The 72,089-nt window shown below is 43.8% G+C and overlaps 2 protein-coding genes, 1 long non-coding RNA gene and 1 pseudogene across 3 annotated transcripts; 1 reads left to right on the top strand and 3 right to left on the bottom strand.

Moving 5' to 3' along the window:
• Positions 1-36,960: 36,960 nt before the first annotated feature.
• LOC123443987 (phospholipase A1-II 1) lies at positions 36,961-39,414 on the bottom strand. Its single transcript, XM_045120573.1, has 2 exons — positions 38,464-39,414; positions 36,961-37,845 (listed from the first exon to the last, which is right to left on the bottom strand). The coding sequence occupies exons 1-2, from the start codon at positions 39,061-39,063 to the stop codon at positions 37,261-37,263; spliced, it is 1,185 nt and encodes a 394-aa protein (XP_044976508.1). The 5' UTR covers positions 39,064-39,414; the 3' UTR covers positions 36,961-37,260.
• Positions 39,415-40,545: 1,131 nt separating this feature from the next.
• Positions 40,546-42,936, bottom strand: LOC123443986 (putative pentatricopeptide repeat-containing protein At5g52630). The gene has a single exon (XM_045120572.1). It carries the CDS (start codon positions 42,924-42,926, stop codon positions 41,130-41,132), a length of 1,797 nt encoding a protein of 598 aa, XP_044976507.1. The 5' UTR covers positions 42,927-42,936; the 3' UTR covers positions 40,546-41,129.
• Positions 42,937-59,311: 16,375 nt separating this feature from the next.
• LOC123442408 lies at positions 59,312-60,149 on the bottom strand (annotated as a pseudogene).
• A 1,613-nt stretch (positions 60,150-61,762) lies between these two features.
• LOC123443985 lies at positions 61,763-62,731 on the top strand. The gene is made up of 2 exons (XR_006630923.1): positions 61,763-61,794; positions 62,328-62,731. It is a non-coding gene; the product is annotated as an uncharacterized LOC123443985 (long non-coding RNA).
• The last annotated feature ends 9,358 nt before the right edge of the window (positions 62,732-72,089 follow it).

Below are 72,089 nucleotides of genomic sequence, written 5' to 3'. Positions count from 1 at the left end.
AGAGATTCATGGAATTGGAGAGGGAAGAAGGTTGATGATGACGATGGCGACGATTTCCCCTCTCCGGAGCCCAAAACAGACTCCAAATCAGCCCTCCAGATGAAGAACAGGTTGTGGCGGCACCTCCTATCGCAAACGCGACAAAATCTTCTCTTTTTATTTTTTCTGGGACGAAACTGAATTTATAGAGCTGAGATTGGGGGCGGCAGAGCCACGTGGGCCCCACAAGCTTGCCATCCGCCACCAGGGGGTGGCGGCTAGAGGGCTTGTGGCCCACTGGCCCACCCCCTCGGGTGGATCTTTGCGCAGGTATTTTTCTTATTTTCCAAAAATAATCTTCGTAAATTTTCAGGACGTTTGGAGAACTTTGATTTCCGCACAAAAACAACACCAAGGCAATTCTGCTGAAAACAGCGTCAGTCCAGGTTAGTTCCATTCAAATCATGCAAATTAGAGTCCAAAACAAGGGCAAAAGAGTTTGGAAAAGTAGATACGATGGAGACGTATCAACTCCCCCAAGCTTAAAACCTGGCTTGTCCTCAAGCAACTCGGTTGACAAACTGATAGATAAAGAAAAACTTTGACAAACTCTGTTTGATCTTGTTGTTGCAACTATGTCTAACTCATAACCAGAATTTCAGCAAGATCACAAGTTAACCACATAAGAAAGTGACACAAAGGTCTCACGGTAAACTAATATCAATGGCATAATAAGCTAAACTAATATCAATGGCATAATAAGCTAACGAGCAAATAATAATGAGTTTCTAATACCAACACTCCAATCAAAAGAAGCATGAAGCAATATGAATAGGTGGTATCTCGCTAGCTCTTTCTGAGACCGCAAAACATAAATGCAGAACACTTTCAAAGATCAAGGGCTGACTAAACATTGTAATTCATAGCAACAAAGATCCAGTCATAGTCATACTCAATATCAATCAAAAGCAAAGCATAAAAATGACAGAGGTGCTCTCTAATTGGTGCTAATATAAGAAGAGGATGACTCGACAGGAAAATAAATGGACAGGCCCTTCGCAGAGGGAAGCATTGATTTGCAGAGGTGCCAGAGCTCAAGCTTTGAAAGCAGAGATAATAATTTTGTGTGGCATGCTTTCATTGTCAACGCAATGACCAACAGTTCTCAATATCTTCCATGCTACTCATGCTATAGGCGGTTCCCAAACAGAAAAGTGAAGTTTTAACTCCCCCACCACCAATCAATCACACTCCACGGCTAGCCAAATCCTCGGGTACCGTCCATACTAACATCAATCCGGGGGGAGTCTTGTTTTACAATTATGTTTTCGATTTAAGCGTGGAACTGGGCATTCCAATTACCGGCCCCTTTCTTGTGAATGACAGTGAATAAATACATGTTGAGGATAACACTCCTAGCATGGAAGATACCAATAGCCCCCTGTCACCACATGAGCGGTTCGGGCATGCAAAACGGATTATTCCTTGAAGGTTTAGAGAGTGGCACATGCAAATTTACTTGGAACGGCAGGTAGATACCGCAAATAGGTAGGTATGGTGGACTCTCATGGAAAAACTTTTGGGTTTATGGAAGTGGATGCACAAGCAGTATTCCGCTTAGTACAAGTGAAGGCTAGCAAAAGACTGGGAAGCAACCAACTAGAGAGCGACAACAGTCATCAAGATGCAATGAGTTTGACTAACAGTGAATGCAAGCATGAACAGGATATAAATCACCATGAACACGAACATCATAGAGGCTATGTTGATTTTGTTTCAACTACATGCATGAACATGCGCCAAGTCAAGCCACTTGAATCATTCAAAGGAGAATACCATCCTATCATACTACATCATAGTCATCTCAAAATCTATTTTGGCATTCAAGACAAACCATTATAAGCTCTAAGCTAAATAAGCATGGCATCAGAAACTATGATCTCTAAGTTGTCATTGCAAACATGGTTCTCTCACAACAAAGCTGAATCTTGTTTGACAAACTAGTCATATTTACAAAAACAAAATAGATAGAGTTCATACCAGCTTTTCAGTCTGAGTCACTTCATCATATATCATCATTATTGCCTTTCATTTGCACGATCGAACGATGTGAACAATAATAAGAGCATTGGACTAAGCTGAATCTGTAGGCAAACACAAAGGAGAAGACAAAGTAATATGGCTCTTTGAAAGCTAAACAAGTATCAATGCAAAAGCCACTAAACATTGTAACCAATATCTTCTACCTTGACCCAAAGAAAAAGAAAACTATTTACACGGGAAAGCTCCCAACAAGCAAAAGAAGAATGAAAAAAATTGGGTTTTCTCAAAGGGACACAAAACAAGAAAACAAAAAAACGAAAATAAACTAGCATGGATAATACAGTGGCAAGGTGTGAACACCGGCTAACAAAGTGAAAGCATAAGCATGAATGTAAAGTCGGTGAGAACACGTACTCCCCCAAGCTTAAGCTTTTGGCCTAGCTTGGTATACTCCCAAGGTGGGAAATAACTAGCTCCAGGATACTCCGGAGCAGACTGTGGATGCCACTGCTGTGTGAGCTCCTCTGGCTCCCATTGATAAACTGGCGTCTGGTACTCGACTGGCGGCTCGGGCACGGGCGCCTGTGGTTGGGCCAAGCCCCAATATGCGTAGATGTCCGAGGGCATAATAGTGTACCTGCCTGCATGAAGATCGAACAAAGAAGGAGCAGGCAAAGTAATAGTCTCTCGAGTACCCTGACTAAATACCAGGTTATAAATCATCCGTCTACTAGCATCTCTATCTAGAAAATCATGGCGAACCATGCTGTCATAATCCAGATATTTCTCACGAAGAAGCATCTCTCCTTCCTCTCCCAATCTAATGGGTATTTCAAAGTGTTTGGCAAGACGGGTAGCATAGATACCTCCATAGACGACACCCTTGGAACGGTTGGTGTTCAACCGCTAGGCCACTATAGCACCTAGGCTATAAGTCTTATCGTTATACAGGCCTTCGCGCAAAACCGCAAGATCTGGAGAACTAAGTGATCCAGCCTCCCCACAGTCAATCAAACATTTTCCCACAAATAGTGAGAAGTACCGAAGCACAGGAAAATGTATGCTAGCAATTCTAGCGCGAGACACTCCTCTCTCCTCTCCAACAGCAATAGTACCAATGAAATCCTCCAAGTCCCGTGGACGAGGGTCACGGATATCCCCAACATAAGGTAATTTGCATAAATTGCAAAAATCCTGTAGTGTCATGCACTGGGGAACATCGTATATCATGAACTCAACCATGGGAGGATTCTTCCTTGGATAAAATTTGAAGCTTTGAACGAAAATATTGGTGAGGAGGAGGTATTGCGAGCACTTATTTGCAACGAATGCAGTAAGACCTGCGTTCTCCACTAAGTAATAGAAGTCTTCATAAAGCCCAGCGTCGCGCAAAAATTCATCACTTGGCCACTCGCATGCTCGAACTTCTGTGACTCGACGGACTACGTACTTGGGGTGGTTCTTCTCATCCTGCTTGGGGTTATGGCTTGAAGAGCCTCTCAAGAACCTCCTCATCTTTTCCTTTTTCTAGCTCTGAAAAAATTCTGAATTTTTAGAGACTTCCAAAGAAAAGTGAATAAAGATTAACCCAACTTGTAGCAACTACTCCTACTAGTGCCTAGAGACCGTATCACGTGCTAAAACTACTTGGGACCAACTAAAATCAACATTTCTAGCTCAAGAACAGGGTCACCAAGGTAGCAAGAATACGCGAAGGATAAAGCACTAGAGCAAAAACTAATTGGACCAATGGAGGAGTCACTTACCAAGGAGTAATTTCCCCAAAACGGTTTGGAGAACGGTGCTTTGAGCAAGGAGATCGAAAATCACAGCCAAATGAGCAAGAACACGGGTTTGAGTTGCGAAACAATTTTTTCTGGAGGTGGAAGAAGAGGTTGGGAGCTGGAATGAGTGGAGGGGGGCCCTGTGGGCCCCACAAGCTTGCTAGCCACCACCATGGGGTGGCCGTGGCAGGGCTTGTGGCCCACTGGTCAGGCCCCCAAGCCAGCTCTCAGGCCCAGTATTTTTCAAATATTCCAGAAAAAGTCATACTAAATTTTTAGGACCATCGGAGAACTTTTATTTTCAAGGTATTTTTCTCTGGGACGCTAAAACAGAAAACAGGAAAAATAAACTAAATCTATCATTTTTCTTCTAAGCAACAGAAAATGAAAGCTCAAAATAGAGGTATGTGGCTCTTTGATTCATCCATTTCATGGTCATCGAAAGAAATCCGTCAATGGGGTTGATCAAGTCCTCATGACAAAACCTTCTCGAATCGCAAGAGAGAACGGAGAATTTTTGAATAGCCACCAAGTCACCTCAATGGGGATATGTATCTCCCCAACAAGCAAATCATACTTCATCTTGACACGAGGAATAGGGCATTCAAAGCTCCCAATAAGAATCGATGAAGTTTTTTCGATAGCATTGATGCAATGTACTTGATATCGTTTCTTCGGAAAGTGCACCGTGTGCTCATTACCGTTGACATGGAAAGTGACATTGCCTTTGTTGCAATCTATAACAGCCCCTACAGTGTTTAAAAAGGGTCTTCCGAGGATGACAGCCATGGCATCGTCCTCGGGAATATCCAAGATAACACAGTCTGTTAAGATAGTGGTGTTAGCAACCACAACAGGCACATCCTCGCAAATGCCGATAGGGAAAGCAGTTGATTTGTCGGCCATTTGCAGAGAAATTTCAGTGGGTGTCAACTTATCCAATTCAAGTCTACGATAGAGAGAGCGGCATAACACTAACACCGGCTCCAAGGTCACATAAGGCAGTTCTTACATAGTTTCCTTTAATGGAGCAAGGTATAGTGGGCACTCCGGGATCACCAAGTTTCTTAGGAGTTCCACCTTTGAAAGTGTAGTTGGCAAGCATGGTGGAGATCTCAAGATCTGGTATCTTCCATTTATTAGTCACGATATCTTTCATGTACTTGGCATACAGAGACATCTTGAGCATTTCAGTTAACCGCATCTGCAGAAAGACGGGTCTTATCATCTCAACGAAGCGCTCAAAATCCTCATCATCCTTTTTCTTGGATGGCTTAGGAGGAAAGGGCATAGATCTCTGAACCCATGGCTCCCTTTCTTTACCATGCTTCCTAGCAGTGAAGTCATTCTTATCGTATCTCTTAGGTTGTGGGTTATCAGGATTAACCGTAGGTTCAATCTCCACATCCTCAACATTGCTAGGTTGAGCATTATTATGAACATCACTGCCCATATTGTCACCAGGTTCATGTTCATCACCAGATTGTGTTTCTGCATCAGACGCAGAAATATCATTACGTTCTTCGGGTGTGACAGTATTTGGTGAACTAGCATGTAGGTTTCTATCATCCTTCTTCTTCTCCTTAGGATGACTAGGTGTATCAGCATTGATTCATTGAGAATATTGATCAATTCTCTTAGGATGACCTTCAGGATACAAAGGTTCCTGAGTCATTTTGCCTCCTCTAGTAATGACTCTGACAGAGTTGTCATTTAATTCATTGAGCAAGTAATTCTGAGCTTTAAGTACTTGTTCTACCTGAGTAGTAATCATAGAGGCATGTTTACTCAGATGCTTCAGATCATTGACATTTCTGTCTACACAAGGACTTAGATGGCTAAGCATACGAGTACTTTGTTCCAAATGTCTGCTAACATAATCATTGAAACTCTGTTTTTTGGCAACAAAGTTGTCAAATTCATCAAAGCATAGGCTAGCAGGTGTGTCAAAAGGAATATCACTCTCATCAAACCTATGCAGAGAATTCACTTCTACTACCTGTATCGGGTTATCGAGACCATGGATCTCTTCGATAGGTGGTAGATTTTTGACATCTTCAGATCTAATGCCTTTCTCTTGCATAGATTTCTTGGCATCTTGCATATCTTCGGGACTGAGGAATAGAATACCTCTTTTTTCGGAGTTGGCTTAGGAGGTGGTTCAGGAATAGTCCAAGCATTATCGTTGATCAAGATGTTATTCAGTAGGGTCTCAGCTTGTTCTACAGTTTGTTCCCTAAAAACACAACCGGCACAACTATCTAGGTGGTCTCTAGAGGCATCGGTAAGTCCGTTATAGAAGATATCAAGTATCTCGTTCTTCTTAAGAGGGTGATCAGGCAAAGCATTTTGTAGCTGGACGAGCCTCCCCCAAGCTTGTGGAGACTCTCTTTTCGGAGTTGACCAAAGTTGTATATTTCCTGCAAGGCAGCTTTCTTCTTATGGGCAGGGAAATATTTCTCACGGAAGTAATAGACCATATCCTGGGGACTACTCACACATCCAGGAGCAAGAGAGGTGAACCAGGCTTTAGCGTCATCCTTTAGAGAGAAAGGGAACAGCTTAAGGATGTAGTAGTGGCGGATCTTCTCCTCACTAGTGAAAAGGGTGGCTATATCGTGTAGTTTGGCAAGATGGGCTACGACCGTCTCAGGCTCATAACCGTGAAAAGGATCAGATTTGACTAGAGAGATTATCTCACGATCGACAGAGAATTCATAATCCTTATCGGTGATAAAGATAGGTGAAGTGGCAAACTTCGGGTCGTATTTCATCCTAGCTTTCAGACATTTTTCCTTCCACTTGAGAAGTAATTTCTCAGCGTCATAGGCATCCTTACAAGCAAGACAATCCTCAGCTATCTCCCCCTCCATAACGTAACCCTCAGGTATATCAGGCAATTCATATCTAGGAGAGCTAGATCTAGCAGGAGCAAAAGCAGGTTCTATCTCAATAGTATCGGCAGTTTCAGAAGCATCACGAGCATTGGCAGTAACTCTAGCAATATGAGCATCAAGGAACACCCCTAGTGGAACATCAGGCAAAGTAGTATCTCTAGCAGTATCAAGCATAGCATCATCAGGCAAAATAGCATCTCTAGCATCATCAGGCAAAGCAGTATCAGGCATAGCATCTCTAGCAGTATCAAGCATAGCATCATCAGGCATAGTGTCAAGCATAGTATCATCAGGCATAGTATGAAGCATAGCATCTCTAGCAGTAGCATCATAAGCATCATCAAGCACAGGCGACATATCAAGATTTCTAGCAGGAGGTGATGTCGCAAACTTACTCATAACTGAAGGTGAATCAAGTGCGGAGCTAGATGGCAATTCCTTACCTCCTCTCGTAGTTGAGGGCAAGACTTTGGTTTTTGGATCCTACAGATTCTTCATAGTGATCAGCAGATATAAATCCCAAGTAACTCAGATAATATAGCAATACCTCCCCGGCAACGGCGCCAGAAAAATGTTGACTCCGTGACAGCAGACCTTCCCCTGCAACGGCACCAGAAGAATGTTGCTAGCACTCCCCGGCAATCGAAACTAGAATAATGTTGTTGACGGCCCACCAACGCGTGGGATCGTAGCAGTTTTCGAGGGTAGAGTATCCGACCCAAATTTGTTGATTCGCCAGACAGGAGGTGAGAGGATACTCTCGAGTATTAGCAGCTGAATTTATCAGATTCAACCACACCTGAAAGATTGGTATCTGCAAGCAAAGAGTCAGCAGCAAAGTACTATGATAACAACGGTGTCAGAAATGATTTGTTGACGGCATACTATTCCTAACGATTGTATCAATGGCGCCAGAAGTTGCCCGTTGACGAAAATTGTCTGTTCCCGTCAACGACCAGCGAAAAAGTATTGTAGCAGGTAGCAGCAGTGTAACGAGTAACAGAAGTGGCAAGGAACAGCAGTAGTGACAGCAGTAGCAAGTACCAACAGTAGCAAGCGACAGTAGCAGCAGAGCAAGACAAGTAACAGGAGTAGCAGCAGTAGTAACAGCAGCTGTGCAAGACAAGTAACAGCAGTAGTAGGACGAACTCGTAGGCAATGGGTCCGTGATTTGTTTGGATGATATTCATCATGCAACAGTTATAACACGGAGAGATATGTGGCTAGCTCCCGTTCGTCAATGTGATGTAGGCATGCATTCTGTGTGTCATCATACGTGTCTAGGGAAAAGAACTTGCATGACATCTATTGTCCATCCCTCCCGTGGCAGCGGGGTCCAAAAGGAAACTACGGGGTATTAAGGTTCTCCTTTTAATAAAGAACCGGACCAACGCACTTAGTGAACACATGAACTCCTCAAACTATGGTCATCACCGGGAGTGGTTCCGATTATTGTCACTCCGGGGTTGCCGGATCATAACACATAGTAGGTAACTACAACTTGCAAGATCGGATCTAAAACACACATATATTGGTGACAACATAGTAATTTCAGATCTGAAATCATGGCACTCGGGCCCTAGTGACAAGCATTAAGCATGGCAAAGTAGTAGCAACATCAATCTCAGAACATAGTGGATACTAGGGATCAATCCCCATCAAAACTAACTCGATTACATGATAGATCTCATCCTACTCATCACCGCCCAGCGAGCCTACGAATAGATTACTCACGAACGACGAAGAGCTTCATGGAATTGGAGAGGGAAGAAGGTTGATGATGACGATGGCGACGATTTCCCCTCTCCGGAACCCAAAATGGACTCCAGATCTGCCCTCCAGATGAAGAACGGGTTGTGGCGGCGCCTCCATATCACAAACGTGACGAAATCTTCTCTTTTTATTTTTTCTGGGACGAAAGTGAATTTATAGAGCTGAGATTGGGGGCGGCAGAGCCACGTGGGCCCCACAAGCTTGCCATCCGCCACCAGGGGGTGGCGGCTAGAGGGCTTGTGGCCCACTGGCCCACCCCCTCATGTGGATCTTTGCGCAGGTATTTTTCATATTTTCCAAAAATAATCTCCGTAAATTTTCAGGACGTTTGGAGAACTTTGATTTCTGCACAAAAACAACACCAAGGCAATTCTGCTGAAAAAAGCGTCAGTCCAGGTTAGTTCCATTCAAATGATGCAAATTAGAGTCCAAAACAAGGGGAAAAGAGTTTGGAAAAGTAGATACGATGGAGACGTATCATGAAGATGTGCCAAAGAGTGTCTCACCCATAGCAGAGTATGGGGAGCAATCAACTAGTCTTCATCGAGCAAACACAAGCAAGGAAGGTGGTCCATCTTGAGGAAGTCAAGATCGTCATAATCTAGCTCAAGTGGACTTTGTGAAAGGTATAGGTTTCCCCTTGATAGGTTTTCCATTTTACCGGTCTCATGGTGGTAGTTGGGAGACTGGGTTATCAGATAGATTGTTGTACTATCAAGCGGGGCTCTCTAGTGAGTAGCTTGATCATATCGTTCATTGAGAGCTCAAACCATTTGCAACCTTGCATCATCTTTATTGGTTCTTGTTTGGTGCTTCTCTTTGTGAGTTTTAGAGCTTATGGTCATCTTTATGACAAGATCGAGTTCATCAAAATGGGGTCCATGTGCATCTTCCATGATGTTTTCGATGTTGGAGTTGTTGTCGGTTCTTCATTCATAGAGGTTTCACATCTCTATATCATTGGTATTTTTATACGGCCTCTTCTTAAGATAACAAGTCGTTGTTGGATATCTCTTGTCGTCCTAAATCCAACAAGCTTGAGTTTGCTCAATTTGGAGCTCCTTTGCAGAAGTTATATCAGTTCTGGTCTTACCTATTTTCTTGATACGGTTGTACCGCTTGGCCGGTACGTCCGGTGCAACTACCACCACATGGGTGATAACCTGGGGTTGCTTCTCTCAGGTTCGTGCCAACAGTTGTGCCGCTACCTCCGGGCAGTTGTACTAATTATGATCTGGCCAACTCTATAGAGTAGCTTCACGCGGTTGTACCGGCCCAGTACCGCCCTACCACCGGACTGGGCTCTATCTGGTGCAATTCTTGGGCAGTGGTGGCCTTGTTGTTCTCGTCAACTCATTTTGAGAGGTACTCCGGTGTCCGGGCGGTTGTACTGCTTGGGACTTGGCCACCACTCATGCTCGGTCCTGGCAGTTGCATCGGTGCAGTCACTACCTCAAGTATTGCTCGGGATGACTGCTCTGTGTTTTAACTAGGTTGCTGAGCGGTGGTGGAGCGGTTGTTCCAGTTACTTTTCAGCCGGTACTACCGCCTGCGTCATCGGTTGTACCGCTCAATAGGGTTTCTGTAAGTTACATGTGTTTTCTGGCTGTACCTATACGTATAGCATTTGTACCGCTCCTTTGTTATTCTACATATAACGGGCACATTCGTGGGGACCTATTTAAGGGGGTCTTATTCCCCAATTGTCCTTATCCTTTGAGCTCGTGTTCTTCCCCCATTATTGACCTTCTTCGAGCTTTCTAACTCTCAATCCATCCAATGATTCTTGCTAGTTCTTAAGGGAAAAGAGAGAGGAGATCTAGATCTATGTTTCCACCAATCACTTTCTCCTCTATGTGAGGAGAACCCCTTGGATCTAGATCTTGGAGTTCTTTGTGAGATCCTTGTTCTTCCTCTCATATTCCTCCATAGATTTTGTTGTTGCTGAGGGATTTGAGTGTGAGGGACTTGACCACTTCGTGTGTTCTTGTCATTGCATTAGTTGCATCGGTATGAGTGTGAGGGACTTTACTTTGTGATAGCCATATTGTCTCTTGATATATATCTTGCTATCACTTATTTGTGTATCTTTCTTAGCATAAGTTGTTGGTGCACATAGGTGAGCCTAGTTGTTTTAGGTTTTGTGCTTGACTAATTAAACGCTAGTTTTATTCCAAATTTATTCAAGCCTAAACCGTAACTATTTTAAAGCGCCTATTCACCCCCTCCCTCTAGGCGATATCCACGTCCTTTCATCAAGGAAGGCATCCCCTCTCTCGTCTCCAATTTATAGGTAATACCACTTGTAGCTATATTTTGATTCATCACATGATATGTGTTTTGCTTGGAGAGTCGTGTGTTTTTGTTTTATTTGTTTGCTTGTTTCCACAATCATTGTTTCCTGACTGCACCAATTATGAGAGACACACATTCATCACAATTTATTAGAATGTTCATTATGCTTCACTTATATCTTCTGAATTAAGGGAATTTGCTCATGTGCTTCACTTATATCTTTAGAGCCCGACGATACATATATTTCATAGAAATCATCTGCACTCTCATGGCTCACTTGCATATATTCGATAGTTGAATAGGTGGTGGTAATTTGCATGAGTTATATGTTTGGTCCAAAACCAATAGGTATACAAGAGTGGTATAATAAAAACTTGCATGGAGATCAGTCACTAACTTCATTCTTACATAAATTGATCAAGCTAAAAAGAAGGGATTTCCATAAGAAAGAATAGGTTGTGATTGATCAAAAGGTTATGATATGAAGGCTACTAGTTAATAATCTTGGTCTGGTAAAAATATTGATGTTAAGGTTTTTGATGTCCCACTCATTAAAATGTCGGTCATGGCATGGCGAGGAATTCACAGTGTAACTTGTCATTGATTGATATCCCTTGTGTTTCAAATCGGTGGGGAGGGAGCAGTGGTTAACTCCTCCCAACCTCCCTCCTAGGGGCATGCATGATTAATTCGCTTCGAGGGCTAATAAAACTTTCACAATAAATATTTGAGTTATATATGACTAATGTGAGTTTGTGGACTATAAGAACTTCTCCCTTTCCATATTTTGGTAGCCTCTTTGATATCGTGTGTTAAACTTTCTCACCTCGAGACTTGGTGAGAACTTCACATGTGCATCCAAACCCCCTGATATGATACACTCTACTACACATAAGCCTAATTATATATTTCCTCAAAAAACCCACCATATCTATCTATTATGGCATTTACATAACCATTATGAGATATCTTTTCATGCAATGTCCATTGTTACTATTCATTACATGACTTGAGAATTCATTGTCATTTTTCTTTGCATGATCACACATAGCTCACGTGATATTTGTGGCAAAACCGACATTCATCATTTTTATACATATTACGTTGTATCGTTGCACATCATGGTATAATGCCAAATGCATTCATATGTCGTCATCATATTGTTCATATATCGAGTTGTAAGTAAACAAGTGTGATGCATTATTAGGGTATGCCCCACTACAGGAATCAGACTCTTTGCCGTCCACCAACGAACGGCAAAGAGGTGATCCACTGATGGCAAAGGTCTTTGTCGTCAGCCTCCTGTCGGCAATGTTCCTACAACTACTTTCGATGGCATATCACCTTCTTTGTTGTCAGTCTCCCTTAAGCGGATGACAAAGGTCTTTGTCGTCAGCCTCTGGCACCGAGCAGACGACAAACATGCTCAGACGGCAGCCGACAGGCAACGCCTCCGTAGGGCTAACGGGGGATTTGCCGTCTGCCCTCCTCCCTACCTTTGTCATATGCCTCCCTCCCTCTCTTTGCCGTCAGCCTCCTTCCCTCTCTTTGTCGTCTGCCTCCCTCCCTCTCTTTGTCGTCTGCCTCCCTCCCTACCTTTGTCGTCTGCCTCCCGAGGTAGCGGACCGCAAAGAGCCCATATGGCTAGCTGCTGCTATCCCAGGTTGCACAGTTGGGTGCCACGTGGCACCTTTGCCGTCAGCTGCCTGATGGCAAAGGCCTTTGCCATCAGCTGGCAAACGGCAAAGATCCCATATTGTCACATTTTTGTTTATTTTTTCTATTTCACAGCATATATATATAATTCATAGCACATATATGATATATAGGTCACAACACAGATATGATATACATATAAAGTTCATCAATGCCATTTGTTCATCAATGCCATTTGTTCATCAATGTACATCCCATATATCGAAAGAACGAACATATACAAAGTTTCATCCATATATACATATACATATAGTTCCACATATATTGTTCATCCATATATACATATACATATAGTTACACATTGTTCATCAATTCAAATGAAAACTAGAACTAAAGCACTCCAATGTCAGCTTCCATGCATGTAGTACATCCAATCTGCAAAATGGGAATAAGAAAGTCAGAAGAAGAACAACAACAACATATATATGACAAATAAGCTGAATTGAAGAAGAAAGAGAAGAAGCAAGAAGAGAAGAAGGAGAAGAAAAACAAGAAGAAGGAGGAGGAGGAGTAGAAGGAGAAGGAGAAGGAGGAGGAGAAGAAGAAGAAAAGAAGAAGAGAAGGAGAAGGAGAAGAAGGAGGAGAAGAAGGAGGAGAGAAGAAGAAGGAGAAGAAGGAGGGCTCCTTCTCCTCCTTCTCCTTCTTCTCTTCTTCTTCTCCTCCTCCTCCTTATCCTTCTCCTTCTCTTATTTTTCTCTTCTTCTCCTTCTTCCTTTTCAATTCTCCTCTTCTCCTCTTCTTGGAGCTAAATTAGCTAACTATGTCTTTTTGGAGCTAAATGGGCTAATTATGTCATTATAGAGGAAAACAAGCTAAGTATATAATATTAATGAGCTAACCAAGGTTATTATGCCATTTTGAGCTTATAATGTCTTTTAGGACCTTAATTAGTCATTTTAATGAGCTAACCAAGTTTATTATGATGTTTTTACCTAACTAAGCTAATTATGTCATTTTGGAGGATAATTAGCTAAGTATGTCTCTGTTGGGGAAATAAGCTAAATTTAAGAAGAAAGAGAAGAAGCAAGAAGAGAAGAAGGAGAAGAAAAAGAAGAAGCAGAAGGAGGAGGAGAAGAAGAAGAAAAGAAGAGGAGAACAAGAAGGAGAAGAAGAAGGAGAATAAGGAGGAGAGAAGAAGAAGGAGAAGAAGGAGGGCTCCTTCTCCTTCTTCACTTCTTCTTCTCCTCCTCCTTCTTATCATTCTCCTTCTCTTCTTTTTCTCTTCTTCTTCTTCTTCTTCCTTCTTTTCATTTCTCCTCTTCTCCTGTTCTTGGAGCTAAATTAGCTAAGTATGTATTTTTGGAGCTAAATGGGCTAATTATGTCATTTTATAGGAAAACAAGCTAAGTACATAATATTAATGAGCTAACCAAGGTTCTTATGCCATTTTGAGCTTATAATGTCTTTTAGGAGCTTAATTAGTCATTATAATGAGCTAACCAAGGTTCTTATGATGTTTTTATCTAACTAAGCTAATTATGTCATTTTGGAGGATAAATAGCTAAGTATCTCTTTGTTGGGGAAAATAATCTAAATTGAAGAAGAAAGAGAAGAAGCAAGAAGAGAAGAAGGAGAAGGAGGGGAGAATAAGAAGAAAATAAGAAGAAAATAAGAGGAGAACAAGAAGGAGAAGAAGAAGGAGAATAAGGAGGAGAGAAGAAGAAGGAGAAGAAGAAGGAGCAGAAGGAGGGAGGGCTCCTTCTCCTTCTTCTCCTCCTTCTCCTTCTTCTCTTCTTATTCTCCTCCGCCTTCTTCTCCTTCTCCTTCTCTTATTTTTCTCTTCTTCTTCTTCTTCTTCCGTATTTTCATTTCTCCCCTTCTCCTCTTCTTGGAGCTAAATTAGCCAAGTATGTATTTTTGGAGCGAAATGGGCTAATTATATCATTTTAGAGGAAAACAAGCTAAGTATATAATATTAATGAGCTAACCAAGGTTCTTATGCCATTTTTAGCTTATAATGTCTTTTAGGAGCTTAATTAGTCATTTTAATGAGCTAACCAAGGTTCTTATGATGTTATTACCTGACTAAGGTAATTATGTCATTTTGGAGGATAATTAGCTAAGTATGTATTTGTTGGGGAAAATAAGCTAAATTGAAGAAGAAAGAGAAGAAGCAAGAAGAGAAGAAAAAGAAGATGGAGGAGAAGAAGAAGAAAAGAAGAGGAGAAGAAGAAGGAGAATAAGGAGCAAAGAAGAATAAGGAGAAGAAGAAGGAGAAGAAGGAGGGCTCCTTCTCCTCCTTCTCCTTCTTCTCTTCTTCTTCTCCTCCTCCTTCTTCTCCTTCTGCTTCTCTTATTTTTCTCTTCTTCTTCTCCCTTCTTTTCATTTCCCCTCTTCTCCTCTTCTTGGAGCTAAATTAGCTAAGTATGTATTTTTGGAGCTAAATGGGCTAATTATGTCATTTTAGAGGAAAACAAGCTAAGTATATAATATTAATGAGCTAACCAAGGTTCTTATGCCATTTTGAGCTTATTATGTCTTTTAGGAGCTTAATTAGTCATTTTAATGAGCTAACCAAGGTTCTTATGATGTTTTTACCTAACTAGGCTAATTATGTCATTTTGGAGGATAATTAGCTAATTATGTCATTTTGGGGAAAATAAGCTAAATTGAAGAAGAAAGATAAGAAGAAAGAAGAGAAGAAGGAGAAGAAGAAGGAGAGAAGAAGAAAAAGAAGAAGATAAGAAGAAGGAGAAGAAGAAGGAGAAGAAGGAGGAGAGAAGAAGGAGAAGAAGGAGGGCTCCTCCTTCTTCTCCTCCTTCTCCTTCTCCTTCTCCTTCTTCTTCTCTTATTCTTCTTCTCTTCTTATTCTTATTCCTTCTTTTCATTTTTATTATTTCAATTGAGCTTATTATGTCATTTTGTAGCTAAATTAGCTAAGTTATGAAACTAGTGGTTTCACTAACCATTTTGGAGCTAAATTAGCTAAGTTATGAAACTAATGGTTTCACTAACCATTTTCCTAGTAGAAATCAAGTAGGAGCTTATTATGTCATTTTGGAGAAAACTTACCTTAGTGTTCATCAAGGAGGAGAAACGCCAGGGTTGCTCGCGTCGGCTTCGTTTGGAGATGGTTGCCCTGGAGAAGGGTCGTGCCATGTCGCTCGGGAGTTATTCTGCAGAAAATATATTTTGCAATGTCTGAGTTAGCATGATGACACACAATTGTTAATACTAGTTTACAATGACCATTGAAATGAAACTCACCGTGCCAATCGCAGAGAAGATGGGCATCGGCGGAGGGGCTTGATCGGTCTTCTCGTACATAGACTGCACATTCGGTTTTGAAGAGTGAGTCGTATTAGTTAGTAATGAAACAGACATTACACACATGATTTGGCTAATGTGAAAAAGAAACTTACCACAATAAGCTCGTACATGGCCAGGTGAGCCGCCTCATTCCAGACCCTCTCCTCCTCAATCAACCGAGCCGTGGTCCAGTCCCTCTCCTCAAGAGCAGCCTGAAGAGTAGCCTGGCTTGCCGCTCTCTCTTTCTCAAGAGCAGCCTCGGTTGCCGCTCTATCTTTCTCAAGAGCATCCTCGTTTGCCGCTCTCTCTTTATTAAGAGCAAGTTGCAACACCATTCCTTGTTATCACATTAATGATCGATGGCCACACACACAATAAAATGGATGAAAGTTTTCTCAGTCTGTACAACTAACCTCGATGGCAAGATCGACTGGCCGTGGACGAGGCATTATCTGAGGACAGGAGCTCGAGTGGCGCGCCTTGATCTCTCGGAGAGTGAGTGGACAACGTATTATCCCATCTCCAATGGCTATCAAGCCATGGGGCCTCCCGCCACAAGATATCATCACCAGCTCTAGATCCAAAGGTTCCTGGCTCGGGTTAAATCCCTCCCCTTTCCAAGCCTTCCCCGTGTCCCTGTATTTCACGAGCTTGTGGTGGGATGAGATGTTGGTGAAGTTATTTGGATCATCCAGGTCGGACTCAAAGAATGCCTTCGCCTTCTTGTATGAGGCGGTATGGGCCATGCCATAAAGGTCGTACAACTCTGGCATCTCCGTCTTATTGTGATGCGCCTAAAAGAGAGGAACAAAGTATTAGTAAGGGGCTCAAGCTAGCATGAAGAATGGATTGCATGAATCATGAAGCAAACCACATAAGCAGTATCGTCTGAACTGAAGTAAGTCGGTGCTGCCTTAATGGTGTGGCACACCAACCATTTGGCTATGTCGATCCTTCGCATTGTCGTGGATGGCTCGCCAGCTGCCTGTGCACCACTCATCCACCAATGTCTCCCAACAATCCATCTTATCCGCACACCATCTTGGGGGCACCTATAAGTTATTAGAAAGAATTTTGAGCGCTACGCCTATGAATCAAATCAAGAAAACTACGTACAAGGCCTTAAGAATAGGTAATTACCTTCATGTACTGCTCCTTCTTCTACTTTCCGCGGCACTCCTTCTTCTTCTTCTTAATACCACGTGTGGCGTAGTAGTCTCGAATGGCCTACGGCCGAGCCTCGTGGCGTAAGTTCTGTAATAACCGCCTACACTCGGCCTCGATAACCTTGGCCGCCTCCTCCTCATATCCCTCCTCACACCTATAGAAGGTCTGCAATCAAACGAGACAACACCGATTAGTACAATAATTAGCTATATTGTTAATTTTAGATTGTGTAAAAGGATAATTTACCCAAAAGTTGTTGATCACCATCTCGGCCCTCGTGTGGCACAAGACACCAACTATAATCTCCTCCACCGGAGCCTGCGCGGCCTGGTAGTTCTCCCAGGTAAATCCTAGTGTAGGAACCTGACCCTCACCAGGCAACATGACAAACCCCGAGAAATTTGTCCGGCAAAGCACACCAAGGATGATGTTCGGCTTGCGGACTCCACTAGGGTGTTTCCATCCCCTGCAGTATGATAAGGTCAACGCATTAGATATTTGAAGAAACTTGAAGGCATAAGCTAAAAAAAGAGTAAATGTACATACCTATCCCCTTCAGGCTTAATCACCGGCCTCTGCTCGCGGGTAGCCGACGCGACCGGGAGACATGTACTACTATGCTTGTACACGGTGGCCCCGTCCACCTGCACGTCGCCCTCACTATCCGTAGACTCATCCCCGCCATCAACAGAACAGCCACCCGGACCCTCGGTCCAATCCGGCACCTCGGTCCGATCCGGCCACGCACCCCATACGGACCTCTCCACGCCGGTGGAAGCATGTGTGGCAGGAGTCTCCTGGGACATAGCCTCAGGAACCGGAGTCTCGTGGGCCGAAGGCATCTCGACCCGAGGCTGATCCTAGACCGGAGTCTCATGGGCCGAATGCCCGTCCACCCGAGGCTCCTGGACCGGAGTCCCCGTAGCCTCCTCGGCAAATGGGTCCACCATAGTAGTCCTGTGCTCGGGTGAATGAGTTGGTGGTGGTGGCGAGGACGGCGCAACAGTCCGCCTACCTCTTCCGCCTCCACCACCTCTCCCTGTACCCCTTCCCCTTCTTCCCTACCCGACCAGCACCTCTCCCAGTGGGCAATGCCGCCGACAAAGAAGCACTCGTGGGTGGTGTCGTCAGACTGTCTGCCAAGGCTCTACGGAGAGATAGGGGTGGAATGTAAGTACCACCCCTCGTGCGGGCCACCGAAGAAGAACCCGTCGAGCGATCTGGACCTGCGCCCAGCATCTTTCAACACCTGCTCACCTGCCATGATAAAAATTGAAAGAAATTAGTACAACATAAAGAATTGAATAACTGACATAAATAATAATATGTACATATATAATTTAAGTTGGGAATCTCACAAACTAATAATCATCATCAACAAATGCATCATCATCATCAGTATCACGCATGTCTTCATGAATGACATGCTCATCGAGTTCAACGGCATGAAGTTGTGGAAGGCCTTTCTGTAATTGGTCAAGCATTGACAGATCATCCGCATCAGTAACCTCTTCTAGTTCCAGCTCTGCTGGTTCCGGCTCAGGGGTGAAGTCGGATTCATTTTCGCTGTCTACTTCCATATTCTGGGGTGAAGCACAGCGGTTCTTGAAACGTTTCTTGGAAAGACGTGTTTCTTGGAAGAATTCTCCATCATATGTGTCTGGGTTAATGTGAGGTTCATAATCCTGTTCATTTGGGGGAGGTGGTCTAACACGTGGCGGGACTTCATAAACAACATACCAACCTTCCAGATTCTTATCAGTTTGGCATGCCCACGGTAGATAGAAAACTTGGGTCGCCTGCTGAGCCGTAATATAGACATCGGGAACATCTAAATGAGTGTTTGGATTGATTTCGATTAGTCCTATATGTTCATGCGTCCTTCTAGTCTCCTTCGGCTGGAACCAATAACATTTGAAGACTACGACGTTCGGTGGGTTTTCACCATAGAATTGAAGTTCATAAATTGCTTCAACTCTTCCATAATACTCGTACCACCTTCGCCAATAGCAGAGACACCACAATTTGTAGATTTCCGGTTGGGCATAGATAGCTCTTTGCCAAAGGTACGAAAGAGATACCCGTTGATGTTGTATTTCTCAAATGAACGGACCTTATAGTCAAAACCATTAGCGGCTTGTCTCAATTCGGCGTCCATAGACTCTGAATTAGCCTACAAGTTTAATACGAAATGATTTTTGCATTAGCCGAAAGTTAGACCAAGAAATGAAATGGTCCATTATTGATAATTACCGTTTGTTTGAACCAAGAGATGAAACCGGGATAGCCGCCTCCATGCTTTGCCAGAAGCTCATACTCTTCGACATAATCATTTGGATCAACGCTCCATCCGAGAATTTGGCGACATATCGGCTATATGAAATATCTGGGAATAAGTGCAGTTAAAATGAATTAGAAGTTACGGAAAAATGTGCCGAGAACTTACTCGATGTACGGCCGCACTTCTGTTAGGTTGTTGAAGAAATACAACGAAATGTTTGGCCATTCTTCGACATCCAACGTTATTGGTTTCGAAGCACCAGCTGGTGCGAGCTTCTCTTTGAATAGGTTGAGGTTGGATCCACCTTTTTTAGGGTCTGCATCATTGTACCGAGGCTTCGGATTATGCAAATGATGATTTTTGGCTTCGTAGTGTGCTGTCACAAAATTTTCCACCTCCTCAGTAATGAATGCCTCAACCATCGATGCTTCAATTCTACGCTTATTTTACATTTAGCTTGAAGCGTCTTCTGCATCCTCTCAGTTGCATAGCACCAACGATTTTGCACGGGCCCACCCAATCTTGCCTCAGTCGGTAGATGTAAAATCAAATGTTGCATTGTATTAAAGAAGCCCGGCGGAAAGATCTTCTCTAACTTGCACAGCAACTCCGATGAAAACTCCTCCATGTCATCTACCACGCCAGGAGACAATTCTTCCGCACAAAGAACACGGAAGAAATAGCTCAGCTCCGCCAGTACTAGCCATTCATCCTCGGGAATAAATCCACGTAACATCACCCGCATTACCCGCTCAAGCCATATGTGCCAATCATGATTCTTGAGACCAAAGATTTTTGTTTTTCAAGACTCACTCCCCTCTTTAGATTCGCTGCATACCCATCAGGGTACATCAAGTGCACTATTACCCACAAGATAAATTCCCTCATAGTTGGCCTTCCAAGATTGAACCAGGCCTTTGGCTTCGACCACTTCTGCTTTCCTTTGCCTTCTCGCATGTTTTGTAAAGGTCTGTAACATGGTGTCTCTTGATTGACTCTAGCCTTAGTATTATCCTTTGTATTCCCATCTATGTCGAACAATGTACCAAAAATAGCCTCTCCGATATTCTTTTCAGTGTGCATCATGTCGATATTGTGTGGAAGAAGGAGGTCTTTGAAGTAAGGAAGATCCCATAAGCATGGCTTGTGAGTCCAGGCGTGTTTTGAAATATACCCCTTGAAATACCCTAGACGCTCTGGATCAGGCTCGAGGGTGTTTAACTGATCGAGGATTTGTTGGCCTGTCAACGCAGGTGGTGCCAAGTTTTTGACAACTTTACCTTTGGTAAAGTTCTTCTTGTCTTTTCTGAACTGATGGTCAGGATCCAGGAACTGTCTATGCAAGTCAAAGCAAGAATACTTTCGACCCTCCTGCAACCAATGAAACTGAAGAGTTTCCTTCCATGTGGGGCATGGGAACCTTCCATGCACACACCATCCAGAGAATAGCGCATACGCCGGCAAGTCATGCATAGAGTACATGTACCACACATGCATTTTGAAGTTTTCTTTTCTAGCGGCATCGTATGTCTTGACCCCATTATCCCAAGCTTCTTGCAATTTATCCTTAAGCGGCTGCATGTACACATTCATATTCTTCCCCAGATAATTGGGACCTGAAATTATCAACGTCCAAAATATGTTCTTTCTTTGCATAATCTGCCCGGGGGGACAGATTGAGTGGAATGACAAATATAGGCCAACTACTGTATTGGGTTGCCGTCATGCCGAAGGGATTAAAACCATCCGTGGCGATGCAGACTCGAGGATTCCTTGGATCTGCCGCTTTATCTTGATGCAATTCATCGAAATGTTTCCACGCTTCCCCATCCGATGTGTGTACCGCCATCTTATTCCCATCCGCATCTAGTTTGGTTCTTTTGCCCATTTTGTGCCATGTCATCTGTCTGGCTGTCTCTTCGACCATGAAAAGACTTCGAAGCCTTGGTATGATTAGCATATACCAAAGAAAACTAACTGCGATTTTGGTATGCCTCTTTTGCCCATACCGTTGTCTACCATAAAATACCTACAAGACTCGTAATTGGGACAATAGTCCAAGTGTGCATACTCCTTCCTAAATAAGACACATCCTCTCTCACATGCATCTATCTTCTCATAGGGCATCTTAAGTACACGAAGTATTTTGTCCGACTGGTACAGGTTTGCAGGCATGACATGGCCTTTGGTTAGAAAGCGTCCAAATAGTGTCATCATCGCGTCGTAGCATTCTCTTCCCAAGTTGAACTGAGCCTTCACAGCCATTACTTGTGCAATGGCATCCAGCTGACAAAGCTCAGTGTGCTCGTGGAGAGGACGTTTTGAAGACTCCAACATTTCATAGAAGGCCTTTGCAGATTCCTCCATCTCATCTTCTGAATCCCGAGCATCATCAAAGTCTTGCACCAAGTCTTCGATCCCGGTACCATGCTCGTCGGTGCAACGACGAACCACCTCAGCTCTGGTGCATTCTATAGACTCACCATGAAATGTCCAAACCGTATAATTAGGCTTAAAACCCCTCCTCTGCAGGTGTTTAATCATTACAGCCTCTGTCCTCTTTTTATAGTTGTCGCATTCAGGACAAGGGCACCAGTTTGTTTCCTAGCCATTTGCAGATGCGGCTTTCACAAACTCCTTGGTTTTTAGAAACCATTCTTTCGTCATCTCTTTCTAACTAGGGTGACTGGTGTACATCCACGCACGACCACTCATCTTCCCTAGTTATTAAACACACAAGGAATATATTTATATATAATTCAGCATATATATTCATCAGTTAATCAAGTTCGCCAGTTTTATTACGTCCATGCAACCTACACGCTAATAGGTAAAGATAGGTCCTAATCCCACCCGAGTATGTGTAGATTGGGTTTGTTTTCCCATGCTCTACTCTGGATCCAACGCAAAGTTTCGATAGTACCTCCCCGTTGTTCTCCTGATACGCGTCTCCGCAATAAACAGAGAGGATGTGTATCTGGAGAACAACAGGGAGGCACTGACGAAATTATGCATCGGATCCGGAACAAAGCATATGGGAAAACGAACCCAATCTACACATACTCGGGCTGTCCATGGATAACGTTGGAAAATTTGGAAGAATCATGGTTATAAATATATGCAAATGCATGCATATTTATAACTGTAACCCTTTTGAACAGGGGACGCATACTGGTCACGCATACTGATAAATTAATTTACCTATATCTAGCAAGTTTCATCCGAACACCGACACAGAGCAAATGAAGGGGCGAGGAGGAGATGACATTTGTACTCACCCACGAATGCAGGGGCGGAGCTCGTAGAATGCACGGGGAGGTCTTCGCACTGCATACCTCACTGCGACGAGACAACTGTCACATGTAAATCCACCCGATCAACACAAATATTTGTGTTCACCAATAAAATCGAAAAATATATGACCTAAAAAATAAGCCAGAAAGGTTTCAGGCTTTTTGCAAAGGTGAAACCATAAAAGGTGACCCTTGCAAATGGTCCTTAAGTTCTAGTTGGAAGAGGGACGAAAATTGTGTGATGGTAATAACTTTTTTGACCAAGATGCAATCAGGAGCTATCCATCAAATAATTGTCCTAGTGAACATCGATCGTTGATAGGGATCCATATGATGATGAAGAGAATATAATTTGCAGGGGCGTGCAAGTGAGAATGTCAATATGCTCTTGGGATCCAGGAAGGGCACTAGCACTGTCCTCTTGCTCATTCAACAAGCAAAGAAGCACGCGGCCAACCAGGGATCTGAGTAAAGCTGCGACACCGGCAACGCTCTCCATCGACGACCAATGAGAGCTAGCAGCGGCACCAGCGGCGATCTGCATCAACGCCCAGCGAGCTGGCAGCAGCAATGAAGAAGCTCTCCCCTAGCGGCATGCGAGGGTGACAACATAAGAGCGGTGAGCAGGGAGACAAACTCGGAGGCGAAGGGGGGAGGCAGAGGCGTATCAACCGGTGGCGCTTTGGCCGGCCGCATCATCTCGTGTTGAGCTGGGAGAAGATGTGGGCATACATGGATTAAACGGGAAGATCCGCAAGTCCCATATATAATTTGACGCGATAGGTGGGTGTCCAGGAACACTATTTTTTGTGGGCTTGTTCGTGGGCACCGTGGACAGCCCGTGCCCACCTACAGTCTGATAACTAACCTAATAAACTAAATAACTAACCTAACTAATTTAACATAAATAAATAAAGGAAAAACAAAATAAAAATAGGGGCGGCCGGCTGGCGGGGGGGACTCACCGGCGGGGGTGGCTGGGGCGTTGTGGGTGGTAGGGCATCGGGGCGGCTGGTGGCGGGGATGATGGGGCGTTGGGGGCGGTGGGGAGGACGGGCGCGATGGGGGTTGTGGTGCAGCAGTGCGACGGGGGCGGTGGGCACGTTGGGGGTGGCGGGGCGCCGGGGCGGTGGGGTGCTACTGCAACAAAAGACCTTCCAACGGCGCCATAAATAGGAGTGTTGCTTGATACTCCTCAGCAACGACACTAGGAATCCTTCTGCTACGGCTACGCCTTAAGGGACTTCCTAGGCAAATATGCAAAGGATTTCCCCCGTGGCCTTGGAGCCTTGCGTTGTTGTTCCCTCGAAGCGGAAAGGGTGATGTAGCACAGCGGTGGTAAGTATTTCCCTCAGTTTGAGAACCAAGGTATCGATCCACTGAAGGAGTATCACAAGTGCCTGCACAAATACAAAAAGCTTGCTCCCAACGCTATGAAGGGGTTGTCAATCCCTTATAGATTGTTCGCCAAGTGAGAACTGAAAGCAACAAAGTAACAAAGCAAAGTAAAAGCAAAAGTGGAAACGATAAAAGTGAATAGACCCGGGGGCCATAGTGTTTACTAGTGGCTTCTCTCATGAAAGCAAGTAGACGGTGGGTGAACAAATTACTGTCGAGCAATTGATAGAACTGCGCAAAGTCGTGACGTCATCTATGGCAATGATTATATCTATAGGCATCACGTCCAAAACAAGTAGACCGATACTTTCTGCATCTACTACTATTACTCCACACGTCGACCGCTATACAGCATGCATCTAGTGTATTAAGTCTGAAAAACAAAGTAACGCCTTAAGCAAGATGACATGATGTAGATGGACAATCTCATATCAATGACAAGGCCCATCTTGTTACCCTTGATGGTAACTACACAATGTGTGCCTTGCTGCCCCTACTATCACTGGGAAAGGTCACCACACGGTAAGAACCCAAAACCAAGCACTTCTCCCATTGCAAGAATCATAGATCTAGTTGGCCAAAAAAACCAAGACTCGCAGAGACTTACAAGGATATCAAATCATGCATATAAGAAATCAGCAAAGACTCAAATATATATCATAGATAATCTGATCACAAATCCACAATTCATCGGATCTCGACAAACACACCGCCAAAGAAGATTACATTGGATAGATCTCCATGAAGATCATGGAGAACTTTGTATTGAAGATCCAAGAGAGAGAAGAAGTCATCTAGCTACTAACTACGGACCCGTAGGTCTGAAGTGAACTACTCACGAGTCATTGGAGGGGCGATGATGATGATGAAGAAGCCCTCCAACTCCAAAGTCCCCTCCGGCAGGGCACCGGGAAGGGTCTCCAGATGAGATCTCATGGAAACGGAAGCTTGCGGCGGCGGAAAAGTATTTCCGTGGATCCCTTGATTTTTTTTTGTATTTTAGGGAATATATAGGCGCAGGATCTAGGTCAGGGGGGCGCTAGGGAGGCCACAAGCCTGCCCACCGCCACCCCCTGGTGGCGGAGTGGGGGCTTGTGGGCTCCCTGTAGCTCTCCTGGCTTGGCCCACAAGCCCCCTGATCTTCTTTCGTTCGGGAAAAAATCATTTCGGGGATTTTATTCCGTTTGGACTCCGTTCCAAAATCAGATCTGAAAAGAGCCAAAAACACAGAAAAAACAGGAACTAGCACTTGGCACTGAATTAATAAGTTAGTCCCAAAAAAGATATAAAAGGTACATAAAACATCCAAAGATGACAAGATAACAGCATGAAACCATCAAAAATTGTAGATACATTTGAGACGTATCAAGCATCCCCAAGCTTAACTCCTGCTCGTCCTCGAGTAGGGAAGTGATAAGGAATGAATTTTTGATGCTTTCATGCTACCTAGCATAGATGTCCTTTGTAACTCCTCTTATGTGACGTGAATGTTCAGATCCATTAGATTCAAAACAATAGTTTGCTATTGACGTGGAAACAATAATAATTCAAGCAAACTAGCAAGGTAATCATGAACTTTAAAAATAACAAGGCCAAAAGAAAGTTATCCCTACAAAAGCATATAGTCTGGATATGCTCTATCATCATTGCACAACGAATTTAAATCATGCACAACCCCGGTATTGGCCATGTAATTGTTTCACACCTTTACTTTCTCAAACCTTTTCAAATCTCACGCAATACATGAGCGTGAGCCATGGTTTTAGCACTATAAGTGGTGTGGAGTGTGGTGGAGGTTGCAAGACAAAATAGGAGAAGATGGTCACATTAACTTGGTATATCAATGAGCCGTGGATATGCTCATCAATAGATATCAATGTGAATGAGTAGGGATTGCCATACAAATGATGCACTAGAGCTAAGAGTATGTGAAAGCTCTTAAAGAAAACTAGTGGGTGTGCATCCAACTTGCTTGCTCACAAAGACCTAAGGCAATTTTGAGGAAGCCTATCATTGGAATATACAAGCCAAGTTATATGATGAAAACTTCCCACTAGCTATATGGTGGTGACAAAACGAGAGACTCTCAATCATGAAGATCATGGTGCATAATATGCACAAGTGTGGAAAGGTGGTAGCATTGTCCCTTCTCTCTTTTTCTCTCAATTTTTTTTGGTGGGCTCTTTGGCCTCTTTTTTAATTATTATTTTTGGTGGGCATCTTTGGCCTCTTTTATTTACTCACATGGGACAATGCTCCATTAATGATGATCATCACACTTTCAACTCAAAACTTAGAGCAACGATGACTCTATATGGAATGCCTTCAGTAGTGTACTGTGACAATGATCTAGCATGGCATAGACATTAATGGAAACATCATGCTAGCTATCTTACGATCATGCAATGGCAATGTAGAAGTGGTGGCACATGTCATGATGGTAGTTGCATGGCAATATATCTTGGAATGACTTTGAAAAAGTCATAGTAGGTAGGTATGGTGGCTGTTTTGAGGGAGGCTAATGATGGGTTTTGTGCACCGGCGAAAGTTGCATGGCACTAAGAAGATAGTGATGGTGGAAGCTGAAAGTGCATCTAAACCATGGACTCAACATTAGTCATGAAGAACTCATATACTTGTTGCAAAAGTTTTATTAGTAATCAAAACAAAGCATTCAACGCATACTCCTAGGGGAAGGGCTGGTAGGTATAAACCATCGCGCGATCCCGACCGCCACGCAAAGGATGACAATCAATAGACTAATCATGCTCAGATTTCATCACATAGCGGTTCACCATACGTGCATGCTATGGGAATCACTAAATTCAACACAAGTATTTCTAGATCCACAACACCTTACTAGCATAACTTCAATATTACCACAACCACTACTCAAAACTAATTGAGATGAATCAAACTTCTCTAACTATTCAATGCACATGAAGGTGGAAGTTTTCATATCCCTTTGGATAACTACCCCTTTTGAAACTACTTTCAAAGCATAGATCAACTACCAAACCACGCACCGCTGTGCTCTAAAAGATATAAGTGAAGCACACAGAGCAAAAGTATCTAGCTCAAAAGATATAAGTGAAGCACATGTGAGTTGAATTTTCTACCAAAAGATATAAGTGAAGCTCGACAAAATCATGGTGAGTGCATGTATCTCTCTCTAGGTGTGCAGCAAGGATGATTGTGGCACAACAAAAATAAAAGACTCCTACGATACAAGACGCTCCAAGCAAAAACACATAACATGTGGTGAATAAAAATATAGCCCCAAGTAACGTTACCGATGGATTGAAGACGAGAGAGGGGATGCCTTCCCGGGGCATCCCCAAGCTTAGGCTTTTACGCATCCTTGAATATCTTGGGGTGCCTTGGGCATCCCCAAGCTTGAGCTCTTGCCACTCTTTATCTCTTTGTCCATAAGAACTTCACCCAAAACTTGAAAACTTCACAACACGAAACTTAAACAGAAACTCATGATAACATTAGTATGAGAAAGCAAACCACCACTTCCTTAGGTACTATAGCAAACTTAAATTCTACTTATTCTGATGTTGGGTTACTGTATTTTCAATCTTCCATGGCTAATACCCCCCCGATACTATCCATAGTTTCATCAAAATAAGCAACCAACACAACAAAAACAGAATTTGTTAACAGCAGACCAGTCTGTAGCAATCTGTATATTTCGTATACTTCTGGTACTTCAAAAATTCTGAAAAATTACGACAGTCTAAAGAATTTGCGTAGCAATCAGCAGCAAAAGGAACCAACTCAAAAACTCTTACAGGAAAAAATTAAAATTCGTTTCGTGACAAGAAAGTTTATGTCTTTTCCACCATGACCAAACGATCATCCCCAAGACTAATCATAACGGTTTTGCTTGGCACAAACGCAAAAAGAAACACAAAAAACACAATCATAACAGAATTACGAAAGTGTGGAAAACACAAAACAGAAAGAAAAAGGATAGATTCGTTGGGTTGCCTCCCAACAAGCGCTTTTGTTTAACGCCCTTAGCTAGGCGAAAGGTGATGGAATCACGTATAGTCATCTTTGGTGCTCGAACCATAAGTAGCCCTCATAATAGATTCATAAGGCAATCTTCTTTTCTTTCTAGGAAAGTGCTCCATGCCCTTCTTCAAAGGAAATTGAAATCTAATATTCCCTTCCTTCATATCGATGATAGCACCAATAGTCCTTAGGAAAGGTCTACCAAGAATAATGGGACATGAAGGATTGCAATCTATGTCAAGTACAATGAAATCCACGGGTACATAGTTCTTATTTGCAACAATAAGAACATCATTGATCCTTCCCATGGGTTTCTTGACAGTAGAATCAGCAAGATGCAAATTAAGAGAACACTCTTCAATCTCATGAAAACCAAGAATATCACATAAAGACTTTGGAATCGCGGAAACACTAGCACCCAAATCACACAAAGCATTGCACTCATAGTTTTTGATATTGATTTTGATAGTAGGTTCCCACTCATCATGAAGTTTTCTAGGTATAGAGACTTCTAGTTCGAGCTTCTCTTCAAGAGATTTCATCATAGCATCTACGATATGCGCGGTAAAGGCTTTGCTTTGGCTATAAGCATGTGGAGAGTTTGCAATGGATTGCATCAAAGAAATGCATTCAAACAAGGAGCAATTATCATAACTGAATTCCTTGAAATCCAAAGTGGGAGTTTCATTACTACCCAAAAATTTGATTTCTTCTACTCCACTCTCCACACCTTTGTCATCAAGATAGGTGGACTCCGAATCATCGGGGCGTTTTTCAACCAAAGTGGATTCATATCCAGCCCCTTCATCAAAAGGTTTGACACGCGAAAACAAAGATTCAAGAGGAGACACACCAAGCACTTTAAGATCTTCGTGATTTGCATCACTAGAACGCTCCCTTTTAAACCATTCATGCCTAGCGCGAATTTGGGCGGTTCTTTCTTTGCTCTCATTCATGGAGATACGCATAGCTTTCAAAGTTTCATCCAAGTTTACCTTGGGAGGAGAGCATCTAACTTTCAAAGCATCAATATCACAAGACATCCTATCAACGCTCTTAGCCAAATCGTCTATTTTGAGTAGTTTTTCCTCTATGGACGCATTGAAAATCTTTTGAGAGTTGATGAACTCTTTGATATTACTCTCTAAATCAGAGGGTAATTTGTTGTGATTTCCATAAGTGTTGTTGTAGGAATTGCCATAGTTGTTAGAGGAGTTACTAGGAAAAGGCCTAGGAACATAGTTTCCTCTAAAAGCATTGTTGTTGCCAAAATTGTTCCTACCAACAAAATTCATGTCCAAACTAGCGTTGCTACTCTCAATCAAGGAAGATAGTGGCATGTCATTAGGATCTACAATAGCGTTTCTACTAGCAACCAAATTCATCAACTCGTCCATCTTAGCACTAAGCGAATTAATTTCTTCTATAACGTGCACCTTTTTGCTAGCAGGCGACCTTTCAGTGTGCCACTGAGAGTAGTTGGTCATGATATTGTCTAGGAGTTCTGTAGCGTCTCCTAACGTGATTTCCATGAACGTTCCACCTGAGGCGGAGTCCAAGATATTGCGAGAAGCAAAATTCAAGCTAGCGTAAAAGATTTGTATAATCATCCACAAACTCAAGCCATGAGCGGGACAATTTCTAATCATAAGCTTCATCCACTCCCAAGATTGTGCAACGTGTTCATGATCAAGTTGCTTGAAATTCATGATATCGTTACGTAAGGAGATGATCTTAGCCGGCGAAAAATACTTGGATATGTAAGCATCTTTGCACTTATCCCAAGAATCGATACTATTTTAGGCAAAGAAGAAAACCAAGTTTTTGTGCGATCTCGCAACGAGAAAGGAAAAAGTTTCAACTTAATCACGTCATTATCCACATCTCTTTTCTTTTGCATATCGCAAAGCTCAATGAAGGTATTGAGATGGGATGCGGCATCTTCACTAGGAAGGCCAAAGAATTGCTCTTTCATAACAAGATTCAGCAAAGCTGCGTTGATTTCATACGATTCCACACTAGTGGCGACAGCAATCGGAGTACTAATAAAATCATTATTATTGGTACTCGAGAAGTCGCAAAGTTTGGTGTTTTCAGCCATGATGACTTCAACAAACAAACAAGCACACAAGAAAGCAAGAAAACCGGCAAAGGAAAACGGCAAAAGGCAAAAAGGCAAAAGAAAACGGCAAAGGAGAAAGGCAAATGAAAACGGCAAATGTGAAGTGGGGGAGAGGAAAACGAGAGGCAACTGGCAAAAAAGTAAATGCAAGAGATGAGTTTGTGAGACCTACTTGGATAGATCTCTCCTCCCCGACAACGGCGCCAGAAATACTTCTGCTACTGCAACAAAAGACCTTCCAACGGCGCCAGAAATAGGAGTGTTGCTTGATACTCCTCAGCAACGGCACCAGGAATCCTTCTGCTACGGCTACGCCTTAAGGGACTTCCTAGGAAAATATGCAAAGGATTTCCCCCGTGGCCTTGGAGCCTTGCGTTGGTGTTCCCTCTAAGCGGAAAGGGTGATGTAGCACAGCGGTGGTAAGTATTTCCTTCAGTTTGAGAACCAAGGTATCGATCCAGTGAAGGAGTATCACAAGTGCCTAGACAAACACAAAAAGCTTGCTCCCAACGCTATGAAGGGGTTGTCAATCCCTTATAGATTGTTCGCCAAGTGAGAACTGAAAGCAACAAGGTAACAAAGCAAAGTAAAAGGGAAAGTGGAAACGATAGAAGTGAATAGAACCGGGGGCCGTAGTGTTTACTAGTGGCTTCTCTCATGAAAGCAAGTAGACGGTGGGTGACCAAATTACTGTCGAGCAATTGATAGAGCTGCGCAAAGTCGTGACGTCATCTATGGCAATGATTATGTGTATAGGCATCATGTCCAAAACAAGTAGACCGATACTTTCTGCATCTACTACTATTACTCCACACGTCGACCGCTATCCAGCATGCATCTAGTGTATTAAGTTCGAAAGAACAGAGTAACGCCTTAAGCAAGATGACATGATGTAGATGGACAATCTCATATCAACGACAAGGCCCATATTGTTATCCTTGATGGCACCTACACAATGTGTGCCTTGTTTCCCCTACTGTCACTCGGAAAGGTCACCACACGGTAAGAACCCAAAACCAAGCACTTCTCCCATTGCAAGAATCATAGATCTAGTTGGCCAGAAAAAACCCAAGACTCGGAGAGACTTACAAGGATATCAAATCATGCATATAAGAAATCAGCAAAGACTCAAATATATATCATAGATAATCTAATCACAAATCCACAATTCATCGGATCTCGACAAACACACCGCCAAAGAAGATTACATCAGATAGATCTCCATGAAGATCATGGAGAACTTTGTATTGAAGATCCAAGAGAGAGAAGAAGCCATCTAGCTACTAACGACGGACCCGTAGGTCTGAAGTGAACTACTCACGAGTCATTGGAGGGGCGATGATAATTATGAAGAAGCCCTCCAACTCCAAAGTCCCCTCCGGCAGGGCACCGGGAAGGGTCTCCAGATGAGATCTCGCGGAAACGGAAGCTTGCGGCGGCGGAAAAGTATTTTCGTGGATCCCTTGATTTTTTTCCTGTATTTTAGGGAATATATAGGCGCAGGATCTAGGTCAGAGGGCGCCAGGGAGGCCACAAGCCTACCCACCCCCCCCCCCCTGGTGGCGGAGTGGGGGCTTGTGGGCTCCCTATAGCCCTCCTGGCTTGGCCCACAAGCCCCCTGATCTTCTTTCGTTCGGGAAAAAATCATTTCATGGATTTTATTCCGTTTGGACTCCATTCCAAAATCAGATCTGAAAAGAGCCAAAAACACAGAAAAAACAAGAACTGGCACTTGGCACTGAATTAATAAGTTAGTCCCAAAAAAGATATAAAAGGTACATAAAACATCCAAAGATGACAAGATAACAGCATGAAACCATCAAAAAATATAGATACGTTTGAGACGTATCATGGGGCGGCGGTGGGATAGGGGCGGTGGGGCGATGACGACGGTGGCGGCAGGGTAGCGACGGTGGGCGTCGGGGAGAGAGGGGAGTGAGAGTGGGGGTTGGGGCGACGACCGGGGAGAGAGGGGTGTAGGGTGGGGGCGACGGCCGTTAGGGCATGTACCTCTTTTCCGTCTGCCCCCCGACGGCAAAGAGGTACAAGGCAGATGGCAAAGAAAGAGGCCGTTAGGGGGAGAGAGGGGTGCGGGGTGGTCCGCCCCATGCTCTTTGTCGTCTGCATGTATGCTCTTTGTCGTCGGCTGGCACACGGCAAAGAGCAGACTGATGGCAAAGACTTTGCCATCAGTCTGCTCTTTGCCGTCTGGTTTCTGGTAGTTGATGGCAAAGAGGGTCTTTGCCATCAGCCAGCGGACGGCAAAGAAGTAGCACATAGCAAATTCTCTGATTCCAGTAGTGCCCCTACCTATGGGGATAAAAAAAGAGGCCAAAAAATCCCAACAAAAAGAATAAAAATGAAAAAAATGAGAGCAAAAGAGAGAGGGGCACACTACTATCCTTTTCCACACTTGCGCTTCAAAGTAGCACCATATTATTCATATAGAGAGAGTTTTCATATACTTCGTAATTATGCAAGTGGCATTTCTTACATTATATAACTTCCCTTGCATATTTTGATGACGAGCTTCCTCAAATGCTCGAGGTCTTCATGAGCAAGTAAGTTGGATGTATACCCACTTAGTTGCATTAGGAGAGCTTTCATACACTTATAGCTCTAGTGCATTTGTTGCATGACAATCCCTACTCCTCGCATTAACATCGATCGTAAGACCCCTTCATTGCCTAACTATCAATTGTGTTGATGCAAGATTTTCTTTCCTGCTTTATATACCCCAATCTTCATTCTCTTTGCCATCCAAAGTGCTACGTCCATGTCTCACGTTCATTTATTAAGTGAATTATAAAAAGATGAAGCAAGAAAAAATATAATAAAATTTCTTGGTTTGGCACTGGGGTATTCATGATTTATACTTTATGCTAGGAAGGTTGAGCTACGCCATCCTTATATGTTAAACAAATTGGAATAACGTTCTTTAGCATTCTTTATTTTGAAAGGCAATGATTACTTTCTAGTATTCTTGCATATTATTGTTTTGATATTTATTAAGTCCTCCATTCCCAACATTCTTACCCAAATGATTACATGATTAAGACATGTTAGGTAGCATTTCATATCAAAAATTCTGTTTTTACCATTTACCTACTCAAGGACAAGCATGAATTAAGCTTGAGGATGTCTATACGTCTCCAACGTATCTATATTTTATTATTATTTCATGCTATTATATTATCAATCTTGTCTACTTTATATGTTATTTTATATTATTTTTTGTGGACTAAGCTATTAACTCGGTGTCGAGTGTTAGTTTCTTTTTTCTACATGTTTTTGCATTTCCTGGAAATCCATACCAACTACAAAATGAGACTTTGGAATCTTAGGGGGGATTAGACGATGCACAAGGGAGGGCACGCCCTGCTACCTTGTGAGCCCCCTCTGTCTCCGATTGACCTACTTTTCGTGCTATACATCCCCATATATCCAGAAACCCTCACGGGGGCACCCGAAACAATTTACGGTCACCGCAAGCCTATAATCTTTCGCGATCCCATCTGGAGGCCTTTTTCGGTACTCTATCGGAGGGACGATCCATCACGGAGGCCATCTTCACCAACCTTGTTGCCTCAATGATGACGTGTGAGTAGTTCCAATTGAACCTACAGGTCCATAGCAGTAGCTAGATGGCTCTCTCTCTCTCTCTCTCTCTCTCTCTCTCTCTCTTGATATTTAGTACAATGATCTCGTCTAAGACCAATCTGATGTAAACTTTTGTTGTGTGTTTGTTGGGATCCGGTAATTATGGGTTTATGATGAGATTATTCACTGAAAATATTTGATTCTTTTCTGAGATTTATATATGTGTGATTTTATAGCATTGTATTTCTCTATCTATCTCTTTTTGCCAATTAGATTGATTTATCTTCATCGGGAGAGGTGCTTCGTAGTAGGTTTAATCTTGTGGTATCCTTACTCTATGACAGGAGGAGTTGTAAAGGACATATTTGTATTGTTGCTACTAAGGATAAAACGACGGGCTTCACACATATTAATTGATCTTACTTTGTGTAGATTATGTCATCATGCTTCAACCATTACTCTGTTTGTTATGAACTTAATACCTTGTGATGCATGTTGGATAGCGTTCAAGGGTTGGAGTAACGATAGTATATGCAAATGGATGTCGTTCTACTTGTAACACATGGAATGCCTATATATTGATCATATCATGAAGAATCATCACGAGTATGCGCTATTCTATCAATTGTCCAACTGCAACCATCATTACTATGTTTATGAGAGAGATGCCTCTAGTGAACCTATGGCCCCCAGATCCATTCACTTTATATTTACTAAAACCCTAAAAATACTTGCTACAATATATTTACTTTTCTTTTTCTTTTTATATTATCTATCTATCACTGTCAGATTTAATCCTTGAAATTAACGAGTACAAGGGCATTGACAACCCTCTTGCTTTCGTTGGATGCAAGCATTTTCTTTGTGCGTGTCAGCGCAGGTACAGCTTACCATTCTTTGTATGGCATCTCCTACTGATTCGATAAACCTTGGTTTTTGACTAAGGAAAATACTATCTGCTACTATACTACATCATCCTTCATCTTTAAGGAAAACCCAACACCTATCACAAGTAGCACCAAATTTGTCGTGAGTTTCAAGTAGCACCAAATTTGTCATGAGTCTCGTCTTGATGCAATGCCGTTATGGTTTCCATTGTCCCCACATTTTTGTGAAAGGAAACAATACCAAGAGAAGAAATAAATGAGTGACGAGACAAGGATGAGAGGTGAGAGAAGGAATAAGGGAGAGACAAAGAGTGGAAGTGAGAGAGAGGGAGAGGGGAGAGAGAGTGGACCCCACACATGGTTTGCTTGACCGCATGAGGCAGTTGGCCACCAAAGAGTCAAATCGGAAAAATATTACGAGACTGGCTATGAGACATGTGACTATTTTTTCAAGAAAAGAAACGCGGTTGAATGTAATTTGGATATACATTTTCTTTATTTTTATCCATTTGTTTTTGCATACACTCACTAACCCCTTATTAATACTTAGAAGAAATAATTATTTTAACCAAAATACCACATAAACAACAAGTGCAATCGTAAAAAGAAAGTGTGCGGTTAATCAAGGAAATGTCAATTCTGCATGAAAATATAGTGTAATTGCAAAATCAATATGCCTAACAAATAAAAACAAAATTTAAAATCATTTCGGTAACAATATAAAAACCTTGTAAACAACAATTGTACAAAAAAGAGTGAATTGCAAAAAGAAAGTGTAATTGCACAAAGTACAATAAGTTGAAAAGGTGATGTTATATAGACATGTAAATTTCCAAGTTCAAAGTAAAATAAATTTCTATCACAAAGAAAAAAAGAGATTCATTTGGGAGATACAAAAGAATTCATGAAGGGATAGTGGTAAAAATTACAACATCATTATTCACGCATAATTTATTTTTGTTTATTCTTGCCTGAGAGATGAATATTTCTTTGAATGCTTTTTTGTGAATTGTTTGGGATACTAAACTTAACTATGAAAATTTTAGTAAATTCGTAAATGTGGTTTCTACGATATCTTCACTGTAATCAGGTTTCCACCAAATATTTTTCTCTAGATATAATGATTGTAAATGTGGTTTCTACAAGGTTCGTAAATCCACTTGCGTTACTAATCAGCACGTAAATTCGTAAATGTGGTTTCTACAAGGTTCAACCGCTCGCTCATGATTTTCTTTTTTTTTCATAAAAAAATGAGTTCAACATAGGAGGAGCTGTGCTCGAATTAGATAGGAGGGTGAGGCTCGAACCTGGCCTATTAAGTCCATCACTTGCGTTACTAATCAGCACAGCTCCAGGTCATTTTTTCATAATCAGATAGCTGTAACCTGCACGAATCTCATGACAAGATCATGCAATCTATAATTTTTGCGAAAAAAGTCACCTAAGCATGACCAGGAATATTATCTGTTGCAATTCAAATATATGATAGACTTTCGTTTCCTACCATCTATAGGACCACCCCTTCGGTTTTTCTCCTGCCTTTTCAAGTTAAGAACCTTTCATGATCTTATCTCAAACAAAAGAACAACCTTTCATTGTCTAACAACAAAACATTAACTACTTTTCCAAAAGCCATCTTTTGGCATAAAAATAAAAATGCCTTTTTCCAAAAACCAGGATGAAAAGGTGGTTCTAGATCCATGACGCCGACGCAAGCAACGAAAAAGATGGAATGAAATGGAAGCAATAGCCTATCTCTTGAGACGAAGCACATCATCATCTTCGATTTATTTTTTAACCTTCCTTGGCTCCCGCGATTGAAGGACAGGCTACGATGGCCTATCAAACTGACCCGCGCCGTGCATGAATCTCTCTCCTAAAACTTTCATTCTTTCGTCCTCCCTCCTCACCCCACCTCCGTTTTCAGTTTTGCCGGTTTTTCCCAACGGTTTTACTTGAAAATCAATTCACTTATTGGCTTACCAATTTTTCTTTGGTAAATCAATAAGTGCTGATTTAATTGTTAGCTAAGTCCACTTTTTTTAACAGAATATAATCGAATTCGCTCATATACACGAGCGTACACTCAACCCTATGAACGCACGTACGCACACCCTACCCTTATGAGCACCTTCAAGAGACTAAGCCGACACATCATCTTGAAATTGATTGCAAGCACCAATGTCAAGTCTAGGACTTAAACTCTGGTGGGCAGGGGATACCACAGTCCTCCTAACCATCCAATCACGGGTTGGTTTTGCAGCTAAGTCCACTTTTGGACGTAATTATATTTATACTAAAATGACATGTACTAAATCAGTGATTATGTACATAATATTTGTGGCCCCATGGCTACGCACCGGCAATTATCCAGTGTATTATTATAAAATGAGTAAAGCACGACTAGGAAAATTGATACACCTAACATGCACATGATACCTGTTATTAGGAAATTATCAAAGAATGCACAAAGCTGATAAGTTCTTAACATTGTTCATGCAGGAAAACGTCACACACAGCTAAACAAATTTAAGGCTTTATTACAGCAAGATAGATGAGAGTTATTTAAAGTCACTGGTCCTGAAAGCAAATAACAATTCACTGAAAAATATTAGTTCAAACATAACAGGATGCATTTCTTCCTTCTCAAACAGTTTAACACATGAAGAATATTTCCCATGTTTTAAAGGAAAGCTCGTTAGTTGCAACTTGTTGCCCAGCTGCCGCACTGATAACTGCATCACGTAAAAGGATCAGTCATCATCATCCTCATGGTCGGCCAGATGCCACCGGCCATCCTTGCCTTTCACCATACCTTTGTTCTGAACCACCCACCAAGACGACGGAATTGAATACTCCTTCTTCAGTGCATCTTCGTGTTTATTCACTAACGCGATGTCCCGATCAACTTCCAACTCAAACCCTCCATTGCTCCCCTGTGTCCCGGCAACCCCATGCATGTAACACTCCATATCATGCCATGTTAAGGGGTTCCCGGGGCTCTTGATGTAGGGTGATTCCCCTGTGTCGATCATGAGCTCTGTGCCGGCATCGCTGTAACCCAGCTTTGGCCAGTTTGGGACCACATCAGGGGAGTTCCGGACACGGAGCAACCTCAAATCTTCTGCACTGTCAAATGCTTTCTGGAAGTCAGAGTTGCCCACTCTGGGGCTACCAAACACGAAGGCCGAGACCGGGCAGGTCTTGTTGTAGCCGTTGGACACAATGTCGGTGGCACTAATGGTTGCAAGAGCGGCCCCAAGGCTATGGCCTGTTATGGTGATGCTGGTCTCCTCTTGCTTGTACAAATCCTGTAGCCTTTCAACTTCATCCAACACCTGATGGAAGCTTGTTAATTAGTTTGATCGAAGGATCATTTCCCCGTGATGAACAAAACTAAAAGACCGCGTCGAATGTGCATGACTGGTAAGAGGCAAGGATGCAAGCAAGGACAACACAATTAAACATCTACTTTGTTAAACAAATACCATGGCCCCAGCAATCCAAACTATCTTAAAATGCATGGTGTGCCATGATTGTCTTTATGCATGCTAAACTTTAGATGGATCATAAGTGGAATCACTCCCCGCCTGAAAAAAATCATGATGTTTCCATAGTGCAGTAAGGTGAAACACAGAAACACCAACGACTCACTGGTGGAAAACAGGAAGCAAGACTTGCTTTCCTGACAGACTAATATTCATGGACAAGCATAAGCAAACAATTGATCTCTTTTCTTTCCTCTTTTTCTTTTTGCTTCACTTCAAATGGAAGGAAACCGAGACTTCAAGTGCATGCATCATTACAAACTATATACTAACTAGATCATGGGGTTTAACACGCACAAAGATCAACTATATACTAATTTAGAGGTTTGTGCTTCAGAAACATGAGGCAATCTATAATATTGATTCTGATGATAATACTAATGCTGAATCAAGGATAACAAGAATTACCTGATATCGTGCACTCTGTTTATTGTACCGAGACCCTGGGTCAGTACTTGTGTAGACGGACAACCATCCTCCATGAACACGGGGGTCATCGGCACTGCCTGGCCGTACTATTTCTGAAGCAGGCGCCAAGGAAATATCAAGGTCATCCATCCACTCTAGCACCCGTATTGTCCCACGCCATGCCACCATCACATCCCGCCTCCCAAGCACTTCCTTACCCTCGTCGGTGGCCACAGCAACAAACCCCATCCAATTTGACTGTTTGCTCCATGCGGCCTTTGACAGCGGCTTTATCATGAAATCATCCGGCAAGCTCACCGTACACATTGCATATATAAACTTTGTAATCTCATACAGATTAGGGTTTGATACATCTACCCTGCTGAGGAAGTCCTTGCGTCTGAAGAGGCAAGACCCAGCGTACCTTGATCTTCTCTCTCTGTTGAGCCCAGTGTATGCTGCCTGTGAGAGCTCACCGTAGTTGATGATATTCTTGCGGAGGTCGACGTCAAGAGGATCAAGTAGCCCCTTCCAGTAATTCGCTCCGTTGAGTTCTCTCCATCTTCTGGCGATATTTCCAAACCCTCTTACAGAACTCATATTTGACAGGAAATGCTTCTGTTTGTCTTGCTTCGTTTCTGGAAACTACAAGAGCCCAGAACTTAACCCTTTTGCATATATATATATAGGACATGCTAGGCTGCTGGCTTCTCCATGAAACCTGCAGTTTGATATGCGTGTTGAAGATGAGCTCCCCTGTCATTCTCTAACCCTACCAAATCTCTCACCCAACTTGGCAACCATTCATCCTGTATTTCAAAGCATAGAGAAGCTTGCAAGGATCAACTAAGGACCCAAAGATAATTCTATCATTCTATTCATACCAACTGGCACTAGCCTGAATAAGGAAGACAAAATAACGTGCAACACACCATATCTTTGTGTGCTTCAAAAGACAGGGGGTTCCCCTATCACCATATGGGACCAGCAATGAACAGTGTCTTTTGGCGAAGATTTTATTCTGACCAACGACACCAATGATTGTATACACAATCAGAGTCGGCAAGACATTTTCCAAACGAGATGCATCCATCAAATCATGCTGACTAATCAAATGATTCGAAATTAAAACCTGTACTACCCATGATTAATAAATTTATGAAGGATACCTAGCTCCTTTACAGAAGAATTACAGATAGTGACACTGACCATACAATAATTGAAACTTATGTTTATAAAGACACAACCACAAAGTGTAGGACCCAACCATCATTTCCTTGTTATTGCGAGCATGCTTCCAGGAAAGTTGATGTATGAAAAAGATGGCAAACCACATTAATCAGGTAAGAAAATTGGAATAATAAGGTGAGCTTAGCAGTAGCTCCATTCCACTAAGGATTCCCTCCATTTTAGGTTAAGAAAGGTCTGGATGGCTCAAGGTTTTTCAATTATAGAAGTTTTCTTATCTTACAAGCTAAACATACAACTTGGAAAAGATATGGTAAAGCCACAAATACAGCCCAGCATCTGCCTATCACTTTAAAACTTAGTACCAAGTCTTGGCCTACTAATTCCCAGCAGGCATAACAACATTTAATTTTTATATAGCACCCCCCCCCCCCCCCCCCAAATCCCTCCCCTACTGCTTTCAGTTTTAAAGTATATCGTTCCACAGTGTTAGATACGACTATATCATGACAACGTAAAAAACTTCTACTCTACCATGCTGCATCACTTTCGTTGGATCACTCAAAATAGTCCAAAGAAAACTTTTAGGTAGCTTGTTAAATACGTCAGTAATTCTTCTGTGCAGAAGTAGCGTCAAATCATTGAACTGAGGTTGACCATAAGGATATCCTGTTGAAGGACTTGTCTCACAAGAGCATGTCTAAGCCCAGCAGTTTCAGTATAGAGATACAGGTGACAACATCCAATCCAAAGGAATCAATCTTTTGCAGTTTCACTGAAACTGGAAAAGCAGTTCTTTTAGGACTTGCAGGGCATTGGAATGAAAGTGTACAATGCAGATTATCAGACAAGCTCAAGACAATCTGACAAGCTCAAGAAAAAGGCATAGACATATGGATCTGCCAAAGCATGAAGCGATCAATTTCACAACAGTGGAGAGATATGCATAATAATGTGTTTACTGGCCCATTTTGATCTTCTCCCGGATAAAATGGAATAAACAAGCGCAACTAAATGTTACATCGCTCTCTGAGGGCTATGGTTATGCTCATGTGAAAGAAATATGCACTACAGTATGATGCCATAGCTCATAAGATGATATCATGAGTTCTTCTCTAACTATTCTACAAAAAATGCTATGTTCCAGTGGATCCATGGTACATTGTATGAATACTGCAAATAAGAAGGCCACGGAGTCATGTTGACCCTGAATATATTGCACCATTATGTGGCCATCTTCCATATCCAAGAACTGTTTCATCCTAAGTGACCAGACTTCTTGCAAAATTTCCAAGCAGCCCTAAAATCGAATCCATCACCTCACTATTATGCCATAATAAACTTTATGATTCGTATCAGCTTCTGAGTTCACATGGATCCATTTATCTAAGAACTGTACTTTAAGTGAAAGACACAATCGATGAATCCATGTGAGCCAAACTGCCGAATAAGGGCAATAGGAAAGAGAATGGTGTAGATCACCAGAAATCCCCACAAGAGCACAACCCATCTTCAAAACGGTGGAATCGACGGTTATCCCTGAGAACCACAACTCTTCCTGTACACTTACTGAGATACTTAACTGCATTGTGACAATCATCACACACTCTTAAGTTCTTCATAACTCGGATTGGCACACCTTCCGGAACAATCAAGAGCCCTAACGCTATTGCTAGCCTTTCGCTATGATACCCCAGTGATGCGCACTTCTCATCTCTGTCCACATCCTTAACCACTGCACTAGTGTCTGCCACATAACCAGCCACCGCCATTTTCTCACCAACTTTTTCCAGCACATTATAAATTTCGTTGCTTCTTGGATGTCTCCTGCAATTTGACACAAAGGTATGCACCTCCCCTGCAGCTTCAAGCCAGCTAAGGCCAGTCTCTTTCCGTATACCTGCATCACGCATTGCCTTCCTTGCAAGTGCTGCATCAACATGCCTTCCTGCAGCTGCATATGTGCTTGACAAGAGCATGTGTGCACCAGAGCTGCGAGACCCTGTCTCAAATAGCCTCTTTGCAGCAATTGCCGCAGTGTCTGCATCCTTGAACATGCGACATGCCATTAGGAGTGCACCCCAAACAGAGTCAGGTGGTTCCATGGGCATCGACTCAATAAGGTCCAGTGCTTCAGTTATACGTCCTACACGACCAAGTAGGTCAACCATTGCAGCATAATGTTCAACCTCCGGTTCAATTCTATATTCTTTCATGAGGGAAAAATATCGCTTCCCCTCATTGACAAGACCAGCGTGGCTACATGCTGTGAGCAAACACAGGAAGGTAATGAAGTTAGGACGGAACCCAGCATGCTGCATCTTTGTGAAACGTTCAAATGCTGTGGAAGTATGGCCATGCTGCGCAGATGCAATGAGCACTGCGTTCCAAATCCCAAGGTTTCTCTCAGGTGCTGCACTAAAAACCCGGTAAGCACAATCCACAAGGCCACACTTGGAGTACAGAGAAACAAGCGAGCTGCCCACAAACGGTGATGCATCAAGCGCTGTCTTTATAGACCGGGCATGCACCTGAGCCCCGAGCTCAAAGAGTGTGGCTGCAGCACACACACGAACAATGCACGAAACCGTGAAGTCATTGACCTGCACAGCCTCCTCCAGTGCCGAGCGGAAGATGCAGAGTGCTGCAGGATGCATCCCGGCATCAGCATAGCCACCAATGAGTGCAGACCACGAGACAACATTCCGCTCCGGCATTTCGTCGAACACCCGGCGGGCGTCCGAAAGGTTCCCGCACTTGGCATACATGTCAAGAACCGCCGACCCCACAAACACGTCGCCAGCGAACGGCGTCTTGGAGGCAAGGCCATGGAGGGCGTGCGGGGCAAGCGGAGGGCGCGAGGAGTCTGCGGCAGCTGCGACGGCCTTGGCGGCGGGGGGGATGGAGCGGTCGGTGGCGGGGACCCCGGCCGCGAGCATGCGGCGGAAGGCGTCAAAGGCTGCGGCGGGGAGGCCGTTCTGGGCGAAGGAGGATATGAGAGAGGACCATGCGGCGGGGGAGGGGGAAGCGGGGAGGTCGAGGAAGGCGCGGAGAGAAAGCTCGGGGAGCGAGCAGCGGGCGTAGAAGGTGAGGAGGTGGTGGGCGAGCAGCGCGTGTGAGGAGGCGACGGCAGGGAGATGGCCGCCCTTGAGAAGGTGGCCATGAAGCTGCTGGCCCTTGGGGAGCGCGCGGGCGGCTGAGAGTGCGACTAGGAGCTCGGCCAGAGTGCGCGCGCAGGCAGGAGCCGCGGCGAGCGGCGGCAACGGCGGGGGCATATGTCTCGAGTTCGATTTGACTGCCGCCGCTCCAACATTTTGTGTACTAGGCAAAATTGACAAAAATGACCTTCGTGCAAAGAACTCACAGAGTGACCTTCGGGGAAAATATTTTACCCGTCTTATCATTTTGTGTGGCGTCCAACACCTAGGCGCCACACTACACTGTGTGACGCCTAGCCGTTCGGCGCCACCCCCCGACCACCTGGCAGAGAGGGCCCACCCCCAGGCCGTGTGACACCTAAGCCTCAGGCGTCACACATTGTAATGTGTGGCGCCAAACGCTTAGGCGTCACACATTGACTTATACAGCCACGGGCCAGCCCCCCTCTCCACCCCCTCCTCATTCCCCCCCCCCCCATCCCCCTCTCCTAGCCACGGGCCCCTCTTCAAATCATTCTCCAAATCACCAAATCTAAAGGTTTGGACCGGGCATTTGTTGTCCAATCACTCCCCTAAGGCAATCCCCACCTCTCCCCACATTCTCATTCAAAGAAAAATCTCTTGTGGTCTTTTTTTTTGCAAATTTGAGGAAACCCTAGTTTTTCATGAAATGTGGAATGTATATGGTATTGTTGTATTTTTTGTATGTTATGATAAGGGGTATGATGGTGTTAGGATTAAGGTTGTTTGGATGTTTGCATTATGGTTGTTTTAGGTTAGGCTAGGGTTAGGCTAGGGTTAGGGATGTTTGGTTATGTTAGAGTTATGATGGGGTTAGGATTATGGATGTTTGGAAGTTAGTAAGTAGATATTGTAGTTGTATGATTGCTTATAAAAAAGTTCTATGTTTTGTTGTTTAGGGATGGGAAGAACATGTGTTTATGTTCATCACGTGGACAAGGATGCCTTTTTAAAAGGCAATATTGATCCGGACCCGGATGAGCTTGACATGGTGTTCGATTTGTGTCCTAGCTATGGTGAATTGTTGGAACAAGTCCGAAAGGATTTGAATTGGATGGACCCTAGTGATGTAGTTGAGTTTGATGGTAGGCATAATGTGGGATTCGGAATGCACATTCGTTGGAAGACCATGTGTGTCAACTCCGAGCAACGTTGGCTTGCATACAAGGATACGGTGTCTGAATCGCTAGACAAGGCTCTAGAGTTATTTGCCATCAAAACAAATGTTCCTAACTTGTTGGATTTGAACCGGGTTGCCTCTCCGATTGTTGAAGCTATTCCTGCACCCATCAACGAAGAGGCCAACATTGAACCTCTTTCTTGTGTCGATGAGGCCAACGAAGAGGCCAACATTGAACATGAACCATTGCTAGAGGCTAATGATGAGCACGATCATGATGAGAATGATGGTAATGTTCTTCATGACAACAATCTTGGTGATTTGGACAAATATAATTTGCAAGAGACAATGGACCATTTTATTCCGTACTCACGTGGCTATGCATCTGAGTCTGACGATGAGGGTCCCGATGAAGAAGTTGATGAGGAAGGGTTCACGGCAAAGGAGGATGAAGCTTTCAGGAAGGTATTAAAGCGTGATCACCGGACACCATTGTTCGAGGATCTTAGCCTTGCGGATGAAGCCGTAGTTGACGGAGGCGAAGGCATATTGTTTGGAGTTAGGCCACCTTCTCATCGGGACAGACATGGGAAGAATATTATTTTGCCGGGGTCAAAGTTCGAAACATTCTTTGAACTGAAGATGTGGTTGGATGAATATTCTGTTACGCATTATAGGCCACACAGAGTTGTTAATTCAAACATAAATCTGCGTTACACGGTTGCATGTGAGGATATAGGGTGTCCTTGGATTGTCCGTGCAAGACCATGGAAAGGAGGGCCAGGATGGAACAACATTGTCAGTTGTATGCCTCACATGTGTCGAGGCAAGAGGGTTGATGGTGCCCTTTCGTCGCAAAGCCATAGACAACTCACCTCCGAGTTCACCGCTTATAGGCTTTCCAACTCCATCTCCTCTCTTCCTACAATGAGCATAAAAAGCGTACAAGACCTTGTGAAAGCCCTCTTTCACTACGAGGTGGAATATGGTAAGGCATGAAAAGCAAAGCAAGCCGCATTCAAGACGTTGTATGGTGATTGGGAGCAAGCATACAACCGCATACCTAGGTTGTTAGGAGCTATTGCCCACACTAACCCGGGCATGGTTCATGTGGTCGAGCCATATGGGAAGAAAACAAGGATTCTCAATGGAAATAGGGTCCGCGTATTTGGTCGAGCATTTTGGGCATTTGAGCAATGTGTGAGGGCTTTTCAGCAATGTCGTCCTGTCATCTCCATCGATGGCACGTTTTGACCGGACAATTCAAGGGCACTTTGTTGGTTGCAATAGCAAGTGATGCCAATAACCGGTTGATGCCTTTGGCTTTTGCTTTGGTTGAGGCAGAGAACAATGTTAACTGGGAATGGTTCTTGCATATTTTGAGAACCAAAATATTACCGTTTGAGAGGGAAATATGTGTCATATCGGATCGCCATCAAGGCATACTTAACACGGTTGACGTTGTCATTCCCGACCATGCTCCTTTGCATCATCGATGGTGCATGAGGCATTTTTGTGCAAACTTCTACCGGGCATGTGGTAGCAAGGAGTTGGCGGATGATCTTCAAGATTGTTGTCAAGCATTTTCGGACAAACGATTTGCAAGATTGTACAACGCTTTGCTTGTAAACAAAAAACTTGATGCAGGTGGGCTTGAGTTTCTCAACAGGCACATTGAACTTCGGGCCAAGTGGGCACGAGCTTATGACGAAGATGGCCGAAGATATGGTCAAATGACAAGTAACATGGCAGAATGCTTCAACCGGGTGCTGAAGGGTGTCCATGCGTTGCCGGTGCCGGCAATAGTTCAATACACATTCGACAAGTTGAGAGCATACTTTCTAAAGTACCCGCAAGAAACAGATGATCAGATTGCGGGAGAGAACAAGAAAAAGTACAAGTACCAGTTTCCACCAAAGGTTGAGAAATTGATGGTATTTCAATCACGGAAGGCTGACTCCCAAACGGCTACCTTGTACAACAACGAGGATTGGACATACCAAGTGAATGAGCCCGGAGGAACGACAAACGATGGCCAGCAACACGGAAACAGGGCGTTCAAGGTATCTTTATCGTTGTGTTATTGCTCTTGTGGGAGGCCAAGGTTGCTTCATTTCGCATGCTCGCATTTGTACACGACAGCTCGCAGTAGGAATGTGGACGTCAACCATCCACTAACCGTGAGGGAGTCCGAGTTCTCGATCATGACCACGAAGCATACATGGGCTCCTAGATTTGAACCACTTTGACCAATCACAATGGTCGGAGTATCATGGAGTACAAATATGGCCCGACCCGGAGTGGAAGGTTGTGAAACGGGGAAGACGAAAGACAAAGCGGTTTAGAGGAGACATGGATGGATGGGGCCATGGTGGTGGCAGAGAAATGGGGAACAACCAATTCCAAGAGCCTACTGAGAGATCACATTGTGGAGAGTGCGGTGTAATAGGGCACTGTTGGGGAACGTCGCATGGGAAACAAAAAATTTCCTACGCGCACGAAGACCTATCATGGTGATGTCCATCTACGAGAGGGGATGAGTGATCTACGTACCCTTGTAGATCGTACAGCAGAAGCGTTAGAGAACGCGGTTGATGTAGTGGAACGTCCTCACGTCCCTCGATCCGCCCCGCGAACAATCCCGCGATCAGTCCCACGATCTAGTACCGAACGGACGACACCTCCGCGTTCAGCACACGTACAGCTCGACGATGATCTCGGCCTTCTTGATCCAGCAAGAGAGACGGAGAGGTAGAAGAGTTCTCCGGCAGCGTGACGGCGCTTCGGAGGTTGGTGATGACCTTGTCTCAGCAGGGCTCCGCCCGAGCTCCGCAGAAACGCGATCTAGAGGAAAAACCGTGGAGGTATGTGGTCGGGCAGCCGTGAGAAAGTCGTCTCAAATCAGCCCTAAAACCTCCGTATATATAGGTGGGAGGGAGGGGGACCTTGCCTTGGGGTCCAAGGACCCTCAAGGAGTCGGCCGAGCCAAGTTGGGAGGACTCTCCCCCCCCCAAACCGAGTTGGACTAGGTTTGGTGGGAGGGAGTCCCCCTCCCTTCCCACCTCCTCCCTCTTTTTTTTCTTTTCCTTTGATTTCTTATCCTTGGCGCATAGGCCCCTCTTGTGCTATCCCACCAGCCCACTAAGGGCTGGTGCGCCACCCTCATAGCCTATGGGCTTCCCCGGGGTGGGTTGCCCCCCCCCGGTGAACTCCCGGAACCCATTCGTCATTCCCGGTACATTCCCGGTAACTCCGAAAACCTTCCGGTAATCAAATGAGGTCATCCTATATATCAATCTTCGTTTCCGGACCATTCCGGAAACCCTCGTGACGTCCGTGATCTCATCCGGGACTCCGAACAACATTCGGTAACCAACCATATAACTCAAATACGCATAAAACAACGTCGAACCTTAAGTGTGCAGACCCTGCGGGTTCGAGAACTATGTAGACATGACCCGAGAGACTCCTCGGTCAATATCCAATAGCGGGACCTGGATGCCCATATTGGATCCTACATATCCTACGAAGATCTTATCGTTTGAACCTCAGTGCCAAGGATTCGTATAATCCCGTATGTCATTCTCTTTGTCCTTCGGTATGTTACTTGCCCGAGATTCGATCGTCAGTATCCGCATACCGATTTCAATCTCGTTTACCGGCAAGTCTCTTTACTCGTTCCGTAATACAAGATCCCGCAACTTACACTAAGTTACATTGCTTGCAAGGCTTGTGTGTGATGTTGCATTACCGAGTGGGCCCCGAGATACCTCTCCGTCACACGGAGTGACAAATCCCAGTCTTGATCCATACTAACTCAACTAACACCTTCGGAGATACCTGTAGAGCATCTTTATAGTCACCCAGTTACGTTGCAACGTTTGATACACACAAAGCATTCCTCCGGTGTCAGTGAGTTATATGATCTCATGGTCATAGGAATAAATACTTGACATGCAGAAAACAGTAGCAACAAAATGACACGATCAACATGCTACGTCTATTAGTTTGGGTCTAGTCCATCACGTGATTCTCCCAATAACGTGATCCAGTTATCAAGCAACAACACCTTGTTCATAATCAGAAGACACTGACTATCATTGATCAACTGGCTAGCCAACTAGAGGCATGCTAGGGACGGTGTTTTGTCTATGTATCCACACATGTAAATGAGTCTTCATTCAATACAATTATAGCATGGATAATAAACTATTATCTTGATACAGGAATTATAATAATAACTATACATTTATTATTGCCTCTAGGGCATAATTCCAACAGTCTCCCACTTGCACTAGAGTCAATAATCTAGCCCTCACATCACCATGTGAATTACATTGTAATAAATCTAACACCCATACAGTTCTGGTGTCGATCATGTTTTGGCCGTGGAAGAGAAAGTCTCATCGTAGTCAATTCCTGGAACTTGTGAAAAACCCTTTGCCACAAGTCGAGCTTTATAAACGGTCACATTACCGCCAGCGTCCGTCTTCTTCTTAAAGATCCATTTGTTCTGAATAGCCTTGCGGCCCTCAGGTAGTATCTCCAAAGTCCACACTTTGTTCTCATACATGGATCCTATCTCGGATTTCATGGCTTCTAGCCATTTGTTGGAATCTGGGCCCACCATTGCTTCTTCATAATTTGCAGGTTCATTCTTGTCTAACAACATGATTGATAAGACGGGATTACCGTACCACTCTGGAGCAGCGCGTGATCTCGTCGACCTGCGTGGTTCAACAGAAACTTGAACTGGAGTTTCATGATCATCATCATTAACTTCCTCCTCAACCGGCGTCGCAATGACAGAGGTTTCCTCTTGCCCTGCGCCACCATCCAGAGGGATGAGAGGTTCGACAACCTCGTCAAGTTCTATCTTCCTCCCACTCAATTCTCTCGAGAGAAACTCCTTCTCGAGAAAAGCTCCGTTTTTAGCAACAAACACTTTGCCCTCGGATTTGAGATAGAAGGTGTACCCAACTGTCTCTTTTGGGTAACCTATGAAGATGCACTTTTCCGCTTTGGGTTCCAGCTTTTCAGGCTGAAGCTTTTTGACATAAGCATCACATCCCCAAACTTTAAGAAACGACAACTTTGGCCTTTTGCCATACCACAGTTCGTATGGTGTCGTCTCAACGGATTTTGATGGTGCCCTATTTAAAGTGAATGCAGCTGTTTCTAATGCATAACCCCAAAATGATAACGGCAAATCAGTAAGAGACATCATAGATCGCACCATCTCTAACAAAGTACGATTACGACGTTCGGACACACCATTACGCTGTGGTGTTCCAGGCGGTGTTAACTGCGAAACAATTCCACATTGTCTTAAGTGAGCACCAAACTCAAAACTCAGATATTCACCCCCACGATCAGACCGTAGGAACTTGATCTTCTTGTTACGATGATTTTCCACTTCACTCTGAAATTGCTTGAACTTTTCAAATGTTTCAGACTTGTGCTTCATCAAGGAGACATAACCATATCTACTTAAATCGTCAGTGAAGGTGAGAAAATAACGATATCCGCCACGTGCCTCTACGCTCATTGGACCACACACATCGGTATGTATGATTTCCAACAAGTCACTTGCACGCTCCATTGTTCCGGAGAACGGAGTCTTAGTCATCTTGCCCATGAGGCATGGTTCGCACGTGTCAAGTGAATCAAAGTCAAGTGACTCCAAAAGTCCATCAGCATGGAGTTTCTTCATGCGCTTTACACCAATATGACCCAAGCGGCAGTGCCACAAAAATATGGTGCTATCATTGTTTACTCTAACTCTTTTGGTCTCGATGTTATGTATATGTGTATCGCTATCAAGATTCAATATGAACAATCCTCTCACATTCGGTGCATGACCATAAAAGATGTTACTCATAGAAATTGAACAACCATTATTCTCAGACTTAAAAGAGTAACCGTCTCGCAATAAACAAGATCCAGATATAATGTTCATGCTCAACGCAGGCACTAAATAACAATGATTTAAGTTCATCACTAATCCCGATGGTAGCTGAAGTGACACTGTGCCGACGGCGATTGCATCAACCTTGGAACTGTTTCCTACGCGCATCGTCACTTCGTCTTTCGCCAGCCTTCGTCTATTCCGCAGTTCCTGCTTCGAGTTGCAAATGTGAGCAACAGAACCGGTATCAAATACCCAGGCACTACTACGAGAGCCGGTTAAGTACACATCAATAACATGTATATCAAATATACCTGATTTTTCTTTGCCCGCCTTCTTATCTGCCAGATACTTGGGGCAATTGCGCTTCCAGTGACCCATACCCTTGCAATAGAAGCACTCTGTTTTAGGCTTAGGTCCAGCCTTGGGTTTCTTCGGCGGATTGGCAACAGGCTTGCCGCTCTTCTTCGAATTGCCCTTCTTGCATTTGCCGTTTCTCTTGAAACTAGTGGTCTTGCTCACCATCAACACTTGATGCTCTTTACGGAGTTCAGACTCTGCGACTTTCAGCATCGCAAACAACTCAGCGGGAGACTTGTTCATCCCTTGCATGTTGTAGTTCAACACAGAGCCTTTATAGCTTGGCGGCAGTGATTGAAGGATTCTGTCAGTGATAGCTTCTTGCGGGAGTTCAATCCCCAGTTCAGCTAGACGGTTTGAGTACCCACACATTTTGAGCACATGTTCACTGACAGACGAGTTTTCCTCCATCTTGCAAGCATAGAATTTATCGGAGGTCTCATACCTCTCGATCCGGGCGTTTTTCTGAAAGATAAACTCCAACTCCTGGAACATCTCAAATGCTCCATGACGCTCAAAGCGACGTTGAAGTCCCGGTTCTAAGCCATACAAGACTGCACATTGAACTATTGAGTAGTCCTCCTTACGTGCTAACCAAGCGTTCTTAACATCCTGATCAGCCGTAGCGGGTGGTTCATCTCCTAGCGCAGCATTAAGGACATAATCCTTCTTCCCAGCTTGTAAGATTAGCTTAAGATTACGAGCCCAGTCTACAAAGTTGCTTCCATCATCTTTCAACTTAGCTTTCTCTAGGAACGTATTAAAATTCAGGATGACTGTCGCGTGAGCCATGATCTACAACACAAATATATTCAAAGTGGACTTAAACTATGTTCAAGATAATTAGAGTTCAACTTAATCAAATTATGTGCTAAACTCCCACTCAAAAAGTACATCTCTCTAGTCATTTGAGTGGTTCATGATCCACTTGCACTATCCCAAGTCTGATCATCACGTGAGTTGAGTATAGTTTCAGTGGTAAGCATCCCTATGCTAATCATATCAACTATATGATTCATGATCGACCTTTCGGTCTCATGTGCTCCGAGGCCATGTCTGCACACGCTAGGCTCGTCAAGCTTAACCCGAGTGTTCCACGTGCGCAACTGTTTTGCACCCATTGTATGTGAACGTTGAGTCTATCACACCCGATCATCACGTGGTGTCTCGAAACGACGAACTGTAGCAACGGTGCACAGTCGAGGAGAACACAATTTCGTCTTGAAATTTTAGTGAGAGATCACCTCATAATGCTACCGTCGTTCTAAGCAAAATAAGGTGCATAAAAGGATTAACATCACATGCAATTCATAAGTGACATGATATGGCCATCATCGCGTGCTTCTTGATCTCCATCACCAAAGCACCGGCACGATCTTCTTGTCACCGGCGCCACACCATGATCATCCATCAACGTGTTGCCATCGGGGTTGTCGTGCTACTTATGCTATTACTACTAAATCTACATCCTAGCAAAATAGTAAACGCATCTGCAAGCACAAACGTTAGTATAAAGACAACCCTATGGCTCCTGCCGGTTGCCGTACCATCGACGTGCAAGTCGATATTTCTATTACAACATGATCATCTCATACATCCAATATATCACATCACATCGTTGGCCATATCACATCACAATCATACCCTGCAAAAACAAGTTAGACGTCCTCTAATTTTGTTGTTGCATGTTTTACGTGGTGACCAAGGGTATCTAGTAGGATCGCATCTTACTTACGCAAACACCACAACGGAGATATATGAGTTGCTATTTAACCTCATCCAAGGACCTCCTCGGTCAAATCCGATTCAACTAAAGTTGGAGAAACCGTCACTTGCCAGTCATCTTTGAGCAAAGGGGGTTACTCGTAACGATGAAACCAGTCTCTCGTAAGCGTACGAGTAATGTCGGTCCAAGCCGCTTCAATCCAACAATACCGCGGAATCAAGAAAAGACTAAGGAGGGCAGCAAAACGCACATCACCGCCCACAAAAAACTTTTGTGTTCTACTCGAGAAGACATCTACGCATGAACCTAGCTCATGATGCCACTGTTGGGGAACGTCGCATGGGAAACAAAAATTTTCCTACGCGCACGAAGACCTATCATGGTGATGTCCATCTACGAGAGGGGATGAGTGATCTACGTACCCTTGTAGATCGTACAGCAGAAGCGTTAGAGAACGCGGTTGATGTAGTGGAACGTCCTCACGTCCCTCGATCCGCCCCGCGAACAATCCCGCGATCAGTCCCACGATCTAGTACCGAACGGACGGCACCTCCGCGTTCAGCACACGTACAGCTCGACGATGATCTCGGCCTTCTTGATCCAGCAAGAGAGACGGAGAGGTAGAAGAGTTCTCCGGCAGCGTGACGGCGCTCCGGAGGTTGGTGATGACCTTGTCTCAGCAGGGCTCCGCCCGAGCTCCGCAGAAACGCGATCTAGAGGAAAAACCGTGGAGGTATGTGGTCGGGCAGCCGTGAGAAAGTCGTCTCAAATCAGCCCTAAAACCTCCGTATATATAGGTGGGAGGGAGGGGGACCTTCCCTTGGGGTCCAAGGACCCTCAAGGAGTCGGCCGAGCCAAGGGGGAGGACTCTCCCCCCCCAAACCGAGTTGGACTAGGTTTGGTGGGAGGGAGTCCCCCTCCCTTCCCACCTCCTCCCTCTTTTTTTTCCTTTGATTTCTTATCCTTGGCGCATAGGCCCCTCTTGGGCTGTCCCACCAGCCCACTAAGGGTTGGTGCGCCACCCTCATAGCCTATGGGCTTCCCCGGGGTGGGTTGCCCCCCCCGGTGAACTCCCGGAACCCATTCGTCATTCCCGGTACATTCCCGGTAACTCCGAAAACCTTCCGGTAATCAAATGAGGTCATCCTATATATCAATCTTCGTTTCCGGACCATTCCGGAAACCCTCGTGATGTCCGTGATCTCATCCGGGACTCTGAACAACATTCGGTAACCAACCATATAACTCAAATACGCATAAAACAACGTCGAACCTTAAGTGTGCAGACCCTGCGGGTTCGAGAACTATGTAGACATGACCCGAGAGACTCCTCGGTCAATATCCAATAGCGGGACCTGGATGCCCATATTGGATCCTACATATCCTACGAAGATCTTATCGTTTGAACCTCAGTGCCAAGGATTCGTATAATCCCGTATGTCATTCTCTTTGTCCTTCGGTATGTTACTTGCCCGAGATTCGATCGTCAGTATCCGCATACCTATTTCAATCTCGTTTACCGGCAAGTCTCTTTACTCGTTCCGTAATACAAGATCCCGCAACTTACACTAAGTTACATTGCTTGCAAGGCTTGTGTGTGATGTTGCATTACCGGGTGGGCCCCGAGATACCTCTCCGTCACACGGAGTGACAAATCCCAGTCTTGATCCATACTAACTCAACTAACACCTTCGGAGATACCTGTAGAGCATCTTTATAGTCACCCAGTTACGTTGCGACGTTTGATATACACAAAGCATTCCTCCGGTGTCAGTGAGTTATATGATCTCATGGTCATAGGAATAAATACTTGACACGCAGAAAACAGTAGCAACAAAATGACACGATCAACATGCTACGTCTATTAGTTTGGGTCTAGTCCATCACGTGATTCTCCCAATGACGTGATCCAGTTATCAAGCAACAACACCTTGTTCATAATCAGAAGACACTGACTATCATTGATCAACTGGCTAGCCAACTAGAGGCATGCTAGGGACGGTGTTTTGTCTATGTATCCACACATGTAAATGAGTCTTCATTCAATACAATTATAGCATGGATAATAAACTATTATCTTGATACAGGAATTATAATAATAACTATACATTTATTATTGCCTCTAGGGTATAATTTCAACAGGCACAACACAAGAAGGTGTACGAAGCCCAAGAAGAAGTCCAAAAACAATGATTCCAGGTCAAGCCAACCAAGTCCTAGCCAACATGGTCATAGCCAACCAAGTTCAAGCCAACAAGGGACGGGTCAAGGAAGCACAAGCCAACAAGGGACGGGTCAAGCAAGCACAACCCAACAAGTTCCGGCTCAACAAGTTCCTACTCAACATGTTCCTAGCCGACTTGGGCTTACTAGAGGACGTGGTGGTGCTAGAGGCAGGGGTGGGATAGGTGGTGGTGGTGTTAGAGGCAGTGGTGGGATAGGTGGTGGACTTACTAGGATTGGTATGCGTGGATACCTACGAGGACCATTTCCGTATGTCACATATTTGACTTATCTTTATCATGTTGTTTTTCATGCTCCTTTGTATGTTATTTTACTAACTATGAGCTTTGATGCCTGTTTTGTAGGTATGGCCACTTCTCAACCCAACAAGGCAAAAGCGGAGTGGGGGAGGAGAAGGATGCAGCCAGTGAGGAGCAGCGGTTGATGGAGAGGGCTGCAAATAAGTTGAGAGAGGAGGATGCAGCCGAAGCGCGGAAGAAGAAGGATGAGGAGTATAAGGCAAGGATGGATGAGCAGTGGCAAATGGAACTTGAGCGCCGGAGATATGAGGCTAGGATAAAGGAGAATGACAGGAAGACGCTAGAGAAACGTAAAAAAGAATGGGAAGCTAACTTTAAGAAGATGATGGCAGAGGGCGCAACAAAGAGAGAGCGGGAGCATCAACGCTTCACGGAGAGGGTTAAGGAAGAGGCTTCAAAAATGCGCAAAAGGGAAGAGGAAGAGGAAGAAGAGAGGAAGAAGAAGAAGGGAAAGGGGCCTTGCTCGACCCAATAGAGCCGGATGCTTCTATTCTCATGCGCGCTTTCATCTTCGAACCCTATGTGTTGTTGAACCTTGTTCGCTTGCGCGCTTTCTTGCTATGAAACTCCACTATGTATGCACTTTTGGACGTATGTTCTTTAAGAACCCTATGTATGTTTGAACTCCACTATATTTGTGTTGTATGTTTTAACTCCAGTATTATTGTGATGTATGTTTGAACTCCAGTATATTTGTGATGTATATTTAAACTCCTTCACCACTATGTGCTGCAGTTTTCAGCATGCCAGAATGTGTGGCGCCTAAGCCTTGGGCGTTGCACATGTGTGGCGCCTAAGACTCAGGCGCCACACATGTGAAACAGAGAGTAACAGAAGTGTGCACTTTCTGTTGCTCTCTGTTTCACATCTATTTCACATGTGTGGCGCCTGAGGCTTAGGCGCCACACAAAAAAGATGTGAAACAGAGAGCAACAGAAAGTGCACACTTGAGATGCCAGTAGGTTTCACATGTGTGGCGCCTAAGCCTTGGGCGTTGCACATGTGTGGTGCCTAAGACTCAGGCACCACACATGTGAAACAGAGAGTAACAGAAGTTTGAGAGTCGCCACAGATGTGAAAAAATGTGAAACAGAGAGCAACAGAAAGTGCACACTTCAGAAGACAGTAGGTTTCACATGTGTGGCCCCTAAGTCTTAGGCGCCACACATGTGAAACCTACTAGCATCTGAAGTGTGCACTTTCTGTTGCTCTCTGTTTCACATCTTGCTTGAACAGATAACTTGGCTACTCTTTTTTAAGAAGGATTATTTGTAAAGTAAAAAAAGGTTGGTTATGTATGAGATATGTGTGTTGGTTATGTATGAGATTCGTGTGTTGGTTATGTAAAGAAGGTCTAGGTGCCATGGATATGTATGAGACGCTAGTAAAGAAGGTCTAGGTTGGATAACACAAATAGTAGCAAGAACTTTAGATTACAAACAAAGTAAGATACAACGTGCTGATAAAACTAGCTGAAATTAAGATACAACATGCTGATACAACTTGCTGAAATTAAGATACAACTTGCTGAAATTAAGATACAACTTGCTCATACAAGTTCGTGAAATCTACTGAGTCCAACATGGATATTTTCCTTTTCCATCACTGGCTTCTTCTGCTGCCTTGGCCGCACGAGCCCTTTCTCTCTTTCTCTCCCTCTCAGCTTCACAGGCTTGTTCCCGCTGTCTGTAAACCTCCTCCAGCCGAAGTTTCTCTTCTTGTTTTTTCCTTTTCATCTCATCAGTAAAAGCCCTCTGCTCCAAACAGTACTCTTCCCACTCTTTCTTCTATGCTGCTTTCTCCTCTGCTCCAGCCTTCTCGCGACGCTCTTCCAAGTCCCAGCTAGCCCATGCACGACGACCTCTTTCACGAATCTCGGTCACCGTCCAGTCCGGCATTTCCGTGTCAATCCAACGATAGTACATGCAGAGAGGAGGAGGAGACTACCGGATGGATCAGATTCAAGTAAACAATAATATCAAGTAAACAATAATTTGGATCACTTGAGCATACCGGAGGCCTGATGTACGCAGAAATAGATTCGGGTGGATCAGATTCATAATTGGCGCACATGAAAAACTTCATGCCCAACCAATCTAAAAAATCTGTCACCTCCTTCACCTTGCAGAGATCACCGCACCAACATCGAACTGCTTCCACCCCCCGAGGCAAACTCGCACTCTTCGTTTCTTAGGCCTGATGCTTTGATCCGAGCAAGGCAAACTCATATTGACTAAAGCGGTGGTAGTGTTCTCAAGTGAGGCTGGATGACGGAGGAAGGCAGTCCAATGCCTCCTTTTATAGACTTAGATGACCAGGAAGATGGCGGGAAATGTTGGCGGGAAAATTCTGGCCGGAAAGGAGACGTCAAAAATTTGGCGGGAACGGAGGAGGGAAAGGTGGCGGGAAAGAAGACGTGGAAATATTGGCGGGAACGGAGGAGGGAAAGGTGGCGGGAAAGAAGACGTGGAAATATTGGTGGGAACGGAGGAGGGAAAGGTGGCGGGAAAGAAGACGTGGAAATATTGGCGGGAACGGAGGAGGGAAAGGTGGCGGGAAAGGGTGTGCTCAAAATTTGGCGGGAACGGAGGAGGGAAAGGTGGCGGGAAAGGGTGTGCTCAAAGGGCTGTGTTGAGGGAAAGGTTCCAGCAGGTTTTCACATGTGTGGCGCCTAAGCCTTAGGCGTTGCACATGTGTGGCGCCTAAGCCTTGGGCGCCACACATATGAAAACCTGCTGGAAGCTGAATTTTGACAGCAATACAACATTTTGACATCATATATTTTGACAGCATATATTTTGATAGAAAATTGAAAGCATATTTTTTGACAGCATTGTCATCATCGTAAGCAAATGGTTCACAACACAAGTAAATGGTTCACAACTCCTAATGGTTCACAACACAAGTGCAACATCAAGTAAATGGTTCACAACTCCAAATGGTTCACAACAAAAGTAAATGTTTCACAACACAAGTGCAACACCAACAAGTGCACATGCTTCACAACTCCAAATGGCTCCGGTTCACATCTTGGGGCCTCATCCCCTCTTAGAAACTAGCTTCTTTCTTCTCGAAACTACAAATTGCTCCGGGTCATCTGACTCATCGTCATCGTCATCGTCATCCTCATCGTCCATGCTTCTCATCCTTGACAAACTAGAGCCCCCGGCGACCGGGTACTTTCCTTTCGCATAATCATCCGGTGAGTACCGCCTAAATTCCTTCCTAGGCTTCAACATGTAAGAGGAGCGTTGGAAAGCCTTCAACGTCATCCCGTCCGCAACCTAAAACGATATCGTCATACATATAAAGGTTGAAAGTGCACAATGTTTTATGGCTATGTCATACCTCTGGAGTGTCAACATCATCCTCTACAGTATTTCTTTGGGTATTAGCTGCCGAGGTAATGTCACCATCGTCCATACGAGCACCCGAAGAAGCTGAATCGTCTAGAGTATTTCTTTGGGATGAACCGGATCTCGAAGGTGAACCATATTCAGGGTCACGACAACCTAAAATGTTGGATAGGCGCCGCAACTTCTTGCCCTGTTCCTGTTAGATTCAAATATAAATGACATATATAAGGTGCCGTATGTTGCAGTCGTGGGCAAAATAATAATAACGACACAACACCTTTATGAAAAGACGAAGTGCAGATTCTCCCTTTTTTCCTCCAGGTGTCTTCTCTAGAATATCTTCGGACTCATCAGCTTGTTTCTTGACCTCTTTGCACTATGATCACAAGACAATGACATGCAAGTGAATAGGTGTACTAGCATTCATACTTAACATAGGTGAGCACACTTACCACAAAGTTCAGGACAGGGGCGAAGGAAGTTTGGTACCCTTCGCGAATTAACTTGTTGTAATCACCATGGGCAAGTGCATCGTACTCAGTGGGTTCTTCCAATATGTCCTCCTCGTAAGCCGGCGGACAAATCTCGACATGAGTACTCTCCTGAAACCATCTTAGGTAGTTGTTGAACGCAAGCGGACAATGCTGGCGGTGTTGGGTTCGTTGCGCACTCGAAGCTGCCTGCACACTTTGCTCGAACATAATGACATAGTTCTTATGATGCTTATGCCAATCCTTGATCTTTCGCTGCCTCCTCCTATCCAACCTGCTTTTAACAAAACCCATCAGTAGCTCGCTCAACACTAAAAACAAAACTCATCAGTACTTCTTTATTGTGCATGATTTTGTTACCTGTGAAGCTGTGTGTCGGTGTCCACCCACTCCGGCGGGTGTGGTTGAAACAACCCAAATTGATGCATCACACAATGCGGGAGATGAAACTCAACCGCCCAATTGCATATAAGGGGACAACACATTAGCCAAAGATGTTTTTCCTGCAGGCATAGTGGATTGAGCTCGAACGTGTGTGCATCACCAAAGTTTGGTCCGGCACCATATGGCTGCCATTCCACCTACAACACAACATAAAAGGCACAATTCATTTTACTCACAACATAAAAGCTGGAAGTCAACTCTGAAACCATCTTACCTGCTCGGGGGTAAGCGAATCCATCTCGTTGGTGTATTGCTTGTACAATAGGTTCACTTCGCTTGCCACCTCCGATTCCAAGTCCCACTTGTAAGCCCATGTAGGAAGCCGTACAGGGTTGCCGTGGTCATCCCAGGCATTCCACTTTGAGCTTTTAGGGCGTCCAACAGGAAGGCGTTCCGAGCTTCATACTGAAAGTAGGAGCATACAACCACCAACTCCATCGTCCTTTGTGGACCTGCGACAAGCATCGTCCAACTACAAGTAACAACAAACATGCATCAGTTTAGCAAAAAAGGATAACAGAGAGTACTTACTATTAACAATTTATTACCTGCCGATACAAGTAAGCCAGTGCGGTCGAGCCCCAACTGAACTTGTTGTCGAAAACAGTCAACGCCTTCAGCCACGTCCATGGAGCATTCTTGCCAATGCCGTCAGCGAAGATAGTCCTAGAGATGACGTACCACATGTACACGCGAGCATACCTCTGGATCACCTCGTCATCTGCGTCCTCAGGACAATGAGCAAAGTTCGCGGCAATCCAAGTGAAAGGAGCGTCGGCCGGGACTCTATCTTTCTTCCCTCCATCTTCTACCTCCGGCTCCTGAGGCGACATACCAATAAGGGCCTCCATTTGTTGCCGCCATCCCTCGAAATCAGTGCTCATACAAAGAGGCTTCCCCTCGATCGGAAGTGTGGTGATCATGGAAACATCTTGAAGAGTAACTGTCATCTCTCTAGACCGGAGGTGAAAACTATGTGTCTCCGGCCTCCACCGATCAATAAGTGCAGTGACTGCCGCAGCGTTCAGATTGGACGTTGACCGACTCACAAGCTGAATGAATGGAAGGAGTCCTGTCATCTCGATGTATGGTGTGTACCGCTCATCGTACTGCATTACAGACGATGCCCCGTGAGACCGGATCTTCAAGGGCACAAGCTCCTGCAAACAGATAGGAGTAAGTGATATCATTACATTTTCATCTTATTAAATACATGATTTTTTATCATATGATCTACTTACCATTTTCTTCTCCAACATCAAATATGCCCGGTGTTCAACGTCATAAACATCATTCAAAAGCCACACCATCCTACAAATCACAAAAAAAATACTCATATTCAAAAAAATACTCATCTACTAATCCACTCATCTACATATTACTCATATCCTAACTACTCATATGAATCTACTCATATCCTAACTACTCATACGAATCTACTCATATCCTAACTACTCAAATCCTAAGAACTCATACGAATCTACTCATATCCTAACTACTCAAATCCTAAGAATTCATATCCTAACTACTCATATGAATCTACTCATATCCTAACTACTAATACTAACTACTCATATGAATCTACTCATATCCTATCTACTCATATCCTAACTACTCATATGAATCTACTCATATCAATCTACTCATATCAATCTACTCATCTACTCAAACAAAAACCTATTCCATTTGGATACAAGGATGGGAAACGGAAGAGATTACCTAGTAGCCAACCTTGGGGATCAATCCGAGGAAGAAATCACCAGATCTGAAGGGGATGGGGGAGGGGATTCGGGCTTGAATGAGAGCCAGCCGCCGCCGGTTTGAATGAGGGAGGGGAATGGGGAGGGGGTGGGGAGGGGGGCCGGCCCGTGGCTTTATAAGTCAATATGTGGCGCCTAAGCGTTCGGCGCCACACATTACAATGTGTGACGCCTGAGGCTTAGGCGTCACACGGCCTGGGGGGTGGGCCCTCTCTGTCAGGTGGTCGGGGGGTGTGGCGCCGAACGGCTAGGCGTCACACAGTGTAGTGTGACGCCTACGTGTCGGGCGCCACACAAAATGATCAGACGGGTGAAATATTTCTCCCGAAGGGTCACTCTGTGAGTTCTTTCTCCGAGGGTCATTTTTATCAATTTTGCCTGTGTACTAGGCTGCGTGGACGGTTTTTCAAAAAAATAAAATCTGAAAATAAAACAGTCACGACATCCTCAACATCAACGACAATAAAGCTACACGGAAGAGGCGATCTCTCGCGATAGCCACGTCATCTCCGATTGAAGCCGCGGATGAAAAAGACTGTTGAGCCCCACCGCTTCTGCTCTCCCCGGCGCACACTCCTCTTCCAGAAATATCTCCCCCTCCTTTTCTTCCAACCTCCTCTACTCATTCCCCATCGAGGGTTGTTGCTGCCGGTGCCGCAGCCGCCCCATCGCTCGTCCAGGTCCAGCGCTGGCCACCAAAGGAAGGCTGGCTTCTCCGACGAATCTTCTCCTCTCCTGGTGGCTTCCTCGTAGCAAAGTGGGGTGTTGCGCCTCCCCATGACATTGACAACAAAGGCGGAGGCAAGAGTTAGAAGGCGGGCGGCGCCACGAGGTCTCGACGTCTCGTCCCGAGGAAGCCGCAGTAGGACGAGCACAACCTGGACGAGGTCGCCGTCGCCACCACGTGTCGCCGCGGCCAGGCATCCCACACCGCCACATGCCGAAGCAGGCCACAAGAGTAGTGGCAGGCCGCCGCCGCCACCTTCCCCTCCCTCCACTACTCATCTGTCGGATCTAGCAGGCCTCCTCCCCCCTTCGCCTGTGTGCATCATAGGCCCCTCTACCAGCCGCATCGCCGCCTCCTCTGCCCAACCGCTCCGGCCACCCACCATCCTACTCCATGTTGCCAGCCGAGTCGCGGGGGAACAGTTCAACTGGTGTGTGCATGTTGTGGCGTGCGTGTGCTCGTGTGTTCGTGCGTGCGCGAGGTGGTTTAACTGAACTGAATGATCTTCTCTATCTCAACCGCAGGCGAGGTGAGGATGACCTTGAGTTGCTGCTGTTAGTTCTTTTCAGTTATGACATGCTTTTTTGCTCCATTCGACGTTTTTTGTACAAAAAATTGATGCTCTGTATGTGCTTGCTGAGATGCCTATGAGGAACCGACACATTCAAGGGATCCTATTATGCCAACCCATTTTTTTATGTCCCTACTACTGATGATGTCCTTCTAAGTAGGTATAGCATTTCGGACATAAAAATATCACTTCCGCTCACTGATAATATTTAGTTTTGTGTGAATGCTCCAGTCTAATATATTGGTCCGGTCTCAGTTTATATTAAACTTCTAAATGCTGGTTAGTGCTTGTATCACTCATTATCATCTGATGTGTTCACTAATTTTTTGAGAAATCAGGGAAAAGACATAATAAGCCCTTCCTATAATATTGTTCGATCTAGCTATCCTATGATATCATGCGTCCATGCTCTTGTTCAATTCCCCCCTGATCCAAACACGAGAAATGATAATCTGTGTGGTTCTTTACTTTCTTCTATCATTTTGAGGTAGTTCCAAATGATGGGAAGATGGTTAGGGGACAACTACCCTTCTCTGATGTGGATGTTGAAGAAGTTCAGGTTAGCATGTAATCCACTGGATCATCTATTGGCTACCATGCTTCTGAAACTTACGCATTTTCTTTGCTCAACCTCGAATTATTGTTACTGAAAAATCACCTCAGGAGAGTATTTTCTCGGCTGTTGGGAGGTATACATGTTTGTTAGCATGATTAATTGTGGATGCAATGTTGAAGACTGATATTATCTATGTTGTAGTGTGAAATCAATGAGTAAATGCTATCAACAAGGAATTGTTATCTCTATCGGCAAATCATCAAGGATTGAGATCCTTTGCTAAGAAGATATGTATATGATCTATTTACCTCTATATGAATACTAAACATTGATGAGCCATATCATAGCTTCTTCCAAAGCAGTGTATTTATTATTTGTAAGATATTTTAACACCACTTTGTTCGAGTGTCATTTCTATTTTGTTGTATTTGCAGCTCCATGCTTTTGTGGAGTATGGAACTGTTAAAGATGCATCAATGGAAGTATGTCATCTTTGTTAGGAAGTATTAGTATTGGTCTAGGAGTCCTATTAGTCTATGTTTACTTTCCTTGCACATCAAGTCTTATGTAATATATATATGCCCCTTGGGCCTTCAATACAAATAAGTTGCTTTCCTAACATGGTATTAGAACTTAGGTTATTTTTTTCGGACGCCGCAACTTGCCCTCCCGATCCAATCTTCTATTCTACCATCGTTGCCTTCTCTCGCTGGCCGTCGCTATCTTCCCCACCACATGGCTCTGATACCTTGGACTATGATTTTTTGTGCAATGTTTTATTCTCTTTGCATTATTGATCTAAGCCCGTTCGCTTGTCGTCGTGCTTCTTTCGCCGCCGGTTTTCATGGGTCATGATTGTTTAAGCAATGCTTCATTCGCTTGATGTGCCATCTCTTCGTTATTCCCTTTGGCGACTCGACAGGTCTTGAAGACTCCTCATGCTACAACGACAGTCGCAAGACACGGATTTGGATTATCATTTTTTTCTTCTAGTTTTATACTTCTTCAAATGCAATGCTATTGCACATACTTTGCATTTGAGAGGGGTGTTAGGAAATATTAGTATTGGTCTAGGAGTCCTGTTAGTCTATGTTTACTTTCCTTGCACCTCAAGTCTTATATATATAATAGAGATAAGTTGCTTTCCTAACAATCTTGACCGCTATCCACTTGTGAACTTGATTCCCTTCTGATTTCTATCCTTCATGATTCTCTTATTGGATACAAAAATGATGTTTGGCTGTAACTACCATGTCCTCTGATTAATTGGCCTGAAATTTGTAGGAACACTGTTATCACTACATAATATACTTCTTGTCAGCTAAAACCTGCACACATTACAAAGTAAACCCATCTCTAATTTGGGTTGCCACTCATTTACCTCTCCTTTGCCAAATAAACTTTTTTTCTTCACAAACATGATTTAGTCAAAGATGATTTATTATTATTTTGTACTTTGTTCAATAGATCAATAGAGAGATACATGTTTTTAATGCACATGATAGAACTGAAAGGATTATTGTTATCATGCATGATGCCCTATTGGTATGATACTGATTTTTTTTGTATATGTTTTTTTTTCACCGAGTGGCTTCTAGATTGTATGTTGCAACTTTGGAGATCCGTTGAAGTTAATGATTTTGACTTGATAATTTATTAGATGAAAGAGCAGAAGAAAATAAAGAAGGTGCTAAAATGACTCAAATAGAACTACTATATATATTCTTGCTAGCAATCTACATTATCATTTCGAAGTGGTGTTCCAGGAACACTAAGTTGCTTCCAGTAACTACTATATGTTGCAATCTACATTACCCTTCCTGTTACAGTTGGTTTTGCAGCATGATCGTGTACATATTTATGCTTGTTTTTGCTGATTCCCCTTTTCTCATATGTGATGTGATGCTCATAGGAAAAGCTAAGGAAGAGTAAGAAGAAATCAATGAAAGAAATATGATCAATCGGCCGGTGACGACGCGGTTGTTCCCGCGGACATTAATAGCCCGGTCGTCAAAAAAGTTCTCTCATGTCCCTCTTTTCTTCCCTTAGTTCAATGCCGCCGCCGCTACCCCATCGCTCCTTCGGCGCTGGCCACCGAAGGAAGGCCCTCTTCTCCCCCGGGTCTTTTCCTCTTGGTGGCACCATCGTAGCAAGGCCAGGAGCGGACTACACAAGACGGGCCGATGCGGCAGGATGGCACGAAGCAACTCCCGGATCTAGGGGCGTGGGAAGGACGTGTTGAGCCTCTAGGGGCGTGGGAAGGACGTGTTGAGCCACCACAGACGAGAGGCAAACTCCTCAGTGGCGACTGCCCTTGCCCACTTCACGCCCGTCTTCGCTGGACAGTTCACTACGGGTACTCGTTGTCAGCTCTCCCACCTCCTCAAGCTCGGGCTGCGGTATAGGGGTATGCGTTGTTGTGGTGCCCGCTGATGTCTACGCACACTTCTATTCTTGTAGACTATGTTGGGTCTCCAAGCGCAGAGGTTTGTAGGACAACATCAATTTCCCTCAAGTGGATGACCTAAGGTTTGTCGAACTCAGGGAAGTAGAGATTGAAGATGGTCTTTTTCAAGCAACCCTGCAATTAAGAAACAAGAAGTCTCTTGTTTCCCCAATACAACTAATACAATGGTAAATTGTATAGGTGCACTAGTTTAGCGAAGAGATGGTAAAATATGGGTGATAGGTGTGGCAAAGCAAGGTAATATAAATATGTAATAAAAATTACAACAAGGTAGCAAGTGACAAAAGTGAGCATAAACGGTGTAACAATGGTGAGAAACAAGGCCTAGGCTTCATAGTTTCACTAGTGGCAACTCCCAACAACATTAACATAGTCTAATCACATGATATTTCCACAGAAACATGCAATGGAGACGTACTCAAAGGTCATTCCTTTATGATCAAGAGAGAACGAGATGTAGGGCTACAAAAGCACGCCTTAGAGTTCGTAGTTCTCATCTATGGATTTCCCAATGTCAGCGCGGCCATCCAAAGAGAGTACCACAATCACCACAACGTATCTCAAGGATAGTCAAAGACAAGCACCAAGAGACTCTCAATCTTCAATCAATTCACAAAATAGAAAATTGCTCATGAAAATATTCTTCTAATCCATGTCCAATAGACTGCTGTCACCATGGTCTCGAAGATTATACTAGATAAGATCAAGTGAGTACATCAATCCAATACATAGAAGAAGAGAAAACATCATGGGATCATCCTAGGTTAACATAGCCTATGATCACAATCAAGATCACATCATGGGAGAGATAATTAACCACATAACTACTGTAGAAGACCTCAGCCTCGAGGAGGAACTACTCTCGCTTCATCGAGGGAGGAAGCAACGTCGATGGAGATGAATCCGGGGGCACTTCCCCGTCCCGGCATGGTGCCGGCACAGGAATTCTGGTTCCTCGAAACTTGTTGGCGATGGCGGCGGAGATCGGAATTGCTTTTGGAGAAAAGGGTTCCGGAATCAGGGTTTTCTCCACGGGGGTAAAAATAGGAGCCAAGTTAGGGCACCAGAGGGGGTGGCCCCCACCCAGGCAGTCTCCCTGCGCGGCTAGGAGGCAGGCCGCGCCACCAGGGCGCCTGGGGGCCTGGTGACCCCCCTCTGGCCCTCCTTCAGCCGTCTGGAGTCTTCTGGAACGCTGATTTTTTATATATTTTTTATGAAATTTTTCGGGCACTGTAAATATGGGTATAAACCTGCAATTCACAGACATCAGCAAACAGAAACTGGCACTGGGTGCACTGAGTTAGTAGGTTAGTCCAAATATGTTGAAAAAGGTATGAAAGTGTACAAAACACATAGCAATATCATCCAAAACTTGCATGGAGCAAGCATAAATTATAGATACGTTTGGGACGTATCAACATCCCCAAGCTTAATTCGTGCTCGTCCTGGAGTAGGTAAATGATAACAAGCTAATTTTTTGTGGTGACATGCTAACATACATATAAGAACTTCAAACTAAAGCAAGTAAGATATGCAATTCTAATCAAGACAATAACAAGCAAGAGTCTATATCTAGTATTGGAACTAGTAAAGTAAGAACATAAAGGTGCAAGAGCTCTCACTGTCCGTGACTCGAATGTCTCCAAATGGTTTTTGCGTGCAAGAAATGGGAGATGGGTTTAGAGCATAAAAATACTATATAGTTTAATTGAGAACTCAATCTACTAAAACTTCACATTTGATCTCCTTCGGAACTTATTTTGACTCGTCCCCAGACCACTAGTGAGGCACAAGTCAAACTGATCCTGTCCCTTTCGACTTTGAGCACTCATGCAATGGATTAGCACAAGCAAGATAGTTGGCACTTAGGATGGCAAATAGAAAAATGATGGGGAAGAAAGACAAAAAAGGTGTGAAAGGCTCACATCAATAATACAATCATAGGCGAGAGAAAGCCAAATGATAGATATGATGTGAGGAGTAGGGATTGCCATGCAACGGATGCACATATGAGCTAAGGTAAGCTCTCCAATGGAACTAGTGGGGGTGCATCCAACTTGCTTGCTCATGAAGACCTAGAGCTCCTTTGAGGAGGCTCATCATTGGAATATACAAGCCAAATTCTATAGTGTAAGGGTCCCCACATAGTTATGCATGAATGATAATCTCTATGGAGTACAAATATGATAATGGAGTACGAGTGTGGATCTTTCAAAAGGAATAGTAGTATTGCCCCTTTTTCTCTTTTTTTTTCTTTTTTTCTTTTTTCTATTTATTTTTTATTTTTGTGGCCTCTTTGGCTCTTTCTATTTATCTCTCATTTGTCCTCTTTGGTATCTTTTAATTTTTCCTCTTTTAGGATCTTTTGTTTTGTCCTCTTTGGGATCTTTTCCTTACTTAAGGGCAACACTCTATATTTTACAAGAAATAAAAAGAAGATATTCACACTTTATAAGAAGTACTCAACATAAAGATAAATGAAAACTATCATGATGTATGCAAATGTATGCCTCTGCCAGTGTAGCAGGATATGCAATGATACTAGCGCGTCATGTAGCAATAACAAGGGTGAAAGGACGTGGATGTCGCCTAGAGGGGGGGGGGTGAATAGGCGCTTTAAAATAATTACGGTTTAGGCTTGAACAAATGCGGAATAAAACTAACGTTTAATTTGTCAAGCACAAAACCTACAACTACTAGGCTCACCTATGTGCACTAACAACTTATGCTAAGCAAGATAAACAACTAAGTGATAGCAAGATATATGACAATAAACAAGATGGCTATCACAAAGTAAAGTGCATAAGTAAAGGGTTCAGGTAAGAGATAACCGAGGCACGCGGAGACGATGATGTATCCCGAAGTTCACACCCTTGCGGATGCTAATCTCCGTTGGAGCGGTGTGGAGGCACAATGCTCCTCAAGATGCCACTAAGGCCACCGTAATCTCCTCACGCTCTCGCACAATGCAAGATGCCATGATTCCACTAAGGGACCCTTGAGGGCGGTCACCGAACCCGTACAAATGGCAAACCTTGGGGGCGGTCACCGATACCCGTACAAATTGCTCGGGGCAATCTCCACAACCTAATTGGAGACCCCGACGCTTGTCCGGAGCTTTACACCACAATGATTGAGCTCCGAGACACCACCAAGCTTCTAGGATGCCAAAGCATCCACGAAGAACAATATCTAGGGTACTAAGTACCAAAGGTAATAAGCTTCTCAAACTTCACTTCCACGTATCACCGTGGAGAACTCAAAAGATGCAACTAATGCAATGACAAGGGCACACGGAGTGCCCAAGTCCTTCTCTCCCAAATCCCACCAAAGCAACTAATGCTAGGGAGGAAAATGAGAGGAAGAACGAAGAAGAACACGAAGAACTCCAAGATCTAGACCCAAGGGGTTCCCCTCACTTAGAGGAGAAAGTGATTGGTGGAAATGTGGATCTAGATCTCCTCTCTCTTTTCCCTCAAGAACTAGCAAGAATCATTGGAGGGATTGAGAGTTAGCAAGCTCGAAGAAGGTCAACAATGGGGGAAGAACACGAGCTAAAGAGATAAGGTTCAATGGGGAAGAAGACCCCCTTTTATAGGTGGGGAAAAAATCCAACCGTTAAGCCTCACAGCCCGCACAGAGCGGTACTACGGCTCATGGGAGCGGTACTACCGCTCGGTAGGCTCACCAACGATGCCGAGGCCACGAAAAATAGTCCGACGGAGCGGTGCTACTGCTCCTGGAGCGGTACTACCGCTAGGGAGCGGTAGTAAAAAATTACTACCGCTCCGGGGGCGGTACTACCTCTCCGGGGGCGGTACTACCGTTACACGAGCGGTACTACCGCTGGCACCAGGAGCGGTACTACCGCTGGATACTGAAACTGTTGCATACGGACTCCGAATTCAACGAAACCAAGTTTGTTAGAAAGCTAATGACATGGGATAACACAATCATGATAGAAATATCAATAAGAAGCAAGTGAGAAAAGTCCCATAATAAAATGGTGAGAACCCTTCTTCGAATAAGACCGGTAAAAACTCCCAACATCAAAAACATCATAGAAGATGCATATGGACTCCGTTTTCGATGAACTCGAGCTTGTCATGAAGATGACCATAAGCTCTAAAATTCACAAAGAGAAAAACCAAACAAGAACCAAGAAATATGATGCAAGGATACAAATGGTTTGAGCTCTCAACGAACGATACGATCAAGCTACTCACTTGAGAGCCCCCTTGACATTACGACTATCTATCCTAAAACAGAAAACCTATCAAGGGCAAACATATACCTTGCACCTCGTCCTCTTGAGCTAGATGACGATGATCTTGGCTTCCTCAAGATGGACCACCTTTCTTGATTGCGTTGGCTTGATGAAGACTAGTTGATTGCTCCCCCATACAGACTATGGGTGAGCCGCTCTTTAGCATATCTTCACAAATCCATTGCCACCATCCTCCACCACTTGACGTCATCCTTCATGGGTTGTATAAGATCTTCCTCTTGACGCAAGCCCATGGAAACACACCTAACCACACATAGAACTCTCACGAAGACCATGGGTTACTACACAAATACGTAATGGACAATGCTTACCATACCATGGGATCACTTGATCCCTCTTGGTAGATCTTGTATGCTTTGTGTGTTGATCATCTTGATTTACTCTTTGTCTGACGATCTTGATAAACCTTGTGTCTCGATGACCATTGTTTGGATAATACCTTGAATACCACCTTGGTCATCATATAAACTCCTTGAACCCAACAGATGGACTTCAAGAAGTGACTATGGACAAATCCTATAAATATAACTTAAGGCAACCATTAGTCCATAGGAATTGTCATCAATTACCAAAACCACATATGGAGATATATGCTCTAACAAAAGGCAAAGCCCAATTAGCATGCGGCTCCTCGATCAAGCAAAAACATGTATGACATGAAGATCAAGTCATGAGATGGTGGATGTTGCATGACAATGTATCTCGGAAAGGCTATGGAAATGCCTTAATAGGTAGGTATGGTGGCTGTTTTGAGGAAGGATATAATGAGGCTTATGATGACAGAGCGTATCATGCCAAGGGTTTGGATGCACCGGCGAAGTATGCACCAACTCTCAAGATGAGAAAGGGCAATGCACCGTACCGAAGAGGCTAGCAAAATTTGGATGATGGAAGTGCCAACAATCAAATACTCGTATTAGTCCGAAGAACTCATGCACTTATTATCGGTAACTCTCTATCTAGTCAGGAGATTCACAAAGAGACAAGTACCACAAGGAGGAGTGTTTGGGGGTTTGTTATCCTTGCGCATCCTCGGCCCATGATAACGTGAGGGTACTCTATATATTCCAACCCCTCCAGTGGTTAGCGATCCATCTAGTAGCTAGAGTTCTCAACTATTTTTTTAGTTTTGAAAATACACACGGATTGCCCAAAATACGACGCCTATCACTAATAGGCTCAAGCTCTTGACACCAAAAGTCCAAACATTACTCAAATCAATACCTCAAAACTATTGCAAGTTACTACTATACTTAAATAGCAACCTCAATTACCTACTCGTGCAAGACACACAACTCGGTGCAACAAGCCAACTTTCTAAACAAGTTAAGCATGATAAATCAAGAGAGTTCCAAAAGCAACCTAAATAAAAGCTCTTAAAAAGATAAAGCATGAAAACTAAGAGCTAAGCATGACAACAACTATGAAAAGATAAGCATGAAAACCTATGTTGTGTTCTAGGGTGGAGTGGAGCGTGTTTCTCTCCCAAACAAAGAAGGATAGGGTCCAACTTGTTATGAACAGCAAGCAAAACTAATAACAAACTAAAAAAGTAAAGAGCGGGACGCTCCAAGCATAACACATAACATATGAAGTGATAAAAATATAGCATGGAGAAGGATGAACTGATGATTGTGGATGGAGAAGGGGATGCATGGGGGCATCCCCAAGCTTAGACACTTTAGTCTCCTTGGATATTTCTTGGGGGTGCATTGGGGCATCCCCAAGCTTGAGCGTTTGACACTCCTGGATCTTATTTCATCATCTTCCATCGCATACTTGAAAACTCCCTTCATACGAAACTCATCATAAGCTGATTAGAGTGGTTAGTACCCATAATAAAATATTTTTTCTCCACTGGAAATAAAGATTTTCATGAATAGCTACTGTTTCTCAAGATTGCCAAAAAAACTGCAAAGAAAAAGCAAGCTTAAGATTTGCAAAACGATGAAAACGCAAAACGTGGCAGAATCTGTGAAAAACAGAATCATCGGGTAGTAAATAATTTTTCAGGGCACTTCTGCAACTGAAATCAAAAAACTCAGAACAGACGCCACAAAGCCAATTATATAGAGCATACTGTCAAAACAATTTAGATGAAAAAGATGATCTGGTGATTTTTGGTGAATTTGTCCGTCAAGCAGACATAATCTGTTTCTAGATAGCATGTCACAACTTTTGAACTTTCTTGCAATCGGAGGCTAAAACTTGGCACAAAGCTTAAAAATACTGATACAATGATGTTGCTACAGTAGTAACACACATCAAGACTACTAAAAACTGAAAGTAAAAATTCAAAGTGAACATAACAAGGGTTGTTTCCCTAGAGCTCTTTCTTTATAGCCATAAAGATAGGCTTAAGATTTTGATGATGCTCTCGTAGGAATAAGAGTTGTAGAACAAAAGAGAGCATCAAGAAGGAAATACCAAACACATTTAAGTCTAACATGCTTCCTATGCATAGTAATATTGCAATATAATAATTCATTGAAGCACAAAGCAATAAGCATAGGAAGGCAAAACAAGTGCAGCTTCAAAACCTTCGACATAAAGAGAGTGAATTTGATATGATTGAAATATCTATAAGCATATGTTCCCTTCTCATAATAATTTTCAGTGGGATCATGAATAAACTCAACAATATAAGTATCACATAAAGCATTGTTACCATGATCCGCATGCAAAAAGGTACTCTTACTCTCCACATAAGCATAATCTTTAGGGAGCCCATGGTTAGGACATTTTAGCACTAAAGTTCTCAGTAACCCCCACGCTTGAACTATGCTCTCTCCGTCACAAGGATAGAAATTATAATCATAATTCCTATTCTCATGGACTTCATGAAGAGGATAAAACTTTGAGTAAAAGAGAGACTGGATCTCTTCCCAATCCTGTAGGTGAGAATCATCTAGTATCCTATACCATTCCAATGCTTTTCCTTT

This window comes from Hordeum vulgare, chromosome 3H (genome assembly GCF_904849725.1).
Source record: "Hordeum vulgare subsp. vulgare chromosome 3H, MorexV3_pseudomolecules_assembly, whole genome shotgun sequence".
NCBI lineage: Eukaryota > Viridiplantae > Streptophyta > Magnoliopsida > Poales > Poaceae > Hordeum > Hordeum vulgare.
Note: the sequence above shows the minus strand (reverse complement) of the source record. Positions and strands in the feature narration are given on the sequence as shown.

Coding starts and splice junctions, on each gene's coding strand:
- LOC123443987 (XM_045120573.1), bottom strand. CDS start 39,063: ATGAGTTCTGTAAGAGGGTTTGGAAATATCGCCAGAAGATGGAGAGAA. Junction 37,846..38,463: donor AACAGAGTGCACGATATCAG/GTAATTCTTGTT, acceptor AGCTTCCATCAG/GTGTTGGATGAAGTTGAAAG.
- LOC123443986 (XM_045120572.1), bottom strand. CDS start 42,926: ATGCCCCCGCCGTTGCCGCCGCTCGCCGCGGCTCCTGCCTGCGCGCGC.